Here is a 72,089-nt window from a genome sequence, read left to right as displayed (position 1 = left end):
AAAAAAATGAAGCAACCAAAGACCAACCCATTTGGAACTGTATGAAAACCGACGACAGCTAATGCAATGTAGATGTGTTTGTGAAAATAACTACCTGTGTATTTAGGTATCCACAGGATTACACCACATAAATAAATACATATAAATTTACTTACTTCAAGTCAATAGGATTTTATGTTGCTATTTTTAAAGAAAGGGATAATGATAGGATTGCACCAGCAAAGAAACTGTTATTAAACTGGTGACAGAAGAGTTGGAAAAGTCCTTGTTTGCCTTTATAATATTCATGCTTAGTCTCCAGTATTTTGGACTCAAACGTGTGATTAGAGAAATCTAATTTAACTTAAGACTATGACTCTATTCAATATAGATATCTAATTATGTGTGTACCTATATATATAGGCACGCATACCTACATAAATGTCACAGCAGTAGAGGAAGCAAAAGCATAGGAGATAAAACCTTTAGCTTCCCTCTGCCATTTAACAAGAGTAAGACATTTCAAAGGTATTCCATCCACTTTATCCCTTAGTTCTCCACCTGTAAAATAAGAACTTGCATCTATCTCAAACAGAAGAACTTGACGAACACTTCATTAATAATAGGAGAGTTTAACTAAAGCTGACCTCCACTAGGAAATTGCTACCTATTTCTAGTGTAAAGGAAAACTTCTAGCAATAATGTTATGCTATAATGACATACACTAAGTAGAGGAGTATTACAAATGTTTATAGAATCTGGAGTGAGAGAGATCTAGATGCTTTACAAATAATTTGCTTTCAGTCACTTTAAAACTCTTTCCATTCAAATATTAATCACAATAAATGTAATACACTGCACAAAGAATTAAGATAAAAAGTATTTCACACTTAGGTGTAGATTTGTAGTACTGCTAGGTTTGAACTGACTGTAATGTAAGTATATCACTGCTCCAAAATCAGAAGACAAATAAGGCCACTTCAGACTATATCTGTCTTCCTGAAGAAATTAATCGCAGAAAGACTTTCTTTAAGCATTGTTCAAAGTCCCTTTCTTTAACCTGTAATAAGTTGCACATAAATGCATGTCCTTACTATGGGTATAATTTACTATTTGTGATGTCACAAGAGTGTTCTTACACTGTTTAGGTTTTAAAGTACTATTAATGGGAGAAAAGAAATTGTGTCTCTTTCATATATATCTTACCTTACAAAAGTAGAAAGAGGGTATAGTTCCCAATGTGTGATGCTCCATGTTTTTGAAATTACAGCCCTTAGAGATTTTTTTGGCATTAAATAAAACCACTAACAAATTGCTAGTGGTAAAACATTGCATGAACATTGTTTCTTGCAAAATATTGGAAATAACTATTGTAGCATTACTCAACAGTTAGGCAACCTCTGTTTACTGTAAGTATTAGCTCCTTGAACAACGTGTCCTGCATACGTAAATTCATTCCCTTTGGAACCAAACTCCCAACTCCTAACACTTGGATCACAAAAGTAAAACAAAAATATATGAACAAGTCCTCTTGCTAACTGGTCTAATATCCATAGCTGGACAAAACTGCTTACTTCAAATAAATAACTAAATAAAACATGGCTAAACAGAACCATGCTTATTTTTCAAACATTTCCCCACAAACAGTCCTAAAGAATATATTTCATTTAGTGAAAAATAAGATTTTGTTTTGCTTCTTGTATATATATCTGAGAATCAAACTGTGTAGCTACTTCTCTTAGGAAAAGTAACTAGAGCACTGTCCATCATACTACATCCCTTATTGGTCAGTGAAATTTTCATCTGAGCAGAAGAGGATTAACATGTTCCTATCTGTCTCCATCCACGAAGGAAACAATATACTAGGAGAAGAACTGAAAATTTTGAAGCATTTCCTCCATCATTAAAAGTTCAGTAGTGTGATGGGAAAATATAAACTTTTTTTTTTTCCTTTTCCTTCATATAGAACTAGATCCAGCAAACTAAACATTGGCTCTCCTCGGAGAGTAGAATCAAAACTCAGATTTGGTTCCTACTCTCTCTAGCATACTTCTGTAGTGTTGAACAGTAAATGGAAACAACCTTGATTTGTAATCTTAAATCCAATTCGCTATTTTCCTCTCTCTGATTTTTTAGACTGTTCTCCTTGGATTTTGTAATGATGGATTGGAAGAAGTCTTCTGGATTGAAATATTTCCGGTTCAAATCCAGGCTTACAGTGGAGCTAATACTGACTCTCCTCTGAGTTCCAAGTACATTCCTAATTATTCTTTCTCGTTTTATTCCAAACGTACATTGTAATAAATAAACAAGAAGAAGTGCTGGTTTTTTATACATGTGTCTTTGATTTTATCTTTTTTTTCCTTTTAAGTCATAATTACATGTAACATCAATTGTAAAAACACACATCTTAGAGGAGAGCTTGTTATTTAACTAATTCTACTGTGGTTGACAACTAACATGCAGAAAATTAATTTTGATCCTACATTAATCCCAGAAGCTTAACAAAATTGGAATTTGGGAAGGAGCACAACCATCTTTACCGGAGAGAAAAGAATGTCACAACACATTTAGCACATACTATGCCAGCAGTAGTAAAGCAGAGATGGGAGTTAGCACCTGCTTAAGAAGAGAACAAGCATGCTAACACTGGGAGTCAGGGGAATTTCCCACTAAACTACAACATATAGAAAGTAGGTCACTTTTACTCTTTTGAGAATGATAAAAAGCAACAAAATTCTGAATTATATATGAACCATTACATTTAATTTTCTTCATCTCCAGCAGCTCCCAGGAGCCTTGAAGACAGAAAAATCTGGTTTTTACGACTCTGGCAATTATCTAAGTTAATACCGTAGAGTTCTCCACAACCATTTTTATTACAGTTATGGGTCTGTCAACTTTTCTATTTTACTCCCCTTTACACTTCTTTCTGTAGTGCTTGCCTCTGATTTAATGTTTGCTGTAAAATTTACTCCAGACATTACTTGGCACACAAACATCTTACAAACAGGCTTTACCTAAAATAAATCTTGAACATATCTGCAATGTAACTTATCTAGCTCTCTTGCCAGGTGTTACTGGCAGAAAATAGGGTCAAGTTCAAATTTATTACCTTTTTAAAGGTAATAAATGTGATTGGCTAATGTCCCACACCCAGAAACCTGTGAAAACTAAATATCTTCTCTGTGTGACCTTAAATGTCAATTATTTTCTATTCTGAAACATGGAGTCTATGCAAAACAAGAAAAACATTATGTGGGGAGAAGGAGAACTGCAGCTTGATAGCATACAACAAAACCTACTCCCATTTATAAATACAAAAAGCAAAGCTATCTGATAATAGAGTTGAATTTAGGAGTCACATTTTATACAACATAGTAGGCTAAATGTAAAAAACTGATTACAACACTTCCATGGAAGAGAGGAAACACTGGAGGTCAGCACCCAAAACAGAGGCCTAGTAAAAGAACCAACCACTGCAATTTTCCTTAGGGACTAAGTTCAAATTCAGGGCAATGAATGTTGTTCACTTGAGTTATGCACAAAGGATGAGAAAGGGCAAAAATACAGGCACAGATAGAGCAGACAGCAGTAAAGCTCCAGAGACAACTAGAGAGAATGTAGGATGATTTTGATAAGAAATTAAGCAAGAGGGGCTTAGGGTAGACCATTTCTGAGGAGACTGTTAAAGCAATGAGCCTCTCGTGTTTACTTCTTATGGCATTCAGGGAAATGGGAGTTCACAAATATAGACAGAATTGCAAAAAAGAATGATTCCATTTCATCATCAATTTGTAAAAATATTGCCCCCAGATATCAACTAATCACCATGGATTAAAAAGAGTGAAACACCATCAAAGTAGCTCAGCAGCTTTGCACCTGATTTCCACCTCTCCCAGTGACAACACCTTTGTAACAGCACCTCCCCTTCACCTGCTGAGAATCACACTACTGCCAGCATAGCACTAGAGTCAAAAGGCATATTTTGGTAAGTCTATTCCCATTGGAAATGCTTCCCTGAGCTCATGTTGAGACTGCTCCAAAATGAAGCCAGAGAGAAGTCGGGGGCACTGGTACTGAGAGGGGCACTGGTGTAGCACAGTTAGCTCAGGCCTCTGCATCCCTGTCAGCCATCAGGACTCACTCACGCTTTATTCACTCTTTGCAGCCTTTAAAAATTAATATCACCAAAGGCCTTAAATGTAGTCTTTCCCATCTGGGAACACTGGCTTGCCACAAGGCTTCAGTTCTGTTACAGTTCTTTCAATTTAAAGCCTTAAGAAATGTGTTGTTTTCTTATGTTGCTACTCAGCATGTGGCATATGGAAGATGACAGCAGAGGTCAATCTTGTGAGTTCCACAATAATATAGAAAATACAATTTATAAGGAGACAAAATATGGGTGAGAAACAAAGGAAATCATCAATATGGAGAGATGCCAACTACCGGGCATGTTGAATTTCCTGACAAAATCCATGCACAGGCATTAAAACTGTGAAAGCGAGAGCTAAGTCTCCATAGAGAATTTATAATGGAAGGTGAGAAAAATTGTTGGTATAGCATTGTGGGGTTGGGGGCAGAGGGGAGATAATCAGGATGCTCCTGTTGGAATAATGCTCCCAAATGCTGAAACAGATCATCAAAATATTCAATGAGTCCAGAAAGAACAGTAGATACAAAAATGTTTTGTTTTGACTTTACCTGAATAAGTATTTGTATTGAGTAGTAAGAAAAAAATATACTACAGAGCTCACATTCTTGGCACCCACAAATAATCTCAGAAAGAATGGAAGCAGATCAGTTTTACATTTTTAAACCAATAGACCTAGACCTTTAGAAACATGCTACTCATTGCAAGAACAACTACAGTGATCAGTGAAAGGAATATAACAATAATGTATTGATACAGAATAAGCACTCAAATTCCAAACTAAGCAAACAGTATGGAGCATGCAGGTGCCATGTGTTATAGATGCCATCTAACACATATGCTACAGAGTGCAATTTGACAGAAAAATTAATGGCCAACCTATAAACTGCGGTGACAGAAACAGAGGAAGCAGAGCCGATGTATCTCCATGTACTACTGATATGCCAGGAAAAACAACCACAAGCACCTATTCTTGCTGTATCTGAGACAGTTTGGAAAGACCTCCACTGAAGGGAAAGCAATCTGCACTGTCAGATAGCAGATGCAGAGATTCTTTATGTACATTTATTACAGAAAAAGGCAGACAGACGCTCAGCTGCCATTTTTGCTCTTTTGTTATTAAGTCAGCAATCGATCCAAATCAAACTAGATTGCAGAGCCACCTGCACTTCAACTTCAGCCACATCATGGATTAGCAAAACCAGGTACTGATGAGGTGTAATGAAACTCTTTCAAGACCAATAAGCCGTTAATAAGAAGCCCATGAAACAAGTGATAATAACTCTTGCATTCAGTAGCAGATGACAAGATTGGATTTTGTTTAAAAGGGACCATAATCCCATTGGATTCAGTAGCTGACACTAGGAGATGGATAAATACTACATAACCGAGAACAGGCATGCCAAACATAATTCAGGAAGCACAGCTCTTGCCAGAGATAAATTCCAGTTCTGAGTGTATATGATGCAGCATGAGGTGTGCAGAAAGTACTGTGATCTTTGTAGCAAAGTGAGACTGCAGATTTTCTCAAGCCCAGCTTCAGCTGGGAACAGATCAGAAGAGACCTCTCCAGCTTTACTGATGTAGCTCTATGGTCCAACTACACCACTCCAGTTTCTGGGAGAAAGACCATCTGAAGGACACTCAGACAAAAAGTTTGATTTGGAAAATGAAAGCTCAGCACAACTAGCAGACTGTGCTCAAACTGCTAGTATGTCAAATCTTTTCATGCTATAGTCCTTAAACTTCTCATTTTAAAATCTTATTATGCAACTATCACAGTCAGAAAGGCAACATTAAAAGAGAGGCATGTCCTTTGTATTATGCATGTCCCCAAAATAAGGGACCTTCAGACATCAACATGTATCACACAACTCACAATAAAGATAGCTCTAAAATCTTAAACTTGTTCTGTCTTGTTTCTGGTTTAATGTTGCAATCTTGTACCACCTCCTATTTATTAATGTACTATTTATATAAAAAAACAAAACCCTCTTTCTTATACAATCACTTTGTTCTTGGAAGTACCTTCATGTCTTCAATCACTACCTGTATAAGACAGGAAGCAAAAGCAACATACGTTTACTAAAGATAAAAGAATATAGGAAAAGACCAGAAAATGAAGCTCTGGTTTGTTTTCCTCACACATCATAATCCACTTACAGCTTAACTGCTGTTCAAATATTACTTAAGTAGCACTCAATTTATTTATGATACTGGTCAAGACTCAAAAGTGATAAATGTTGCACATTACAAACATATCTGATTGGCCAGATCACAAGCTCTTAAAGTTTTACCCCAGTAACCTCAGAGGTCTGGCAGATTAGTAATACTTGCATATTATACAGAATATTTTCTTCTAAAGAATTTCAGCGGATCCTAAACACAAACTATACCTCTGAACAATAAATGTCATGTTTGCACACAAGAGTGATCATTTTTTTGCCTCTCAATGAAACTCTAGCTAATATGCCAAAAGGAGTTGTCCTTCCCTCAAACACATCATCCATGTCAGGACAGTGCAAAGAGAGGTGCAACACTTCTGTCCAAGCACATTCCACTGTCATTTTGCTTGTAAGTTCAAATGAGATTTCCTTTGAAGTGATGGGATAGTAATGGAAGTCTGATAAAAGACTTCCATTAGCTTCATGGATTGAAAAAGCCCAACATATATTAGCGGTTTAAGATTAGTAATAACAATTACTGCCTTCTCTCAATCTGTTGAAAACTGTATAAAGGTCACAGCACTGCTGATGCCCACATTTTTTGCCTGTTTTACACAGCTGAATAGATAGAATGACTCATGACAGCCAAATTCTGAGATCAGACTCTAAGCAACGATGACATCAGATGCTGCCAAAAGACATTTGATTCCTCTATTGTGAAATGCCAGGTTGGTTCTGGGACATCGTAAGAAGCCAACAAAATTCTATAGTGAGCTATTGTGTGATACTAAATACAAGATCATCACTCCTGCTGCTGCTGCAAATCACAGGGCATCCAAGGATATGTCTAACAATATTGCCACTTTCTACTGTGTTTACAAAATACTGCAACAAAGCTTTATGCATTCAGACTATAGAAAGTGTCTGTGAGAGAATGGAGACCCAGAACCCAATGCTGGGATTACAAATTAAGAAACTGAAACTAACGAATCTAATGAAAGCCTCTCACCAGCAATATATACAGCACAGTGCTTCAAAGGCAATCTCATGTCCTGAGCATCTACAAGTTTCTCTGCACCCGACATTTTGCAAAATTTTTGCATTTATTTCTGAGCAATATGGTATTTTTATTAGGTTCAGCATGCAATTAAAAGGATCAGATCTTCCTTCCAAGCTCTCTGATACTAATTTAAATGTCTAAACAGAACTATTGCTGATTTCAGCCAATAAGTGTCCTACCCTAAAGCGTGAGTGATGACATTGTGGCCAATTCACTATATTCACAGTAAAAGGAGTAAAAGATAGCTGAGGACAGCTCCTTAAACCTGAGTAGTTTCTGCTTAATAGATGTGGGCTGGCTTGATTGGCAACTGTACAATTTATGTTGCAAAACAGCACATGATGTATAAAATGTATTATGCTTTTAATTAACTTATTTTCTGTCAGTTTTGACTTTGGGAAAGAGGACAGTTATGCAAAAGGAAAAAAAATACACCGTTTATTTGATTCCAAATAAAGTGATATGGAAAGGTTCTCAGAGCGTAGAGAACCAAATTAATCTCGGTAGAGCAATTGTCTTCTCTTTTTAATTATATAGAAATATGGCAAGTATAGCAAGTGTTTTGCACTGATAATAGCAGTATTTGGAAAATTCAAATAACACATATGCATATTCAGATATGCCAAATATTTTGTTCTTTTTTTAAAAGATGAATTTATAGAGACCCTTCCATACTATATTTGATCAGATCAAGCTTCCAATTCACCCAGCAGCCAATCCTGATGGTGTCCTAAATGGGTCCCAGGGAAGAGTGTGAGAATGGTTTATTATACAGCACTAATTCCCCAGAATATTTTTCAGCCTCCAGGGATTTATGGCTGAGCAATTCCTGAACAAGGTGCAGCAACTCTATCTTTAATAGTTCTCAATGGTTTCTTCTTTTCATCCAAGGACTTTTCACATCTGAGAGTTTTTCCTGTCCATAGTGTCTTGTGACAAGAACTTTGACAGCTTAACAGTGGAATGTGAGGCAAAAGTACCTTTTTTCCCTATTTTAAAATTGCCACTTCATGGGTTTACATATCCTACTCCTTTCTATAATTCTTCACAGTAAAACCTTACTGTGCCTAGGAAGCTCCTGGAACAGATCCTCCCGAAAGCTATCCTAATGCATGTGAAGAACAGGAAGCAGCCAGCATGGCTTCACCAAAGACAAGTCAAGACAAGACAAGTCAAGTCTGACAAACCTAGTGGCCTTCTACAGTGGCACAACTACATCAATGGACAAGGGAAGGGACAGATGTCATCTATCTGGACTTTTGTAAGGCCTTTGACATGGTCCCCCACAGTATCCTTCTCTCTAAATGGGAGAGGGATGGATTTGATGGATGAACTTTTTGGTAGATGAGGAATTGGTTGGAGAGCCATATCCAGAGGGTAGTGGTCAACAGCTCAATGTCATGATGGAAGCTCAATGTCCAGATGGAGATCAGTGACAAGGGATGTCCCTCAGTGGTCTGTACTAGTTTATATCTAGTTTATATTAAAAGTACTGTTTAATATCTCCAGCAGTGCAATCGAGTGCACTCTAAGAAAATCTGTAGACGCCACCAAGCTATGTGGTGTGATTGACATGTGAGGGATGGGATGTCATTCAGAGGGACCTGGACCAGCTCGAGAAGTGGGCCTATGCCAAGATCACAACGTTCAACAAGGCCAAGTGCAAGGTGCTGCACTTGGGTCAGGCCAACCCATGGTATCAATACAGGCTGGGGGACGAACACACTGACAAGAAGGATTTGTGGGTACTGGTGGATGAGAAGCTGGACAGGAGTTGGCAATGTGTGCTTCCAGCCCAGAATGATACTAGATTTGTGAAGCATGATCCACCTTTAAAAATCCATATTGATTCTATGCCAACACACAGTATTGATTCCTGAGTACACTGGTACTCCAAAAAAATTTTTTTGCAGTAACCCAGCTTCCAAGTTTCTCTAGAATCCTTGGGTGAATATCATATATTGTTGTTCATTATTAACAACTTCTTCTCTAAGTAATTCTATCAAAAAACAGCACTATGGAGTCTAATAGCTTCTTGGAAACAATGTGCTTTTTTAGTTCCCAATCCTTACACAATCACAAGGTTATGATTATAGCCAGGTAACCAATATATAGAGTGAAACCTAACACAATTAATGGGATTTGGTGAAACAGGTATTCTTAAACCTGATGAAAAGGAGGAATCCAATAGAACTGACTTCTTCAAGACTTATTTCCTGCACTCAAAACTTAAATTAATTCTAACCTAATCTGAAATGTAACTGTAGAATTAATCTCTACAGGAATCTGTAAACATGAAACATCAGCTGTTGATAGCATTCATCATCCCCAACTTCCAGGTCAAACTTTTTCTTTCCCAAACATAAGATAAACCCCAGCCATAATCCTGTTTAATATATGGACAGTGAACTAATTTTTGCAGCTAAAATGCATTAAAGACAGTAGCTGTATCATCAGAATACACTAGTGTCTCTAAATATTCCCTTCCCACTCAGGTGAACAAACTTCATAAGGTGTCAGAATAACACCATTTGCTCTTCATGATGCTAACCTGCTTCCTACCACTGAAGCCATTCCAGACCCAGTGACAAGCTAGGCTCAATGAGCACTTTTTTCTTAACTCCTGCTTTTAAGCCAAAAAACTGAAATCAAACCAAGTGACCATTTCATCAAGAAAAATTGATTGACATTCATTAGAAAACAACATTCTTTCTAATCTTTGTTGACTCTAAACAATCCAACAGTGAGCTTGGCTGATGAAGATTCCCTCTTTTAGGTCATAATGACACCCTAAACCTAAGCCTAATTTTCTTTTAAATCAAAATGGCTAATTTGTATAGTAAATAAAATTATAAGGCATTTGTTCCCAATTATGCAAACTTTCATCGTATCTCTATCAGTATTGCAGAATGTAAGAATAAAAAGGCTTTTTACCTTCTTTTCTGAAAACCTGATTCTAGTCCTAGCCCTAAAATTAACATGTACTGTAGAGAGGGAAGAATCTGTACTTGAATACCTAATATGAAGCATATGCTCCTGCCTACGCCATAGTACTCTCTCTGACATGTTTTTTCCCAGTTTCCTAGCCTTATCCCAAGCCTTCCTTAAATGGAAGATGTGTCCAGGAATACTGAAAACAAAATAGTTGCTTATGACTACACTAGCTACCTTCTGAACCCTTATAAATCCAGCAAAAATCAGACTTGCTACAGTTTTCCTTTCTGATATCCTAACCCTATATTTCATCAGTTCCTAATGAAAAATTAAAGATATTCATCCCCAGTGATATCAACATTCTTATTCCTGCCAGTCATGTGGATCTGACATAAAAACAGGTTCTCAAGCCTTTTTTGTTTTTTTCAAATTTTAAATCTAACCTATAGGTTACCTATACACAAGAGCCCTCCAGAACAACTGAACATTATCCATTCTCTCTTTCTTTCTTGATGACCAGACAAGTATTTCATTATAAAATGACCTTTTCAAAACTTATTTTCAAATTTTAATCCAAAACTACACTTTGAAAATCAGTAATCCAGACTAAAGTTCAAGAACTGTTGAATTTAACCACAGTGGCTATTAAAGCAACTCTTTCAAAAGGTTAAAGAGAAGTTGAAGAACAATCTTAAGGCACTGGGTCAGGTAAAGCTCTTATTATAAGTACACTGTTTGAAGTTTAAGGTTGGTTTCAAGACTAGCCTTAGAAGAGTGAAACAGTGTTTAGCACTGAACAAGCATTAAATAAAGATAATGCTTGCCCCATGAAACTCACCACCAAAAAGAGAACCTGGAAGAAGACAGGATGCTGTAGAAGGCTTAGAAGAGGACACTAGCAGTGTGATTTCATTGCAGGTCTGCCTGACCCACCTGACTAAATAAATGTTGACAGTAAAGAGATTATTTGACTGTTATTGTTAAGTATTAACATGCCTTACAAAGACGTGGTTTGAATGAGATAGCAGTATCTGGTATATCAAATTCAGAGGTTAGTTTACACTTGGAGCACTCAGTAGGCAATTTGAAGATGGGAATGAGAGATAGAGTGGGATGTGAGAACCTCTGTGTATCATCTGTGCTTTTGCTCATTAGATGGGAGAAATGTACATTATATTCAGCAACATATTTGTGGTTCTGGCACACATACAACCAGATTCAGATGTTGCCACATCGTTCTGCCTTATATAACCCATGGTGATGACAGAAACCGCTGACAAGTTTGCTGCAAAGGACTGGTCAGTTTTTGACTGGATAATGCCAACTAACTATCTCCACTACTAGCATCTGTCATTCCAGAAATATCTGTTTTTAAAGGGATTTAAAAGAGCACTAAAGACTGCACTACACATTATCTGCAGGTAAAACTGCAAGTGAAATTTTGGACATTTCTTGTTAAAACCATAGCTACCAACATGCCATCTAACAATTTCTCCAAGATAATTCAGGTGACAATTTAACTGTAAAATGTGGATAAATTACAGAGAAATACATAAATAATATAATACATAATGTTATCTTTGAATCAGCCTTTTTCTCTATAGAATTAACATTTTTCCCAATAAGTATTTTCCCAATAAGTATTTCATTACGCGTACAATAATTTATAATACTAGAAAAAAGTAAAGCCAGGTTAAACTGGAAAGACAAAAATCCATCCAAACCACTTTTACTGAATTACTAAGCATGCCTTGCAAGAAAAGCTTCCATGGTCTTGTCAGGAAGGGAAGCAATTTATCACTGAATCCAGCCCTTAGGTATCTGAACAGAACTTCAGATTTCAGAAGTGAGCTCTGTGGCTTTCTTTTACAGGTTAAAAATACTTGTTAAAGCCGTCTAAACTGTTGCTAAGAGAAGTGACACATTTGGCAGGGATTTGTGAGTGCTAGCTGGAGATTCTAGAAAATAAAGTGGGTTTGGCTTACATGTTGTTTTTTTAATTTACTTCAGAATCTTTAGCGATAGTTACAGATAAAATTCAAATCATTATATAACACAAATTCGGTATACACTCACCAAAGGACTTCTATATCTTCTTCAGGATCTTCCTACGAAGCCCCATCAGCTGAGACAGAAATACACCATTTAGACGTAAATTTTAAAACATTTGCAGAAATTTAAAATAAGTATCTTCCATGTCATACATGGATTTAGATACAGGGTTCCTCCTGCAAGAGGGAACACTGAGCCAGACTCTCAGCTCTTCACAGCTCTCTATGCCCGTGTACCTTGTGTGTTAGTCATTCAGATGGCTCTTAACATACGCTGGAATAAGTTAGCTGGGATTTAGGTATTATCAGGCTGAGTTGGAGGAAGAACATGACTAGGAACCAATTTCACAGGTTATGCATTTCTATGAAATCTTTAAGAAAATGGAAAGTCTGGGGTTTTCTCTGTTTTCACTGTTTGGAAGAGAAACATGATGTTACTGAAATACGCTGCTAAATGGTACTATAGAAATATGCAGGCAATGGCTTAATAGAAATTAAATTCTTCCTTCAAAACTCTGAAACAGTGAAGTTCTAAACCACTCCTTGACTAGAAGCACATGACTATTCCCATCAGCTTCCCCTGGGTGTCCTCGATGGTTTATGAGCTGCCTGTTGGACTAGATCATGGTCATGTACAGTACTCTGAAGTCAAAAGCAGTCCTGTAATTGGGTTCTTAGCACTAATACCTCAGACTGTCCTTTGTATTCCTAAAATGTTTTATATTTTTTTAAAAATAAGAAAAAAATAAAGCCTTGATGTTGTTCTGTAAGAATTGTTGTCAGTCCTAAACAGCTCCAAAACTTTTAATAGGAGTGGAGTATTGCTTGAGATTTTCAGGCATTCATATGCCAAACTCCTTTAAGAACCTTTGCATTAGTTGTAGCCATGACCTCAGCTAACCCAAAGAAAGCCACAGGCACGTCTCCTTCCCTATTGGCAGCTACTTTAATTGGCAGGTTCACAATGAGCACTTTTGTTTGCATCCTAAACATGCACAGGATGATTAAAATGTTTAATACTTTCATCCTGCAAGTGCAGCAATCAATATGTTGGGTTTTTTAACAGGCCAAGTCATTACACATTTAAATAACCTCATTCAAACACTTAAGGAACTTGTTTTACAAGGACTAAAAAGGTTCCCTATTGAAAATTATATGGATTTAGCTCAGTTTAAAAATAGATATTTTGTTTTCCATTCAGTTGCTCCGCTATTTGCTGCTCTTTGCTTGCATATGTAGTCTCTGAGTATTTTACTACCCCCTGCTGTATGGAAAGAAAACTGTGCAGTAGTTGTGTACTATGCTGCTAACACCTCTTGAGATCTCCCCATCAGCTGGAACACCAAGGGGATGGATTCAGAGTGGTTGGAGATATAGAATTCTGTTTGGGTTGTCACATGAAGTTCCTAGTGGGTATGGCAGGGATAACAGGGAACAAAGTTTTCTTGACAGCACCGAGATCATAGGCCGTTGCTGGAGCAGAATGGTTACTGGGTTTGTATAGTGCATATCATCATGTTTCCCAAGCAACTAAAAGTGCTTTGTGAAGCAGTGAGTCAGAGTCTGGTTGTGCAGTAACCACACACAGTGATTTATGTTTTCAGAAACTATGTGTTCAAGAACAGGATATTGTTATATATGTCTCTAGCACTAACACTGTTGAACAGCCACTGAATCAGACTGACCACCTCTAAAGCGTGTGAGCAACATTTGGTGTACTACTGTGTACCAGAACAACCCACATAATATTCACTCACTTGGGCTGCTATATTATGTGAAGAAACTCTCGCACTTTCAACTCAGCTGAACTGCCTCTCTTGGTTAAGGGCATAATACTGAATTGCCTTCCACATTCACACGAGAAAATGCACATTTTATGTGCAGTTTGCAGCTCAAATAAAGAGTACACTCAAATATTGCTCACCTATTATCAGAAGCCAGAGACAAACATTTCTCTTACATTTTTTTCACAAAGTAATTTGCCAGAAAATCTCATTCTTCTACCATCAGTTCCCTGTGCTGGAAGAAAAGGGATTTGAATTTGTGCTCAGTGGCATTTCCTCTCCTGCTGCAGTTCACACTGGGTTAACCTGGTGTTCACACAGGGTAAACTTATTTGAAACTGGTGTCGAGGCTGGTTGGTGGCTGGTTCACCATAGCCCTGCCCCACCTGCCTGGCTGAGTAGCAAGGTGGTCTGCTCCCTGGACTGCCCAGCTATTTGTCCCAGTCATTAAACTGGAGCACCCTTAAAAAACCTGGTTTTTTAAAGGCAGTTCATGTTGGACTGTAACCTACTGTCAGGAATAATGGTAATTTAATATATGTATTCCCCAGCAGCAGAACAAGTCATAAATAGGAAGTCCCAGAGTTCAGATTCAATCCCTTGGTCCACAGGGGAAATGACCTGCTCCAAAACTTTTGCTGGCACCAGTCATTTCCAGCTCAGTGCCAAAACTGATGCATGTCCAGTGGTGGATAAAATCTACCAAGTCTTCAGTACTATTTGCAGTCTAACATTGCCTGCATATGAGACTGCCAGCAGTTTGGCATTGCCTGTTCTTCCTTGACAATACCTCCACCTTTGACAATAAGTTTAGGCAGAAAAAGAAAGGAACTGCTTATAATCACTTGTTCCTTTGGGTGAGCAGGAACCTTAGTCCATAAATAATTTCTGTTGCTTTGGCACAGTGCCTCTGTCTCTGAGTAAGGCACCAGTCTACCACCCTCTCTTCAGGGCAAGCCACCTGTAAAGGGTACACAGCAGTATGGCCACATGATTTCATTCACTGCAGCAAAATGGGCTCAGCAGATAGAGGCAGACAGCAATCCAAATTCCATTTCAGTTCCTAAAACAGAACTGATAATCACAGAATCACAGAATGTGCCAAGTTAGAAAGGACCCACAAGGATTATCAAGTCCAACTCCTGGCCCTGCATAGGACCATCCCCAAGAGTCATACCATGTGCCTGAGAGTATCATCCAAACACTTCTTGAACTTCATCAGGCTTGGTGCTGTGACTAATTCCCTGGGGAGCCTCTTCCAGCATCCAACCACTCTCTGGTTGAAGAACCTTTTTCTCATATCCAACCTAAACCTCTCCTGACACAACTTCAGGCCATTTCCTTGGGTCCTGTCACTGGTCATCACAGAGAAGAGATCAGTGCCTGCCCCTCCTCTTCCCCTCAGTTAAAGCTTCACGAGGAAGCTTTAACTGCAATGAGGTCTCCCCTCAGCCTCCCCCAGGCTGAACAGACCAAGTGACCTCAGCCATTTCTCATACAGCTTCCCCTCAAGGCCCTTCACCACCTTCATTGCCCTCCTTTGGACACTCTTATAGCTGAATATCTTTCTTACATTGCAGTGCCCAAAACTGCCACAATATTCAAGGTGAGGCCACCCCAGTGCAGAGCAGAGAGGGACAATCCCCTCCCTCAACCAGCTGGTGATGCTTTGCCTGATGCCCCCCAGGACATGGTTGACCCTCCTGGCTGCCAGGGCACTGCTGACTCATGTTCAACTTGACATTGATCAGGACCCTCAGGTACTTTTCCATGGCACTGCTCTTCCAGTGTCTCATTTCCCAGTCTGTACGAACACCCAGGGTTGCCCCATCCCAGGTGCAGAATCTGACACTTTCCATTGTTGAACTTCATATGGTTGGTGACTGCCCTGTCCTCTAATTTGTTGAGGTCTCTCTGCAGGGCCTCCCTTCCTTCTAGGGAATCAACAGCTTTCTGTCATCTGCAAACTTGCTTAATATCCCTTCCACTCCTGCATCCAAGTCATTTACGAAGATGTTGCAGAACACAGGGCCCAAGATGAAGCCCTGTGGAACTCCACTAGTGACAGGTCACCAGTCTGATGTTACCTCATTCACTATTACCTTTTGTGCTTGACTTGGACTATGGACCTTCTGATGACGTTCAGCACTGAGTGATGCTAGTGGATTATAAAGGTGCAACAGGGAGAGGTTATGCAATGTATACCATGATAGAGATGGATTAGCCAGATAGTTTCCTACAGCCAACTGTTTGTAAATCTAGTCATGTCCAGCACAACTGACTTCTCTAAATTTCTATTACCAATTCTTATAAAAAATAATGCATTTGACTATATTTTGCTATGATGTCAAATACATTATTTGACAAATTTTTTTTTTAATTTAATTTTTTTTCAGACAGTTCAGCTAACTCCAATAATAAAAATGCCTTATTCTGTCATCATCCAATTCACTTCCCATTTCAGGAAAAAAAATCAAGACTAAACATCTACCAAATGTTATTCCTCTCCAACTGAATATGACGGATGGTCTGAGGATCACATAAAAATTAAACAAAAAGTGCATTGTTCCTTTCCAGATTTTTCAGCTGGTGTAAATCAACATAGTTTCACTGATGCCAAGTTGCAGAGATGTACATCAATTGAGAATCTTGCCCTTCATCTTCAGAGAGAGATATTTTACCTACAATTTAGTTTCTCTGTCAGGCTCAGGCAAACTTCAGCCTACTTTCCTTTCGTGCTCTGCATATCACAATAAATAATCTTCGTTTTGGTAAGTTCCTCACTGCTCCTAACCTGAGAAGAGGTCCTGTGGAGAAGGCACAGAACAGATGTAACTGGTCAGCTACTCTGTCCAAGACTGTCTGACTGAGATCCAGGCATCGTAATTACTCAGTATTTCAGTCCTGATTTGTGAAATACATCCTTAGCAAAGAGAAGTACACATAGGCTTGTGCATTGATCAGGTCCCATGATGCTGTAAAATCTATAAAAAACTTAATATCAAAATGAAATAATTTCAGTTTAATTTAAAGTGCAGTCCTAAAGGTACTACCACTTTCCATGTAGTTTGATCCTTCTAACTCCTTTATTCTCTCTCCCTGAAATCCAGAGGAGCCCAACTACAGCAGGGACCAGATATCCTCTTCCAACCACCTGGGAAGCTGCAAGCATGAGGGAGAAGGAGCCTTTATAAGGTTAAACTCCAGGACTGTCAGGCTCCAAAAGTCTCTTGCTCAGGGTGTCTCATGCACAGGGAGAAAGGTACCTGCAGCCCAGACTCAGGAAAATGACTGCATCGCCAGTCCATATCTTCACTTCTCCAAAGGAGCTGGCAGGGACCCAACTCTTAACCATCATCTCTAAAATGCTGCTTCCAGACTTTTTACCCTCATTTGCTGTAGCACCATTGGTTGTTTGTCTTCCTTCAACCTTCCCTGTCTCCCTCCCCAGGATCCTTTTCTCTTCCCAGTCTTCAACCACAGTCCCTCCCAAACCATACTAATGAAAGCTTTGTTTTCATTATATAAGCCCAGCACGTAATCAAATACATTTAAAAAATAACAAAACTGTGGAACTGACAAGACATGTGTCTACCATCAGCCCATATCCAAATACTGAGGTTTGAACTTGGCTCAGACACCCCTGAAAATGCCAAATGCAGATTTCCACAAACACAGGGAAATGGATCCATAGCTGATGTAAACAGAATAAAGGTGCATTGTTTAAAGTTGCTTAGCAAAAACATACGGTAAATCGTAGATGAGAAGAGAGTTGCAGATTTCAGGCTGACAAGCTCTTACACATATATTTAACACTAAGCAAGTGAGGGTCCCACCTTCAAACGGGACGCTCACAAGCTTAAAGGTAAGTAGCTGTTCAAGAACTTGAAGAACAGAAGTCTCAGTTCTATAGGCTCTTTTTGTACTGAAACCCAATCCACATTTAGACCTTAGACATCTCTGTAATAATTCAAATCAGGCATCACCAGACAGACTTCTTTTTTTTGTTTCAATTGGTTTTGAGGCTAAGATTAAAAACACATTAAGCTCCCCTATAACTGAATTCAATTAATTTGCTGAGGTCTACAAGTGCACACGAAACCAGAACAGAACATGAGGGATCAACCAGTCTAAGTTACAGGAAAAAAAAAATGCAAATTTGAAGATTTCTTACAGACGGTTTTTAGATGGAGGATCTGATTTATATGGCAAAAACTCAGCCTTGCTCCAAGGTGCCTGGCCATGGACGAAACAAATGGTAATTCAACTCTTCTCCCAGGGATCTGACAGAGTTGGACAACAAAGCAGACTGGCAGCCCTCATGGAAGCCTTCAGATGTTTTCACACTATAGAGATGTAGCATCCAGTTTAAGCATTAGCAGGAGCACAGAAGTTGCATTCCCATCTGCAGAGTGTTCAGCATAAGCTGAGCTCTAGCTTGGTGCAATTGCATTGCTCATGGCGAGTTGACAAGTTTGCAGCTAGCCAGATCACGCCTCATCACAGCAGAAGACTGACCTGAAGACATGTCAGGATAAGAAAAGTCAATACAAAGGAAAAGGGGATGGGAGGGGTTTGGGGGGGGCAAGAAATGAATACAGAAATAAGGAAGCAAATTAATAGAGAATAAGAAATGTTTAAAACATCAGTTTTCCCTGTTGAGTACAATTCTCTTTGTGTTTGGGATGTTACTGTTGATTTTCTGTTTGGGCTGTTTTGTTTTTTCTTAATGTTGTTACATATAATTTTTCTTCTAGAACAATCTTCTATAAGGTAATAAAATGCTTCTGCGTTGACCATTCCTGAAAATGATTTTATGAAAGAAGGAGACAGCAAGAAGCCCAACTCCTCTTTCACAATAAGTAAAACTGTCCCACTGGGTCTCTGGTCATGATAATATACTATGGGAAAAAAAGGACTACAAACATATTACAAGCAATATAATAAATAGCATGTGCAAAATGTACAGTATAGTAAATACACTACAGGGACTACTTACAGAGTCTCTTCCACTCCATAACCATCAACCATCTTCTGTGGTTTGGCACATCAAATATTTGCTATGTACGTTACTATTTTAAAAGCATTGCAAATCCTTGGCTGGACACCAAACAAATGCTGTATGTTTCTTTGTCAATTATTGCCTTGTATTTTCAATACCCGACACCCCCTCCCCCCGTGCAGTTCAATGTGTAGAAACACCAATAAAATACACAATGTTTATTTCCAGTGACACATGTTACAAAATGGGTTTGTCGCATTGACAAAGCAAAGGATTTCTCTTTAAGGGGAAGTCTCAAAGGAAATCTACCCCATTAGGAGACAAGGACTTCAAAATTATATTTGAGAATCACTTCTGTTAAAGAACCATTTTGCAAGTTGTGTAAGCACAAGGTCCATTATATGAATAATAATATGGGACTTTCTGCACTACTGTGGAAGGACTGACATGAGTGATCCTTATGCACTCCTTAAATACACCACTGAGTAACACCACACTACATATTAATTAATATTTATGCCACTAATGCACATACATACCCCAAACAGAGCCATGTGCCCAGGTAAGGGAAGAGAGAGAAAAAACTTTAGGCAGGTAAGATGGGGACACTTATCCTTGCTAGAGGCTTGGCTGGGCAAGAAGATCTCAGAAGTCAAATTCCACAGCAGCTCCCAATAGCAAAGATGGATCAGTTCATCATCTCCTAGCAGGCTGGATACCCTGCAAGGGTTTTCTCACTCCTGCCTGCCTTGGACATGTCAAAGAAATCAGCATCTTTATAAATTAGAGAATACTATATCTTATCCAAGAAGGAAAAGAGAAATAATGAAAGAAATCAAAGGAATCCAGAAGAATGGAAATACAGAAGCAAATTATTGAGATTCTGCTTATACATGGAATAGAAATAAGACTACTAAGAAGGTTGCAAATTGTGATATCAGGCAGATGCCAGCAGAAAGAAGAGTGATTGCCAGCTTACTGAGTACAACCTAGATATCAGAAGCAGTCCATCATGAGTAGGAACCAGATACCGGGATGTTGTCAAGTGGCCCTGGCTCAGATCAGTAACAGGAGATTAGAAGATATACTGGAGGATGATCATGGTTCCATGATCCAATGTGTCCAATTTCTTATCAGCACATCTGACACCTTTTTTACCAGCTCTAAAATATTTCTGCTACTGGCCTGGCCTGGATTCAAGCTGGAATCTGCAACAAAAAATTCCTCTCTAGTACGAGCAAATCCTAAACTTTGCAGTCCATACTTCTTTCTAAATAAATTTTCTGTAAATAATAAAAATGAACTTGCAGAAATTGAAGATGGTTCAAAGAGGCATATTTGAAATGAAGAAATATGTTCCAGATTTTCCTGAGAAAAATAGTATCAGGAAATTAAAACACATACAGCATACATTAGGATACAGAAACTACTATTATTGCTATTATATGCCAGTCATAATGTCACTAAAAACCTTGTCAGTTCTCATGGATTTGAGTTTGTATGGAAATCGCTTACATTAAGTACTGCTTTTAAAAAACTGTTGTGTAGCATATTACAGTTCCTCCTAGGCCATTGAGGGTTTTTTCTGAGATATATTAAAATCTAATAATAACAGGTCCTGCAGTTCGTTACAAAAGTTTAGGATTTTGCACTCTCTTATAAAAGAGGACATGTCAAAGCATTACATTAGCAAAGTGTTTACCTCGCTATCATGAAATTATATCAGTGAAGAATACATGCTCTAGGGCATCCAGCTGTCTCTATTTGTACTCAATGACAATCTTCCATCAGAAAGTGCATCCATAGTGAGGGCACTGGGCATTTCTGGAGCATTTAAGTTATCTATATCCCATGTGACATAAATTCTTTTCTTAAGGTCAGCTGAAATGCAGAGTCTCTCATTCCCTTCCCCTCAGACTCTATTTAGATCTGCAGACAAATGTATATTTGTCAAAATAACTCCTTGTAGAAATGTAGCCAACTCAATTTACAGACTGATACATCTGCACCAAAGACTGACCCCAAGTCTTGGTTTGAGTTATTTAACTCGAGGAAAGCAGCCACTTTATCACTGGTTTTGTCAGAAGATTGATTACCAATGGACACTTGCCAATGCTAAACTGATCCAGCTTGAGGATGGATGTTAAGTCCAGACATTTCTTTCAGGAGATTGTTTTCTTCTGTGCAAGCAGCTAAGCTTTCATTTCCAGAAATATGTGAATGTCCAGAGTTTGGTGCTGTAAGGATAAACTATAAATTCAGAATCAAATATTACCTGATCCTGCCATGTGAGATTGAAGCTGAAAAAAAAAAAAAAAAGCTTTTGAGAATTAGAACTTGAAAGTCACCTCAAACCATGTTAGCACTGAACTCTAATAATGGTCCATGTCTAGTGAACGTTGTCTGCCATTTCACATGTATTTCATACATATATATGTATTTCACATATGTGTGTCTTAAGTGTGTTACAGTGATTTCCACATTCTTTTAAGAATGACTTCTCATTTCAGTGTTTCATTATGCCAATAACTATTCAGCATTACAGTCAGTGGCATGCTAGCCCTCAAGCACTTACTTGCCCTCAAGCTTCTCTACAGTTCCTCTGCCGGCAATTTTCCAGAAAGGGTTTTGGCTCCTCAGAAGTCTACAGACGTGGTTAAAAAGCAGTAAATATAACCAACAACATGAGACTGCAAAAGGTAAGACAAAGAAATCACTATATATCACTAGATTTTGAGGTCCAAAAGACATCTGATTGTATAACAGAGGCCACAGGGTTTCATCCAGGTACTTTTGCACTGAGCCGTATAATTTCTGTTTGAACAAAATATATCTTCCATAAAGGCATTTAGTCTTATTTAGAAATGTCAAGAGAGAGAGAATTCGCTTCTTTTCTGGGTAGTTTGTTCCAGTAGTTTACGCCAACAATATTTCCAGAGCCTACAGAATTAAGGGATATTTTCTGTACTTATATAATTCCAGCTCTCATCTATGCAGACAGAAATTCATTACAGTCAACAGACCTCGATCATCACTGATTTAAGCCAAAAACTTTAAGTTCCATTCACTGTCTTTGCTTTTAATATCATCAAACATTTTTTTCAAGCCAAGAACCCTCAAAATGTTTACTTGTTTGGCAGGGAATAGTAAGTTTCTCAGGTTGTACTGACTATTAGATAAGGACTGAGGATGTTTGGGTGTGCAGATAGCATAGTAAATGTGGATCTTCAAAAATTTACCCAAAAAGACATGGCCATACCCCACTGGCAAACAAACTTGTACAGCTTGGAAAGAAAGTCAAGTATTTGCTAAAGAACTGGATGTTTAGCATGGATCGAGGAACACAGCGGGTGGTTGTTCTCAATGCAAGATCATCCTTTTCCTCTGCTTTGGAAATCTCTTTCCACCAGCTCACTTACTTAGGTGAACTGATTTTGCATTGTTTTCAATAATTTCTTACTCTCACTGTCTTCATTCATTACATTGTAAATATGGATGTCACAGTCTCTTCAGTAGTTTGCAATAAAGTTGTTGCAGTAAACGGATGTACGGGGTGGGTTCATGGTCAATGCAGTCAGCAGTTGCTGCAAGCTACTCCTACCACAAGAACTGCCACAGAGGCAGTCAACTTCTGCTCATCTCACATAGCTGGCCTTCTAGCAAAAAAATGGAAATGGCACTGCTTCCCTGTAAAGAAGCACAGAGTAACTGCCCTTCCCATCAGCCAAAAGCTCCAGCTCAGCTAAGAAGGCAAAGAGTTAAAGATCGTATGGGACATGCAGGATATAAGAATGGGATCACAGGAAAACAAAGGCTCATGAGCAAAAAAAAGGTGGAATGAAGAAAGGATCATGAAGGGAATTAATAAAAAAATTGTGTAACTGGTAATGTCATCTTTATCTGAGTTTTTTGGATACTCCTGTAAAATATCCCATTGTGGGCTACAGTGTTGTTCTATTAAGTTTTTAATATAGGGAGTCTTTCTGCAGCACAACGCACCACTGCTAGAAAGTGTACTATGTCTGGGTTCATGAAGATAATCAATAGGGAGACCAATATTGCAAACATAGGCACCACCCTGTCTATCATGGAAGTAATATTGTTAAACATTTCTTCTGGCACCTCATAATACTGTTCTGCTGGGAACACACTTAGGGAAAGCAACTTTTAACACCTGAGCTGCCACTCTATGGAGCACTTCTCACCAAAAATTCACGGAATCTCTTGCACAAGCTAAATTATACTTTCCCATTCTTCTCAAGGGCCAACCTTGAAAACTTTCATATTAGGACTGGTCTCTCTCTATGCTTTGGTACTAAGAGGAGTAAGAGGAATAATCTGATGTTGAATGTAAAATCAGTATTTGGAACTCTAGAAATTTCCTTGCCATTTAGCCTTTAGACACAAGATGGCAGCAAGAAATTCATTTCAAGATTTTGCTATCAGTAACTCAACGTTACCTGGCAGTAACTGTTCAGTATATGGGCTTGTGGCCTTGGTTATTGTGAGTATTTGATGATAGTGTCCACAAACACTCCTACTGTTCTCCTATCTCCCACGACCCTGAACTCTGCTGTTAGTTCTAGTCGTAACAACCAAGGATTATTGCTCTGGGTACACAGCCATGCACAAAAATAGTTCTATCACAAACTCAGTTGTGTAAGGTGGTCAAGCACAGCCCTTCTAGTGGACATAAATCACTGGAAAATTCATTCAATAAGTCCTACTTTATTATGTAGCCCTTGCTTCCTATTCTTTCCTAATGTGATTTTTTTTTCTCATGGTTTTAACTTTTAGCATGTAGAGCCTTTAGTAGTACCAAAATTTTTTTTGTTGTTTTTGTTCTTGTTGTTTTGTTTCTGTTTTGGGTTTTTTTTAGATTTCCCCAACCTATGATGTTCTAGAATTCTTTTGGTCTAAAGTACCAACTTTAGAGTTGTTCAAGAAAGACTTTGTAAGTTCCTAAATGTTCTGTGTTGGAAGGATTTTCTGTCTTTTAAATTCAAGTGAAAATGGGGTTTGTCATTACACAGAAAATTTATTTAATTTTACCCCACTAAAAAAAAAAAGGTGGAAAAATTCAGATCTTTAGTCTATATCTCCAAAGTTCCTTAGTATTTGCGGAGCATTCACAGTTTTTGCTGATATCAGAAACTGCTCCAAGGATTCTTATCACCAAAGCAATACTCTAAAATTAAAGTTTGTGAACCAAACTTGGTGCCTACAGCCTACGACAGACTCAGATACACTTTGGATCAAAGGAACAGACATATAATACACACAGGCCATAATAACTTATATATATTCAAAAAACAAAGCGTGCTAAAGAGGACCTAGAGCATATCCTCAGAGCCAGCAACATTCTGGAGCAACGTTCCTCATGTTGCAAGTAAGCCATAGCTGCAATGACATCGCTCCACCTAATGTTGAAGTAACATGACTAAAGCACCCCGACTGAAAAAAAAAAAACAACTATAATAAAAGTACTCGTATATATGTGTCTGGTTCTACCCATAAAAATATGGATATCTATCCATCTCTTATATTTATTAAACTTCCTGGTAAAGAAGCCCCTGAATTTAATTACACAGCCCATCAAGAGATGTATGTATGTCTACTTTATTGCATATTTTTATTGTCTTTCTTTAAATAATTTTCTTCCGACTGTTAACAATTTTTTCAAGTGTCTTGTTATAATGGGACTGTCTGGGTTGATCTGATAATACACATTTAATGTTTTAACTTCTTGGAATAAATATTCTGCTTCATAGTAACCAGACATTTCACTTGACACATTATAAGGACTGGTATTACCTTGTTTGGGATGCATGGTATACAAGTGTACAGAAAATTTGGCCCTTTGTTAAAGCTTGTTAGTGTTTTTCCCCTCAGAAACACATATTTTTCTTCAAAAAAAAATCTCACAAGATTAATAAATATTCTCTGTGTTAAAAACTTTCATATTTTCTGTTCAAAAGGAACGAAGTCCAGCTAGTAATTAATCTGTACTCAGGTTCAAGGGCAGAATTACTTACTTACAGTCTTGGAATGCCAGAGATTGAAAACACATTTTCATCAGGATACTAACAATAATGAGAGAGGTGGTGAGGTCTGAAGAACTCAGATGTAATTCTTAAAATAGCTACCTAGATATGTGTTTAAGTATTTACCCTTACTAACATTGAAGTTTTCACTGGGCATCAGTATGTCCGCCTCAAACTAAATAAACCTAAAATGACCCTCAAAATTACCTTATTTTTTTGTTGGAAGTAGTCCTGATGTTCTCTTTAATACTAAGAAAATGTGCAGCATCTATTGTGTGTTTAGATGGAAATCAATTCTTTTCTTCAGGAATATTATTCTAACATAACATTTTAGAGACCCTGCACTTACTCTCTTCTACCCACAAAGTTCTGAATAGCTTCTCATTTGACCTGTGCTTGAATAGCTGAAGAGTGAATTGCACTTTTAACTTTTCCAGATAGCAATTCCTATTTTAAGAACATTTGTTCATTTGATTTTATCTGCTACATACAGCATTCACTTCAGAAAGCAAACACCACAAGAGCAAAAATCCCTCTCAGCAATCTAATTACTACAAACAAATTCCCGAGGCCAAAAATTCACACCACATTGTCTTCCTGGCAGGACAGGCAGATGTTGTCATGACCTTAAATCTTCACACCTTCTTCTGGTAAACTACAGGCAAAAGGTGGAAGCACAGATCTAATTTTTATTTGTCATCCTGAGAGAAAAATTCTAGCAGTTCCAGTAAGCTGCTGCCCAATTTCAGGGAGGGTGAGATTTTTGACTAATCTCCTTAAGCTTTAGACTGTGCAAGGAGAAGCACAGACCTGTTACAGGGATGCCTCACACAGAATAATTGATGCAGCACAAAACACTGAGACGGGGGAGAACCAGAGCCAAAAGGTTCAGCCAGTAGAGCAGAAAGCTGTGGCAGACCTTTCCACATTGTCACCCAGTTCTGCTCTTGGTACAAACCTTCCTCCACTGAAGTGGGCAGACCTGAATTGGAACAAGATGAAGCTATAGATTACATAACTTATAAGCTCAGCCAAAATAATATAAAATTAATTATCTCTTTCCCTTCAAACATACTTATAAACAAATTCACCTTGAATATGCTCAAATACTGTTTATATGTGCTTTCCACGGGCTCTCAAACTATCATATGGTACAAATACTATATATAAGTGAGCTTCTGAACTGATGCCCAAGTATTCATAGAAACCATATTTTAAAACTTCATGATGAACAATGGTGCCAGGCACCCAAAAGTTTAACGAATATTGTAGCAGAAACTGTCTCTACTGTGTACCAGAAATTAACCAATTAAACTCCAGTTTCAAATTTATCTGAGTCAATATTCCCAGGGAAATTATCATTACCAATCAATTTTTTTTATTATAAAAATTGGTTTAATCTGAATAATGAATAATTTAAAATAACTGCCTTGCTCTTATAATGTAGTGAAGTGAGAATCTACATTTATCAAATAAATTATTCATTGCAAGATTAGTCATTCTGTTCTGCCAATACATATCACACAAACAGATTCACTTGCTAGAATTATGGTTTGAGAAGAAATCTTGGCTCATCTTAGCTTCCAGTTTCAGCAAAATCACTTAGTCAAACATGGGACCTCAGCACAGAGGCTATCATAAGGATAATGTCACATATCAAAGAAAATAAATGTAGTCTGAAGAAACCACTTAACCTAACAACACATTTTAAAATTAAAACAAATAAGGTAGCTTTAAAAAATGACATAAGTGATATGACACTATTGAAGTAATAGGCTATTCTGGAAAGAAAAGGTTATAATAAATTTTTGAAGAAGATATTTATTAGAGAGTCAAATATTGTAGGCACAATGTTTTTGAAAACTAAAATGAAATGTTGCAAGAGAGCAGGAGTCCCTAATTTGGATTGAAGTCTGAGACTCAGTGACTTTAGAAACTATGACATAAAGAAACTTTTAATACTAACTCTTTGAATTCTTTTATACCATTCAAATACATCTAGTGAATCAGGTTCATTACTACAGATGACCTGCAACAGAGCTTATACAATACTCTTTTGCTGGAAAACATCAATTTCAACCAACTCAATAAATAGTGAATATGGAAACAAGATGAATTTTTCAAACCATGAGACAGCATTAAAGATTTATAATATTTTAAACTGGAGTGAGTCCTTATTATTTGTGCGTGTTATAACAAATTTGGTTTGTTTAATTTTGCCTAGATTTTTTTATATTCAAGGGATGTAGGGACTGTTCAAAATCAAATAAAAACTGAGTTGCAGACACAAAAGTAAAACACAAAGACCAAACAGATATTAATCTCAGAAAATGCAAGTCTTTCCTACCAGGAACTTGACAATAAGACAGTAATTGAAGAAACTATTATGACCATGATATGATTTGCAAAGATTTTGTGTTTTTATTCAATCTCCAGCTCTTAAGAGTCCTGTAGTTACTAAAGAATAGAAAATTTTATTTAAAATGGCATAACTAAATCTCTAGCTTACACAACTGAGAAACAAGCCTCACAAAATGAAGAGAATGTGTTTTAAAGAATTAGAAACCACAATGCAATTAAAATTAAATAATAATATATTGCTGGGAGAAACACCCTGATATTGATACTGAGACTAACCCGATTAATGATTTTTAACGTCTGTTACACAAGTTACTTTCAACTATCTGACCAACTTTCATTTTATACAATATCTTGTCACAGAATCACAGAACGGTTTGGGTTGGAAGGGACCTTAAAGATCATCTAGTTCCAATTCCCCTGCCATGGGCACATACACCTAAAATTAGGAGCTGAAAAAAATACTGTGCGTCAAGTTATCTGTGCATTATTGTATTTATATTAATAGTCATATCCTGTTATTCAAACCCTTACATGGTAATGTCTTACTCTACAAAATCACCACAAAAATTACCAGATGTATCTGTCTACAAAACTAGAAAATACTCCAGCACTATTGAAGTCAATGATTTTTTTGTCCAGAAGCTTAAATGGAACCAGGGAAAGTAATATTTAAGAGAATTACAATAGATATACTCCTCTGTATTAAACATATTTTGATATTGCACTTTTCTTGGGGAACTTTACTAAAATCTCAAATTTTGTTGATAGTAGTGGAGAGATACAATATCAGCTCCATCTTATCAGAGGTGACTAAACTAAATAAATAAGTAGATAAACAAAAAAAAAAATTTAAAGAAGCAGAAATATTTCAAGCCCACTCATATTCAAGGAAAATCCTGTGGCTATTCTGATAAATATGAAAATCTAAACATTTCAAACTAGAGTGGCCATTTTATAAACAAGCAGTTCAAATGTTAGACTTGAAGGAAAAGACAGTAAGCAACAAAAAACATCAGATGAAGGAAATGCAATTAAAAAAAATATTGTAAACCAGACAAAATTGTATAGTGCTAATGGAAGGAGCATAGAAAAGATATTGTGACAGACAGGCATGTACCATCAGAAGCAACACACTTCATTTTGTACTGAGTGTTCCCTTGCCTTGTCAGTGTGTAAAGAACAAACACCAAGCAGGATTCTTATTCACCAGATAAGGAGCTGTGTTATAGCTGAACTCAATTAACCACTAAGCAAAAAATTTGATCCAGGAAGCTGAAGATGCTTAGAAACTAAATGAGTAAAATGAGATGAACAATTTTTAAATATTTTAGAATAATTTTACTCAAGAAAAAAAAAAGTATACATTTAGGTAAATAAATATTATAATTACTAATATTCTCTCAAAAACAATTTCTTCACTAAGAAAACTAATGGAACATTATCTAGATTTTATTGCTATAGGATAAGTGTACAATTGTGTGGAAAAAAAAGTGGCTGCCAGTGGCTCATTTTCAAACTAGAATATTATGCTTGAGAAGGTCTCAGCACAGTTGAAGTCATTAATAACGTGATGGAACACAAAATAGTCCTAAAATTTGGGCAAAGACAGAAGTGGAAGAGACTGCAAGAAATGTGAAAGATCCAAAGTAAGTGTGATAAATTAGTAGAGAGAAGGGAATGAAATCATTTAGATGAAATTTTATAAAGTGCAAAGTTCTGCATTAAAAGAAAAACTCTAATATAGGGTATAAAAAAGGGAAGGCTGGAAAAGAAAGAACTGGGTAAGCTGGATCACAGACTGAATATGAGTCAACTGCAGATGAACGTTTCAAAACAGAATAATATAATTCTGTGTTTATTAAAAAGAAAGCTCTACATAAAACATTGGAGGAAATTATCCACTCTACTAATGACTGCTAAAGCCTCTACTTCATCTATTTTTGTCTCTCAATTTTAAGAAAGATGTGGTAAAATGGAAAGAGTCCTGAGGAGAACAAAGACCAAGGGGAAATTTATAAAATGTGACCTATCAGGAAAAAACAGAAGACTGAAAACAGAATGATAAACATCAGCCAATGTTGACTTTAAAAATTTTAAAGTCATCACATATTCTGTTTCCATCAAAGGATAGCAAGAAGTAATCAGCTTCATGTGTGAGAGAAGACAGATTAGATGTTAGGAAAAGCCTTTATACTAGGGAGATAGGCCCCTCCAAGGTGGGTGCAAGAGGGCAGGTAGGGAAAGTAATCAAAGCATTACTTTGCTCCAAAGAAAATTTTCAGCTGAAAATGGAATAAGCAAAATGACTGCAGTGAGAGTAGGAGGAGGAAGGTGCTGGCTCTCCAGCAAATAGCCTCTTTCAATCACAGTCTCGATCTGCTACATCAAACACTACACATGGCTAATTTCTTTCCCAGTTAAAATTGGTACAGCTGCAATGGCCTGAAGTTTTTCTTGGTCACTATTGTCTGGTGGCATCAGACCTTGTCCTTTGTCTATGAAACGAAAAGTGAGAAATGCTTTTAACAAAAGACAGCTGTGGACAACTTCGGATGGTAGCCTCGCACCGGTGGTCGATTCCTGCCATCTTAACACATTTACGTCTTAACAGTTTCCCAAGAAGCTGTGCTTGTACTTCAGGGAGGTACTGTACTAGGCTTTTAATTATCTGTGACCTTCTGATATAGCTATGGTTACATCCAGCATCTTCCTCCTGTCTTTCCATTACATCGATCATCCATGTTTATGGTCAGTCCCTAGCATGCAAATGCATTGGACAGGAATACAACAGTAGCAGCAAAAGAAACTCCAAAACTCACCAAATGAGGCATAAGGATATTGAATCTATAACACTGCAGTTGCACTAGAAATATTTATTTGCCTCCATCTTGGTATTCTGGCCAAGCAAATTTGTTTGGATTTGTAAATAGTCTGGTTCAAATGAGCTGTTTTTCTGAGTAGCTGATTTTAAAGTTTCCTCTTGTGAGGAAATTTTCTTGTTGTTTTGCAGATAAAAATCAAATATATTTTGAAAAGACTGCCTACATCCATGGGGGCAGAATAATATTTTGACAGAGGAAATGCCAATGTTTCTCTGCTTCATTCTTGGCCAAAGTCACTCGCCAAGGTATGGGAGGTGCTGGACAAAGGTCAGACCTTTGGGTTTACGTGCATTTTGGCTAAGTTTCTTCTTGGCTTAAAAAGGTTATTTGGGAACTATTGGCTTCAATGAACACAGATAGTATCTATGACTCTTTTCTGGGTATTCAGTTTGCTTAGTGCTCTTACCACTGTGGAAACCCTTATTTTCAAAGTGATAATGGTTGACAATCTGACTTATGCTCATCTCTTTTTAATCTGCTCTGGGCTATAGTCACTGCAGAAGTGTATTATAAGGAGCAGACTGCAGTGCAGGATGCTGTTCAGGTCACAGCAGCTGACTGCTCCACTTCAGGATCTCCTTGGGAGTAAAAGCATTATCCAATCTATGCACAGAAAGTAGTATCATTGTGAGGTGACTGACCTCCTACACAAGAACTATTGATAAGATTGATTTTCATTTGCTGCTCCACGCTTAGGTTGCAGAGTATGGTATTGGTCAGCTGCTTCTCCCTCTCAAACCTGAGGTTCCCCAGGGTGACACCTGGCTAGTTTTCCTTCTGACGCAGGGCAGGATCTGAGGGCTCAAACAGCTGTACTATAACAGCCTTACTCAAAAACTCAGCTGCCTAGTGTGCAGTCCCACCCTGACCCAACACAAAACCTCCATCTGTCCCCATTTGACCTAGCACATTAGAGAGGATGAGAGGGTTTTTGTCAGATGCCTCACCAGATGCTGCCAGATGTTGTCAGATGCCTGCCAGAATTTACCCTGCAGCTGTTAGGCTGTCACAGCTCCTTCTCTAACCTATTCCCAATGTGGTGCAGCTACATCCCATCCCTCTCTTGGAACAGCTTGTCCAGTTCCAGTCAAGGCAGAAGCTTTGAGTAACAGACAGTAAAACTTTTCGGCATTGAAGTGCAACACAGGCACAACAGCAACAGACAAAACAGACTGACAATTTCTTAAAGTATTCCACCTAAGAGCAGGAATTGACTATAAAAAAGCACTGGAGCACTGCATCAGCAAAAGGTTTGGAGATAAAATAAACACTGTAAACATAATACAGCCTTTCATAGTAGGAGAAAGACTGAGGGAGGAGGAACAGTACAGCCTTTGCTGTTTTGACTGGCATCACTGCTTGACTTGCTCTGACAGGTTGCCAGGTTAAGGTTTTGTTTTGAATCAGTCATTTCCCTTTGAACAGTGGCAACTGTTACCATTGTTACCCTGTTACACTGAATATAAAACAAAATTTCCACCAGCAGCTTTCCTACCATATGTTTATTCTAGGAGGCAGCAGGCATCTAGGATTTGGTAGCAATCACAGTGAAGAAACATTTGCAGGACCTGTCTCAACAATATAATTGCCTCAATCACAGTAACATCATACAGAAGGAGACACTGAATTCACAACTGCTGTCCATGAGACCTAAGAAATCTAACAATGTGAGGAATTTTTTTCTTTTTAATTGAAAGGTTACTATTTTGAAAATCATCCCTCTAAAGCATAAAGCATATACTTGAAGTATTAGTGCTGAAACTGTGTCAATCAGGTTTTAGTTGCAAAATTATTTAACAGGTTTTCTAGAAACACTTTCGCTTTTTCTCTGCAATAGATTTAGCCACATCCTGGTAAAATCAGTTTCACATAGAAAAGTGATATGAGGGGTTTAAAATAGGATTTCATAGGGTTTTCATATTAGCCTGGCTTTAATTAGTAAGATGTCTTTGAATATCTCTAAAAACTATCATGAATTCCTAATTACTTATTGAAAATATTATTATAAAATTACTCTTATTTACTTGTGATGTTTTTTCTTCATAATCATTTAGATATGAAGAACTAGCTCTATTAAAATTGGTGAAATCTCTCTTTATAAGAATACCTTTACAGTTGAATCAGAGTATCACTAAGTGCTTAGTAGTTCAATAAAGTCGTTCAGTAAATAATGAGTGCTCCTTCTTTGCCTGAATTCCTAGAATGTATGCCAAATTGCCAGTGATCTCTCACTCCTAAACAAATTTTCTTAAGTATTTGGTAAGAAAGCTAGAAGTTACTAGAAGTGGTTGAGAATAAACTACCCATATGGTCTCCTGGACTTAAAAAAGATGAAGTCTGATGTAATGTTACAGGCACTGGATGATAGTTTATTAATAACAGCTTGTATTTTTTAAAGAACCTAGAAGAGTTAGACTCCCAAATCCAAGTGCCCTTTAAAGGGAAATTGTTGCTAAATCCCATAGGTTCTTTTGAAATCCCAGATATCATTAAAAACTAGGAGAGGAGAAAGATACATCATTTTGACCTTAAAAAGAATCTACTGTCAATAAATGTCAGCTGCTTGATACTGAATGAAAGAGGTATTTTTTTAATGAATGAGAATGAGTGGTCTTCTCCAATCATAAAAATTAGCTAAATTCACATTCACCTTCTTGAAGGTAAAATAAACTTATATCAAAGTACTGTAGTTCATTTATTATTCTGCAAGTAGTTAGATAATCACCTTTGACTTGTTCTGCTGCACTTCATTTTTTGAACATTAACAGGAACAGTTTATACGTGTGAGATTTATGTCATGCTGAGACACTTTTTATAAGATTTACAGACCAGAATACGAAGGAAGCAGAGCTTTTAGAAGGTAAGACCAACAAGATAAGGATGAGGGTGTTGAGCTTTTAATGAAACATAGATGCAGGATATCATTACAAAAATAAATACACGAGTGAAAAACAAATGTCTAATCAGCCAAAATTCATTGTTACAGCAATGGATCTGCCCCAGTAGGGTTTACCTGTCCTTGTTTTAACAAGTAATTTGTAATTTCTTGGTGCCAAGTGATTTCTCTGAACACTGAAGTTGTTGCCTTCAGTGATTCAGCTGGAGGGAGCAAACTATTAAGAAAAATTACTATGAAAGCAGATTAAAAAATAAATTAAAATATTGTATCGGAACAGGGCCAGTCTCTGCTTTTTCAAGTGGTTAAATATGAGACAGGAACTCTTTTTTCCAAATTTACCTCCCCTCCCCTCTACCTATTTGCTTCCAAGCTCACAGAGTACATTAGGAAAAGCACCACCAAAAAAAAATAAGAGGAGGTAAGAGAGGGAGAACATGCAATAGATGTTAAGCTATGCACAGAAAAACATGCAAGTCAAAATCACACAAATTATATTCAAGGTTTTTGAGTTGTTTTCTTTTATTTACTCATGCTGAAGACTAACAGGCTTTCCATTACATCACATTATGATCACATTATGTGTAATTAAAGTGCGTTACATTTACGGATTCTGAAAAAACTGATGTGGCAAAACAAGTTCCTGGAAAATATGTATAAAGATATTTGGATTGAAGTATTTGTACCCTTTCACTTACTAATGTTCAGTTAAATAAAATCTGACAGCTTCTTTATTAAAACTATGAAGTGATGTAGGACATCCTCCCTCAAGGACTCCTCAAATGTAAAATAAACAGTATGAAAAAGAGGGTACACTTTTATCTCTCCATAAAATGTTCCCATCTTTTGGCTGAAACAAAGAAGCTGCATAAAGTTAGCTACAAGTCCCAATAATCAAGGGAAGGAATTGGAAAATAACCCTGCCAGGGAAACTGCAGGAAACTGCAGGAGTTCTTTTGGCCAATGTAGTGTCAACACAGTGTCCCTTTGGCCAACCAAGTGGTTATTGGAATAACAAAAAAAAAAAAACAACACAGAGTTGTCAAAAGTGTCCATGAATAGATAGGGTCAAGTTTTCCAAGGGCAGAAACCTTTTTCAAGCAGACAAAAGAATCAGCATGAATTATACACCTGTATTCGCCAAGATACCACATAAAAATGTCTGAGGGAAACTAGATGCGAAACAAAACAAAAAACAAAGCAGTGGAAAATGTCCAATCCTGCTTTTTTTTTCCCATCAGAAAGAAGTACAAGAAGAATTTTTTGTACTCCGGCATGATGGATGTCAAAACTTTCAAATATATAAGTGAAAATCTGTGCAAATTTCATCCATCATATAAGCTCTCAGCTTGGATCTGCTCTGGCAATTTGGACATGAGGAAATCTAGTTGTGTACCATGATACTAGTTGCACTTGCAAATACGAGCACAAGTTTTTGTATGAACAAACCAATCATTAAAGACAGAGGGTCAAAAGTGATCACAAAGTGCCAGAATCTCCTATTGCAAAATTTTTTTAAAAGTTGATTACCCACTGCTAACATAGGAGAGATGTAACATCTAATGAAACCAATAACTCTTCTTGCAACCAGTTAACTGGAGGGCTGACATTCAAATATTCCAGATAGTGTCAGTGGTAGAATTCTCTGGAGACTTGACTGGATTTAGGGGATGAAAGTAAACATGACTTCAATCTTTTTCTTCAAGTGTATTCTTACTTTGGTGGACCCCTTGTAACTTCTAAACCCTTTAAATGAAATGGAAAATAGTTGACTGTCAGAAGACATCTGGCAGACTTAATGGAATGCACTGATTGTGTTCAATGACATCTGCTCCACAGAGAAGCATTACCTGGCTCTGTTCAGAATAAGCCAGCTGTTCAGTCAGCTGGAATGAGCAGTCAGAGGTGTCTAAAGAAATCAGAAATACGACAAATACGTATTGTCTTGAGATTAATCTAAAAAGGGTCTTTCTTGGCAAAAAGCCAGGCATCCAAAGAAAAAAGGATTGCCAGCTGAAGATTTAATGTCTCTCTAGAAATATTTCCGTGAGGACATTTCTTTGGATCAAGATGATGGGAAGGAGAAGATTTGTCAGCATATACTCTATATCCACAAGTAGCTTTCTGAGAAGTGGCAGCCAAAATGGCTTTGTGGCTTACATGAGATTTACATTGAATAACTCTGCTGCCAAATCAAGATTCTTGACTTTATACACTCTCTACAGGGGCTGTTTCTTGAACTGGAGGGAATCAGTTGTTTACATCCTTTTATGGTAAATGATAATATTTCTACAAAATTCTAACTTCTTTCCACAGGGGAAAAAAAGAACCCAATCATTGTCATGAATCTAGACCTGATAAATACTTTGAGTAAAATAATATAATAAAATAAATATACAGGGAAACATTTGGAGAAAATGCCCACTTGAAACAGCCTCTACCCTCAGTATTTGAGGGACTGATTTTGTATGATTCAAACTAGCATGACCATTCAGAAGAGTTTGAAACTAAGAGGTCCAAGGAAGAAAACTCGAAAAGAGTTGCATTCAACTCTCCAAATCTGACTTTATTACACAAGCAAAAGAAAAACAGTTTAAAGAGTTCAGTAAAAAAGAAAAAAAAATGAGCAGAAACAGCAAAGAGAAAAGTATAAGCAGAGAATATAGGAGTAGCCATGGAGACAGTTCAGTTACTGAAAGGATCGAGTTAAAGTGGGTGAGGTAACAGAGAGACAAGTTTGGTATTTGGAATCCAATGAAAAGTGGCAAGGTTACAAACCAGGGGAAGTGAAACCAATAGAGCAGGACATGAAATTAGACAGTAGAGCCATAACAAGATTTGGTGGACTATCGTTCATGACTGGAAAGTAGATATTTAAATACATGATAATCTTTTGAAAGCTAGAAATAAAATCAGGAGTAGAATACTGCCATAGTCTAATAAAGATCACTTCTGCAAGTAAAAATCGGCAGTAACATGGATAAAACTGAAGCTTTTAAGGTCAAAATCAATTTGAATGAAGGGATTTAGTATGAATTACGGTCAGAAGTTTGCCATTGCCTCACATGGATCAAATTTGAACCTGGATGAGGACCTCATTAATATTTTGTTGGAAAGAAAATGGCTATCAGAAATCGTATCATTGTGTGGACACAAAAATTTCCCAGACACATATTGGAAAAAACATGCTACCAAATATGGTAGGACCTACTCATTCCTGAATGTGATAGCCAACATATTTCTTCACCAAGTGTACTGTGACTAATATGTACTATTACAAAAAAGGTTCTGGTCAGCTGGAAGCGAGAGATCAAGCAGAAGACCTGGGCATGGAACTTAATCACAAGATTACTATGAGTCACCAGTATGATGATAAAGTGCAATGTGATACTAGCCCATGGCAAAAGCAGAATATTTCCAATAGAAATTAGAATGTATTAATTTCGTTATAAAAAATAACAGTAAACTGAAGACAGTGCTCTGTGTTATACTGTGTGCAAAGATGAACTCAGATCAGAATAGGTAAAAGGAAGGCGTATTCATCCTTATAGAATACTGAGAGTCTTCTTTGGGAGGAGAGACAAAAATGGGAGCACAGATAAAATGTGACTGCTCTCTATGAATTGCACTAGTATGAGGTAAGAACGGGAGGGAAATAAAGTTGCCTGAATCAATTTAGGAAAGAAAAAAGGAATAAGTTTCCTTACAATCAGCTTCACAAAGTCTTGAAAAAGCTTCCTGTAAGAAGTACAGAAGCAAATCTTAATTCATTGGCTAATGAAAAGGATAACGAGGTCAGGAATGGGATTATATGATGCAGTTCATCCCCAGTGCAGAATACTGCAGATAACAATCCAGTAAAACCTTTGTCTTGTTCAATGTCCACATACCTGAGATGCAACTTTTCATCAGTAGATACCAAACTCTTCACACAGAACAATTAAAACCCATGTAATATAGGATTAGAATCATAGAATCATAGAATGGTTTTTGTTGGAAGGGGCCTTAGAGATCATACAGTTCCAAACCCTCAGTATACTAATACTTAGTTCTCTACATGCTGTACTGTTTGATTTATACCAGTGTAAGACATTTTTTAATATGTTGGATTTTATTTTCACACTGTACCTAATAATATTCATAAGACGTACACTATGGAAAATGTGGAAATATGAACCGAATTTATGTAGCACCAAATAGTATCAAACATCAGTGGCTTTTCACAACACAAATTGCATTTTTTCAGTCCATTCTTTCTTTCTTTCTCCCACCCTCTGTTTAAAACATGAACATTAAATAATGTCACATTTAGAAAGCAAAGATGAAAATGGGTGTTTGCTTTGGCATATGTAGTTTAGGCTATGTTTAAAAGGTAATAGAACACTACATAATATGTGTTTATTTCTCCTCTGTCTCAAAGTCAAGTGTGTTAGGGTAAAGTTTTCTTTTAGATCTTATTGTCACAAATGTTACAAAGTTTAAAAACACTAAAGACTTCTTTGTGTTATCTATGGTGGACCTGTGGAATGAACTGCTCCTAGTTGTCACTGAGTCAGTGGACTTTTAAAATGAATGAATCATTTATGATCAGTAATAATTTCTGTAGCTATGAATGAATGAACAATGAATTCAGCATCAAAATTGCATTTTTCAGAGCGTAAGTTTTTATGAGTATGAAAAGAGTCAGTTTCTTCTCAATTTCAGCTATCCGCTTCGACAGATCCAGGGATATTTCAGCTATCCCTGACAGTAAAGTTAGTAGCTGGTGCTGTATGAAGACAAGAGATGAGATATGGATTGAGGTGTCAGTTCAGTGCAGTTCTCTTCCATATGGAATATGAGTCTTTCTTTATATATGAGGACCGAATTCAGCAAAATAAACAATGTAAAACTGACATAACTGTAAGAAAATTCAGGATTGATCTTAGAGAGAAACGAGAAAGATATTGTCTGAAATTGAAGAAGCTTTATGTTTGTTTTCATCGGTAATACACAGAATTATATAAGCCAATGAAATTTCACCACTAGTGTCATAATCTCAGTGCTTGAGTCTATGCCTGTCTGACCTCAATTAAACTCAGAATTGTCATCTTAGTAAAAACATCCTCTCTAGTCTACACAAAAAACAGCTTGGCCATTCTCAGTAACGAGGGGAGTTACAAAGCTGGTGCAGCTCATTCAGAAAGAGTTACTATGGAACTTGCACATCACGTGTATTTCTGCATCTATGTGAGGTAGGCACACGTGAGATACACAGTTGGATAGAAATGAAGAAGGGAGGAAAAAAAAAGATGTGTAAATTAATTATACTTTCCATTTCCAATCATGCACAATTTTAAGGTCCTCACATGAGACTTTAAATATCTGTAAACCACATCTCAAAACACATGCGGAACTACAACTAGTTTACTTAACTTCAGATTGCACTTTGAAGCATATATAATCTCAAAGACAACTAGAAGGCACATACAACTTGCCCTGAAAATTCAAGCTTTGGGAATTCAGGCTGCTTCTCACTGCAAAAGTATAAGAAGTTTAGAAGATAAGTCAAAGGAAATGTAGTCAACAGCAGTCTTCATGATTTTGCCAGAACATGAATACATCAGACTTCCACTGTCAAGGACAGTTTTTGTCTATCTGCCTGAGTTGGGTCCATTGGGAAACATTCTTCACAGCTTTCATCTGGAAGAGTATCTAATAAAATGTAGAGGATGATGTAAAATCAGATCCATCAAAATCAAAATACATAACCTATTTGAATAGAACCTAAGCTGGTTTTCATTATTACGGCAAGTCTCCTATGATACAAATCATCATATTTTGAGGCATGTGATTGTATTGTAACAAGTGATTCAAATCATTTTCGAACTGGAATTATGGGTAGATTGCTTGCAGTACAGCTGTCCATCTGGAAATTTCAGATTTTATCTATGTTCACCAGAATTCTAACACATCAAATACTTAGAGTTGCAGAAAACGACAATGTATTTTGACTACACGCTGTCTAGGTAAATATTTGCAAATGAGGAATACTGAAATTAAAACAGGCTTTTGTGTATGTGTCACTCCATATATTTTGGTTTTTCTGGCTACCAGTTCAAATTTTGGTTACTACTTCAATACCGTTCAAGAAGAAAGGCAACATTCAGATAAGTGACAATTATATAACATGAATAGTTGAGTGGCATTATATGTGGGTAACAATAATAATCTTCTACCTTATCCAAAAATATGTGGCGCAACTGTTGAGACCTCTTCACTGGTGGCAATCACACCAGGAATGAGAGTAGACCAGCCTCACTTTGAAATGATTGAAGCAAAGCATTTGGAAACAAATATACCTTGGATAGTGGGAAATTTAGTAGAATTGAACTTGTCCTAGCTGGAGGTGTCAACTAGGAAGCAAGCTTTTAGGCATCTGAAGATAGTGGGCTTGGCTTAGGAGTCAAGCCTCAACTTGAGAAAAAAGGGAATTCGCATGAAATATCCGCCCAAACAATTGTATATCCCTTGTGACCAGCTGTTCCTACCGTCTTAGATTTACACAAGACATAATAAAGAACCAAAGAGGAATTTAAAAGCAAACAAAAGCCAGGCCAGTAGGAGAAGGTTTGGATCCCAACCTGCCTGAACTTGGAAAGGCTTACTGCACTACTTTTCAGTTTGAGCTCATCTGCAGTTTTAAGTGTGCTTGTCAATTTAAATTAGACCTTTACAAGTAAAAATAAAAATTTATTTTACCACTAACTCTTTAAGTGTTATCTTAAGAGCTGGATAAAGTATTTGCACTGAAATTCTGACTGATTCAAATGGGCCCTGCATTCCAGGCTACATGGGTTTATGAAGCCCAGTCCATTCAAATGCACTCTGCGATGCAGTTGTCCATAAACACAAGCTCCAAAATTTCTCTTCTTAATCAATCTCTCTTAATCAATACATGCTCCACATTCCTCTTCTTCTGCTTTCTCTAACACTCTCAAGCACTTCATGCTTCCCAAAATCAACTAATGTAAATGGGGACCTAAAATGTAGAGGAGATGAAGAATAACACAGTGTTGTAGAGGAGATGAAGAATAAGATAACACAGTGTTAGTCTGTATTCCCTTCCAAGCATGGAAAATCAAGGCTAAAGGTTCATTTACCCTGCAGAATCTAAAGATTTCAAGATTAAAACAAGCCTAGCCTGCAACATACAACAACCATAGGTAAGGAAGGGCCTTCACATGTATTTATCCATATTTATTTTTCAAGTACACAAAGTTTATGCATCACAATTCTCTGAAAACTGCAAAATGTATCACGCCATGGTAAGCAGCCATCAGAAAATGACCAGGACAGCTAAAGGAATCATTTATAAATCAACCTAAAAAAACACTCAGTAGATAATTTGCTGGAAAATGCAGCTAGGATGATAAAAAAGAGGCAGATAAAAGATTTGAACATATTTAATTGTTTTGTCTGAATACTTTTTCAGGAAAATGGTTTGGGTTTTCTCTTCAAAGTAATTATTTTCTTTTCAAATATATTTAAAATGTATTTAAAATTAATAACTCAATGTTAAAGGAAGGATTAAAAATCCCACAGTGACGTGCAATTTAGTAATTTGGAGCAGAAAATGTTTAATGTAAGCAGAAACAACATTTTACTTGCATTACATTTGGATTTTTCCTTACCGAGGGATAAAGAAAAATTTTTCACTATGAGTCAATTTGAAATATTTTCTTAATTTTTGTAATTCATAATTTAAAGAGAAAAATTAATTTTCATAAAGACCTAATGGCAAAGTTTTAAATGGGAAGAGGTTGGAACTTTCTACCGAGTACAAATAAGGTCTTATTTGATTATTTAAATTCAGTTCAGTAGGTGACTAAGTTCAAATAGACACATAGAAGAAAAAAACTGAGGCTAACTTTTTACTTTCCGTGTTTTAGGAAGTGTGCTTCTCCCTATATGTGACACTCTCACATATATTCCAGCTCCATATGTCACACATACTGCGTGTACATATCAGGTTGCCAATATGTCCTATAACCAAAGCATCACCTGACTCTGCCTGAACCCAACCTGATCCTATTAGGATCAGATCACACAGAAATGAAGCTGTTAATAAAGTTATGAATTTGATGTTAAATTTTATTACAGAAAGACCTGCCGGACATTTTGCTGTGAATTTTACCCTGTACAAATATCTGTCAAAAAGCCCAGAAGTAGCCACTGAAACAGATACTTTAAAATTCATCTTCAAGCACACGATGCAACCTGGTTTAATGGTAAATGCATGTCAGCTACTATGCAATGAGCCTGACATCCTAAAGTTATAGATCATAAAACATGAAAAAGACATTTGTTTTCTATTTCAAGATATTCAACAGTTGTGTTTATTCTGAGATTTTTTTTTAACAGATAAGAAGTCAGACATGATGCCTTTTCTCTAACAGGAATAAGAATGTTTTTAATCATTTTCTGAAGCTATTAGTTTCTGTCTTAGCCACTCTCTTAGTGGTGCTTAAAACAACAGCTGAAAAAACATAACTGTGAGTGACAATAATAGGAAAACCCCGATTTCTGGGTTTAACATATTGAACCACCCCTAAACACTTTGGCACCCAGGTGTAGCAGCATTTGAAATGCCACATGCAACACAGAAATCCAGCATTTCTGATAGCTTTTCTCACAGACCAGAGTTATCTAAGTGCAGATAAAGAGCTGCCCATCCAATATGCTCTAATTGTTACAAGCAGCTCTTGAGAGTCCAGCCAGCCATGGACGCATCCTAACAAATCCTCTGCTGATTCTCCCTGTGCAGATATTATCAGCAAGTCACATAGCTCCTTTTGTGATTAATGCTCTAACTGACATGATGGCTAAGGGATGGCCTTCCTCATGCACTGCAAGAGTTTAATGGTGCTCAGTCAAGCATAAATTAATCATTTTTCATCATTTTTTTATATTATATGGCCACCCACCAATACTAACTTTTAGCCTTCTTTTAGTCTTTGCGATTCTGCCTTTTTTTTTTGTTTGTTCACTGTAGCCTTGATAGCAGGCAAAATTTACTAAAACATAACAGAATAACCTCTTTCCTGTCTAACAATTGGCACTGAGAGGAACTTTTAAGTTCTGGAAACTCTTAAGGTCTTCTTCATAAAGCTGATGAGCTCCTCAGCATTCTGCAGACATTTTTGTAAAATTACCTAGGCAAGAGTGATCCTAGCCAAAACCAAGATTTATTAAAAACAGAGAAAATGGAATTCAAAGAAAAAGTTTCCTGAATAGCAGTGAACTTAACACTTCAGTGAACCAGGATTTCTATGATGGCACATTGTAGTGATGGGGTCAGACATATAACTTCAGGCAGTCCACAAAATAAAGGTACCTGATACAAACATGCTCTTAATATGTTTTAAACTCACCTGAATACACATTCAAGTACATCTATTCCTAATAAAATATCACAGTTCCATTTTTTTTGATGTTTATTCTAAATACTTTTTATGATAGATAAACAAATTAAAATGCAGTACCGGTTTACAGAAGAGAATATTCCTCAGGATAGCTCCACACAGCAACGTACACACAATGTAGATAGTTAAGTTACTTTGTCTTCTGTCTTTAAACTTAGCAAATTATTAATAGTAACAAAAAAATAGTGAATTTACATTGATGCAGGTATCACTGGAGCAACTGATGTAAAAGTTGGAAAAAAGTCACAAGCTTTCATCAAGTGAGAGTTTCTCTTTCTTTCCAGTTCTATCACTTCTCCTAGTAAAAGGCATTACCTCTCTGTACAAAATTTTGCCCTATCTTGGTTTACCTAACTATCTCAGAAACATTAAAAGTTACAAATATCTGCTCATTAACTTTTCCTACTGTTAGTCACGTGTATAGGTAAAAGAGAAGGAGAGTGTAAAGATTAAACTGTCACTAGCTTTGCTAACCATGCCAAAGGCTGTATGCAGCAGAAACGTTCAAGCAGAGACCCTGGCTTTACAGCACAGTAAGTTTTTTGAGGCCATGTCTCAAAGGGTCAGTGTTGTGCTAAGCCAGGCCTGTGTCATTTCCCTGATATTTCCTGAACTGGATGACGTCTACCCACAGCAGGAAAGAGAAGGCCAATGTCCATTACTGGCAGATGTGCACGAGAATGGCTGGATTTGAAAGATACCATGCCATGTTAAGACTCTAATCTGTTTCTGGACTCAACTTTTCATAGACTGTGGGAAAGAGAAAGGAAATCTATAATATAGTATACATTTTCATGGCAAATGAAAAACATTATACATCTTAAAATATTGTTCTCAAGTATTCCTCATATAATCATTGCCTGCATATGTTCAAATACACCTATTTATTGAATCCATTGGCCAAACATGTTTTCGTCAATATGACTCAGCCATAATTATTTTCACTGGAGTTAGGCACAAGTTTCATAGTTTCCGATCTAGTCCTATTCTTTGTCGTCTTTCTTATTCTTAGCTCTGTAATTAAGGCCTTATGTTTTAATAAGTGAAGAAGATACAAGATACACTACTGCCACAACCCAATAAAATTTCTTTTTTTTTTAGGCATATTCACACTGGGCTGAGTCTTTGTTTATAAAATGGTTAAGGTTTCTAGTTATTAAAAGAGATCAAATATATACTGAACTCTATTGCAGAAATCAGCTTCAGAGTTTTGTTATAAAGCTGTAAAACACAGCACCAAGGAGAACCACAGATTCCAAAATCCTGTCAGAGGACCCCTTGGGCACTTCAAGAGAGATTAAATCTACAGATTATTCAGGACAAAATAACTTGGCATGCTTTTTGGCACTAGAAAAAAAAATACCACCATTTCTAAGACCTCAGTTTCAGTTTGCTCCTGATTTCCCAAACATCTCAAATTCTCACTGCTGGAATTCCTCACAGCCGAATTCCTTCCAGCTTTTGTTGAAGTGCCTTCTTTGCAGAAATATCACAAAATTATCTGATGGCAAAAATAGGTATTTTCTAAATCCATATCTTAACTATCTAATCCCTGCATTTAAGCCTCCATCTTCAGTTCAGTCACAACTCCTGAAGCTCCAACCCTGATTTAGGGAAGTCAGGGGATACAATCCCTTGGTTTAAAAGAAAAAGTAGGCAGAATAGCAGCAATATTGTACTCTAACCTTCTGAAAAGCAATTTCAGACTCTGTAAACATATCCCCACAGTCTACTGAGACAAGACTAGATAAAAATACCACCTGAGCAGCCCTTCCATCTGCCTAGGAAGGGCAATGCAGACTAGCACAAACTCTATCACTTACACAGGAGTAAGATTCATGATCGGGGTTGTCATTTTATGCTGACCTGATGAAACAGCTCATAAAATACACTATCCATAAGGTGTAGCCCCAAACTCTGTTTTCAAACAGAACTGCCCCATAGAACTGAACGTCTGTAATTCGTTGTGGCACCGAGACTGCATAATCTCAAGCACGTAAAAGTACTGCACTGCAATCTCAAAGCAAAATAGTCATGCTTCAACCAAATTACACGATCTCAGTTACCTGTTCTTGCCACTCGCTCATGTCCATATTAACCTTTCTTTTTTCTCGTTATCAGTTTTCATTTGGTGAAGTTTCCTAATCTGACACCTTTTGCACTGACATGAACACTTCAGCCATCACAATGAAAGGGTTTGAAAAGGGCAGCTGATCCCTTTTAATAACAGTACAGATTGTTTAGGTAGCTACAGCCTCTATTCCTCAGTGACTGGCATCAATGGCAATTAGCCATAATGGTATTTGTAATGTTGCAGTGGCAGAAACAGTAATCTGTACTTGCATTTAATTCAAAGTGTATATTGCACTGCCTGGTGCTGCATCAGGCAAAAACTCAGAGACTGTACATCTCATTTTCACTTTGAAATTTCATGATACAAGAACTGTACTTCCAGGTAGCTTTGTGGTCTTTTGCTTGTAATGGGGTGGGGGGGGGCAATGTTAGGGGGAAAATGGGCATTTTTCTATGTGGAAAGTATTCCCTTTCCTTCGGAAAAGCCAGCTATTCAACCTTTTCGAAATTTGGTAAGAGAAAACCAAATAATTTTGGCCAAAGCCGTACAAAAATAATTTGGGGGTTTCCCGCAAAAAGCCCTGCAAGTTTCTAAGAAATGTAGATTCTATCTGGAAGTACATTCAAAAAAGTCTTTTTCCCATTCAAACAAAGATTCAGACAGAAAGGTAATTTTGGGTAATCTCCTCCCTCCTTATTTCATAAATTACACTATTGAATCTAATTTCATCAGAAGGAAGTCTCTCATGAACTACAGTATTTAAAAAAAAAAAAAGAAATAGCTTTCAGGCTGACATGGGAAAAAAACCCAGCCATTTTTATTTGTGTCTGTTGTAGTGGGAACCTTGGAAAAACAAAGCAACCCAATGCCACTAGTGTTATTGCACATAAATCCAATTGTTGATTATATATTCTGACAATGCTGAACTGTTCAGTTCAATCTCAGATGAAGCTAAAACCAGGCAGAGCTACTGAAGAGAAAGATGGTGACAAATTTCAAGCAAGTATCAAAATATCTTACCCTGACCAAGAGGATTTATGAGCCTGAAAGCATCTGACCTCAATTTGAAGAACTTTGGAAAATTTTACTGTTGATTTGTTCGGTAGTATTTGGGCAAACAAGAATAAAATGCATAATAAACTATGATCCGTGCATGAGAACATATCTAAACAGCTGAATATATAAATAAGGGGTTTTCTGTAATCCAAGAAAAACAGTAGCATATTTGACCAAAAAGAAAGGAACATTTTCGCTTAATTTTTGCCCATATCCCTAACAGGTTTTAAATTCACACAGACGTATAAGACTTACAATCAGAAAAATATGGAGAAGGACAAAGAGAATGATAGAGAAAAAAATAAAGCCAGAGAATAAAAAACAGACTTCACATACACTCTTAAATTAATTTACATGCAGAAGACGAAAAGTGAACTAAAAATTCAGGAACAGAGCACTTAGAATCTATTATTGCACTTCCCAATACCACAGATACAGGCAAAATCAGAGGATGTAAATGAGTTCATTTAAGGCTCATATTCCTGATATTTTTCCAGTGAACATTTCAGACTCATTTTGAAAAACATGCCCAAGACAGATTTTCTTCTGGTGTTTGCCTGAATGGCACTCTTGCCTCTGCATAAGAATGCTGCACTGTTTTCAGATCCATTCCAATACTTTTCCTAGTGTTTCACTTTGAACTGAAGAAAATAAGAATTCTCAAGGCGCACCCTTGTAGTAAACTGAGTCACATCAGGTCACAATGATTTGGCTTATACGGCTACATAAAACATTGCAGTTGGCACAGATATATCATAAACAGCTTGGTAGTGATTTTTAACGAAATGTGTTTGCTTGGAAGTCTGTCTGAAAGACAAACATCAAGACGTAGATTTTCAGTTCTCAATTCTGTTCTTCATGCTGGCAAAGCACCTGCATGTTGTTACAGGCAAATGCCAAACTCTTTGTTTGGAGGCAAGAGTTTCCTCCCTCCCTCATTTATACCCACTTTCATGGCATTCTAATGTAGGCTTTCCTCTCTGTTTATCCTCAGCTTAGTGGTGTGACAGCCTCTGATGTTCCATCCCAATAGTAAATCTTGTTTTCAAAGTGCTTTTGTTGTCAAGAACCACACTGTAAGATTCATGTATCTGCCTTCATCAGAAACCATTTTTAAGGATTAGCTGGCAAACCTGGGGTTCAGAAGTTCCTGCCAGTACCAGGAATATACCCCAACTCCACTAAGCAATGCTGAGAAGCTTCCAGCTCCCACCTTGTCACAGCTGGGCACGAAGAGGACAGAATTGAAAATATCAGTATGGCTCTGTGGAAGAAATTCATGCAGAAAGTAAGAAGGATGAGGCACTATTTTTTCCTCAGTTTTACCCTAGGAAAAATTCACTGACTTGAATGGAGTCACCCTGGAGTAAAATTAATATAATACAGTGATAAATCAGGCCTATTGGTGCACTGACAGTGCCCCTGTAGGACCTTCTCGAGCAGCCAACCTACTGAATATTGCTAGCAGCATTGTCTTCCCAAGCACTGTGCCATGCCATTTCCACAGACAAATTGTTTCCTGACATAGCAGAGACTGATCTCCATGCTTCCTGCTTAGCTAATGCATTATAACCACATTGTTTTGCACTGGTTGCCCTCTAATTTGTGTGCAAAAAGATTTCTGAGTCAAACACACAGCCCTCAGCTGTGGCAAATCCATGTGGAGTTTTGAATCCTGAAGCATCCAAAGATCACAGAAGTTACAGATGCAAAATATATTTCCCTAACTACTTTTATGATTTGATTATTTGAAAAGCCAGTATAGAAAAGATGGATCAGAATACTGGAGCCAAGAATGCTTTCTAAGGAGGCAATGATATCCAAACTCCTGGCCTTGAAGTCCAAGGTAGAAAAGGATGCCCTGAGGAATATTTACACAGCTCTTGGTCTTTTTTGGACTTCTCAAAAATTTTCTGCCTTTTCTTTTCTGTCAGATATTAAAACCAAGAGGCAGCTTTAGACAGTGAAATATTGTGTCTGGTCATAATTGCTTGGTAATTAGCACTCTCAGTGGCAGCAAGCCAAATAATAAACGTTTCTTCCAAGTATATCTAGTCATTGTTTTGATGACACCTTTCCAACTCAAGGCTTTTCATTTCTGGCCAATGTGAAAAGCACCACAGGGGTGGGGCAATGTGAAATGAAAATCAGATTTCTCTTTGGAAATCAGATAGGAGGAAAAATACCTTAAGAAAAGAAAGTCCAAGAATCAGGATTGTTCCATCCTTCTTTCAACAGCTCCAAGAGACCTTTGATGGTGGAAACATTCTGGTTTTCTCCTACAGATCCAAAATGTCAGTATATTATGTACTGTTCCAGGCGAAGATAAAATGAGAAAAATCAAAATTTATATTCAACAGACTCATTTCATGCCTACTCTGAAAAGTTCTGTCAACATTTAGAAGAGAGAAGGAAGGCAACCTGAGAACAGAGACAAAATACAGACCACCATCTCTACAAACTGTTCCACCACTGTAAGCAGAAGAAAAAAAATCTTAGGATGTTCATCTTGGTCTCCCATCCAGTCAACATACACAGACGCTGTTCTGAACAGAGTCCATTTGGCATTTTACACATCTGCTGTAGGGTAAGAAGAGCTGGTACCTACAGTCCATTGTCTTCATTGACTGCATATCCATAGATCATAAGATGATGCTCAAGGACTCTCATAACAGCAAACATTTGCATTTCACATGCCTTTACATTTAGTTAGATAAAATCCACCCTTTTTTTTCTAATCACAGAGGCCTGCTGCTCTTCTAGACTTAGATGAAGAAGTCTCCTTCAGAAAAGAATGACTACTATCAAGGTAAAACAACATGGCTGGTTGTCCACAATCTTTAGGAAACAGTCAGGGATGTCAGAGACAGAAAACTATTGGTCAAAAAATTGTATGTTGCTCTAGCCCAAAAGGCAGAAAAATAGAGGAAGTTCTAATACAGAAGGGGTAGTTCCAAAATATCTACAACTGTTATCTTCCAGACGTCTGTCCCACCTTTTCTAACATGAGGAGTACATCTTGAGTGTGTGCTCACACTCCAGAAGGCCAACTGTATCCATCTGCATCAAAAGCAGCATGGGCAGCAGGGCAAGGGAGGTGATTCTGCCCCTCCACTCTGCTCTGGTGAGACCCCATCTGGAGCACTGTGTCCAGCTCTGGGATCCCCAGCACAAGAAAAACATGGACCTATTGGAGTGAGTCCAGAGGAGGGCCACAAAAATGGTAAGAGCACTGGAGCACCACCCCCACGAAGAAAGGCTGAGAGAGTTGGGGTTGTTCAACCTGGAGATGGGAAGGCAATATTACTTTTTAAACAGGCAGATAGGACAAGGGGGAACAAGGGTTTTAAACTAAAAGATGAGAGATTAAGAATACTCGTTAGGAAAATAGTTCTTTATTCTGAGTAGTGAGACACTGGAACGGGTTTCCTAGAGAAGTTGTGGTTGCCCCACAAGTGTTCAATGCCATGTTGGATGGGGTTCTGAGCCTTTCTATGATCTCCCTGGTTTAACTGTAAATTGGCTGACAAATAACCAGGGCTCAGCCCAGTTGTCCCTCCCTCCTCAGGACTAGGAAATTCCATCAAGAGGATGGGCAATATAGTTCAGGAGTGGGCGGAGGTATCTATCGTTTAGGCACTTCCAGACCCCACAGAGCTGCTCTTCTAGAGCCCTCTACAAGCTGAACAAGGTGTTTTGAGGGTTCCAAAACATGAAGTGTATCTTCTTGTATACACTTCCATTTGTTTGTAAAACAAAGCAACCTCCATAAACCACGTAAGACAGAGGGCCCAGGGAAAAAGAAAGTACAGATTAATTAGATATCCCATGTATTTACTTTAGACTTCAGTGCTAGTAATGGTCTCTATGTGGATAAAATATACTAGCACATTGACAAATTAAACGAGCTTGAAGGAATAACAAGAGTTGAAATTATTGCAATTACACAGTCTTCGCAGAAATGCCAAATTGAAGTTCTCTGAACTGTAAATGAGACCTGAGGGTCAGGTTCTGTCCCAGGAAACACATGAGAAATCTCAACCAAATAAGTGAAGTAGCACTAACAATAATCCAGTGCAGGACTGTGTAGGCTGCCTCTTCCCTGGGGAACTTTTCCCACCATTTAGGCTCTGACTTCAGTATTAAAAGTATTGTCTTCTTGTAAGCTCAGTCATTAGTCCTTTCTTGCTCCTCTACTGTTTACTTTCTTGAAGGAAAAACTGATTCACAGCCATGAGAACACAGCAACCTGGACAGCCTGGCCTGCACTCACTGAACTCCCTGAGTTCCCACAGAAAGACAGGTGCCTAAAACACCAAGAGATGCTCTGCCTTAAATAACTGCAGTCCTTCTCAGATTGTTTAAAAGGGATAATCCTCATATTTTATTCTGCAGCTTTAGGTCCACAGTTTAAACTCAGTTCTATTTTAGCAGCAGATACAGTAGGGGGAGGAAAAGTAAAGTAGAATCTCCCTAAATCTAAACACTATATTTGCTCAGCCTAAAGGCACAACACATCCCTTTAGACATAATTCCTTATGATTTCCACAACTCCCAAAGCTTTAGAGAGCCTTTCTTGGATAACCTCCAGCCCAGGACAACCAGCAGACACTTCACATACTCCTCTACTTGCCCTCAGTCTACTGCTACACTTCGACCACTGGACCATTTTGACTTTACACACCTTCTGCACATCACCAGTGTGGTGGAGTGAGTGTTTCATCTATTTCCCATCTCCATCTGATACGAACTTGATGCAAATTATAACTACTTTTCATAAGTTATAAGTTGGCAGAGAACTTACCTTGTGATTTTCCAACAGATATTCCATAGATTTGCAAGGGGTTGCACCTATTTATGCGTGACCCTGGAAGCCTTTTTAATGGGATATCATAGAGCATATTTTGGCAGGCCATTGAAAACGAGTTTATTTTACTTGCAAGATCACATAGTCAGCTCAGCAGTGCTGAAATGTGGCAATGAATTCCTCTCATCGCGTAGAGATGATGATCAGCAATACTACCAATAGATAGGAAAAACTAACCAAGTCATCCTAGTCAGTGGATCTTACTTGCATTTAAGGCTGACACATACATAGCAATTTGCCTCTGTTCTGCAGCAGCTGCAAACTATTAACTATGACAATGAAGTTGATTTTTAAACCAACAAATATGACGGCTATTATGAAAGTTTTACCACTGTCACATGGTGTGCAGTCTTTAAATTCATCCCTTGCTGTGTGGCTGAACTTTTATTGAATTTTTTTTTAAATTAAAGGAAGGTCATGCAAGGACAGAAAGCCTCTTTGTCAATCAGACTGTGCAGTGCACAAAACTCTTCCAGAACTCTCATAAAAGCCAAGACCAGCACACTGTACTTAAAGCACAGTGTTGCAGAGATACCACAACTGTATTTGACAGATAAAAAGATACTCCCACTCATTCCCCATTGCTTCTTTCCGCCTCCAAAATGCCATCATCTTTGCTGGGTTCTCAGAAAATATAGCACTGAATGATCTATTTGCCAACTGAGGGAGTTTTCAACACAAGAAACCTTCAAAATTATACCCATGGCCCAAAGCACACACCTTTGCTCTAATACACTGATACAAACAAATCAAATGAAAACCAGCTTCCAATCCAAGATCTACACATGGAAGAAGAAGAAGGATTTTAGCCTCTTCTGATATCAGGAGATGCTGATGATTTGAGGAATACTTACAGTGGGATATCACATAAAATGTCTCTCATCATGCACAATTAAATTGTGGCCAAATAACTCTGTAAAAATCAAGATGTAACCTTTAGATAATGTTCATTTTTTTCCCTACAGGCCCAGTGACACAGTACAAAAAATCTTTGAATTCTAGAATCCCTTATAACTACTCAGCTGAAGAACTGATTCCTCCTGGTTTCTATTTCCATTCATCTTCTTTCTCACCTCATCATATGAGCTACCCTTCTCCTTCAAAAGAACTGCAGAAACCCACAGGCAGAGCAGGGGGTGAGCCTCACTATTTTACATAACAAAATCATATGCATCAAAACACACACACAACTTCCCAAATGTCTGAGGTTAGTTATCCTTCATGTCCTGACAAGTTACACCCACCTTTCCCAGAGGAACTAACTCACTCCATAACAAATCCCAGACTTCTGTTAAAACAGCAAATAAAGTAGGACCACCTACCATCCAATCCTGCAAACACTTACTGGTAGACATCCTTGCATGCCTAGTGCCATGCACAACCTCAGAGTTTCGGCTGGTCTGTCCTTGTAACAAAGTGCCATATCTCCAGCAAATGTTTCCAGAGTTATGCTCTATTGCTAGGTCAAACTCAGCTCAATTCTTTAACCTTTGTTTACAGTCAGCCTCCAGCATTGGCTTATGTTGGAATAATTTATAAGAATGAAACACAAATCTGGATTTCAGGATAAGGCCCTCAGTAAACATGTGGGAGCATTTATGACTCTGCGAGACCTACGTTAAAAAATAACTTAAAAACAGACAGTATTTCCCTATGATTGCCCTGTTTTCCCATGTTCCAGTTTGCTCTTTCAAAAAGGCTGGTAGGCTGAGATATTGGTCATTATGTGAAAATGACAACATTCAATTAAAACAATAGCAATTTTCAAGTGACGCTTTTTTTTTCAATAGATGTATGACATTCCTAGACATTCTATTAATTAGCAGGCCCCAGGCAACACATTTGGTAAAACAGAACAATCTGGCCTTTGATTTTTATCCAGGCCTTACCCAAGATCACACAGAGGTAGCCAGGCTGCTGATAGATCCCCCACACAGAGCACACACCCCCAGCAAACAGCTGTGCTAAGAACTGTACGTAAACCACTTTTAAGAGTTCTCAATCTGCAGTGAAAGAAAGAATGATTTATTCAGTAATAAAAAACTGCTGGTGTTGGACTGGACAATCAAAATTTGCTAAATGGACTCTACTAATGAGTTCCAAGTTTGTTTTTGCATCCTTTTTTCCAGTTACCTGTTTCAACTTTAAGTCATGCTGGATGAAAAACATATCCTGAATGTTTTCTATCCTTCAGGACCAGGAATTCAAACAAGCCCATTACTTTCAAAGTAAGGAGGATATTAATATCCTGATGAGCATCTGAAATTAGCAGCATCTCGTGTTCTACACCTACATGATGGTTATCTAGGAACTGGCATCCTTGTTATATATTTTCTGGATGGCTATAGTTACAATCCATCAGTACACTGGATGAAAAACACCATCTCAACAGATGTTGTAAGATGCCAGCTGAAAGACTCTACCTTTTGATACTCCCACCTGCGTTAATAATTTCTGGTTGCATTGGATAAAGATCTGTGAGTTCCTTCATGTTTAGGAATTTATTAAGGTAACCAAAACTTTGGAATCTTTCTTACTGGTTGTATTATTCATTTTGTCTGTAGACAATAATGGCCCTCTTACATTAGGGATAATTAGGGCCTTAGATGGGCTTTCAAAGACATTTCCACATTTTTCAGTGATGTAGCTGACTAAAACAAAATCCAAAGGGAAAAGGGGAGGAGTATTTGATCTTGAAAGCAGCCAGACTGTCTGGAGGATATGTATTTTGAAGGTTTTATTGGTAGCCCTCAGAGAAAGGCAGCTATAACCTAAGCTTGAAGGCTAGCAAGGGCTATGTGGGTTTGTGTGGGAGGGGGTTGTCTAATTTGTAAATGGTGAGTTATTAGCCCTGACATTTGAGAATAGACACTGCATTGTGTTGATGATGAAAGCAACCCTAGTTTTCTTGTTAATGGCAGTGATTCATTCTTTCCCACTCCACTATTGTTCCCATTTACCTGGCAAAGAGAATTACTTCTTATGTGCTCCCAGTTGCTGATTTCTGGAAAGACTATTCAGATGAGCAAAAGCACAGGAGAAGAAAAGCACCAAACAGGCAAAGTTCTGGAAACAGCACCAGTGGATCTCTGAAAGGGTGTGTGGCTTTTTCCCCCCTGTCTACTCCCCTTAGCACCCGAGAAAACCCTGCCTCTCTTCTGCTATACTCAGAGCTTTCAGGCTCCCTTCCTTTCAATTCAGGATTAGTCTCTTAAACCCATGTTTTTAAAATTAATTAAAATATCCGAAGATATGTTAAAGTTTTGGAAGCTTTAAATTACTTTAAACATGTATGTAGTCATACATTCGGTAACACAGAGCAACCAGCCTTAGATTTTCCACTACAGCCTTACCCAACTGTACAAAAGTAGCTATGGCCACAACTGGCCTCCTATAACACATGAAAACACACAGAAATCCCACAAGGGCTCTCAGCCAATAGCCCTTACAGAAATCCATACATTAAAGTTTTTTAAATTGTCTTAAAGCCATGCAATATCAGGACAATGACCAGGAGTAAGAAAATCAAGACCGAAGCCTCCACACGGAGCTGCCTCTCCAACAGTCTGTTTTGTAACATGCCTGGCTACTGCGCTCAAATTCTCTGTTTTTCACTTGGCGAACTGCAAACCCAACACTTCTCAGGCTGCCTCCCCTCCTCCCCAGCAGACTGTGACACTGATAGATGGGCCTGATCCCTTGCTAAAGTGGAAGAGCTGCATTGACGTCAGTGATGATACTTCTCTTTCTTGCAACTACCAATCTGGCCCTCCCACTTTTACAAATGCCCCCGAGGGGACGACATGAAACACAAAGCTTGGAAAACTACAGAACTATGACTTGGGAACAGCCCATGGCACAGATTAGGGGACAGTAGCCATAAAGAGTTTGAATCCAGATGTGAAATTCCCCCAGGCTAGTACTATTCAAACCCTATCTCTTATGTGAAGCAAACAAGTTAAATTAACTATTAGTTCAACCTTACCCGTAAGACACAGCTTATTGTGAACAATGAAGATCTTTGGAAGCAGTTTACTTTGGGACATGCAAACAGCTATATGTCTGCCAAAAGGCTGAAGCATATTCCACCCTTGGTGCAGCCAGCCAGGACCACTGCAGCAGGCAGGTCAGACAAGCTGACTGACACACTGGGGTTTGCTCTGTGCAAATATTTCTTGTGCCCAGGGAGCACAGAAACCACAGCTGCAGTTCTGCCAGTGGAGCAGAAGGTGTCACGTCCAGAGACAGCAGCGGGCATTCAGCTGACCGCAAGCAAACAAAGCCTAAGTGGAATGTGGTATCCTCAATTCCATCTTGGGTTTCAAGTGACTAAGTGAAGAGATGCATGAAGTTCATATTGAGTCCCCAAGCCACCAGGTGCCTACTAAACAGAGCTAGAGCTCTCTCTAAGATGCTGCAGCCAGCCACAAAGGTAGCTGGGCTTTGGCCATGCAGAATTCCCACAGATTTCAATGGGAATTTCAGTGTTCCAGTCTGGACTCCAAGAATGCATTGCTGGACCCAGAGCTCTGACGGCTGGAGCCGTATTCAATATCAGCGTCTGGCAACACCCATTTGTAAAACAGTGACTCATTCACAGGCACAGCTTTAGAGGGACAGACAGGATGACTTTAATCATACATTTCCATTTCATTAACAAAGCTCAGTAAAAACAGATGAGCATCCTGGATGATAATAGTTGGTATTAATCTAATGACTGCAGTGATCCACTGCCACATTTAGGAATAGTTTTTATATCCTACAGAATGCATTGTTTTCATTTGCTTCAAGAACATAGCAACTAATGGGCTCCTGAGGCTAAGGACAAAATAATTGTTAAAATACCCATGAATTTTGTTTAGGGAACAGGTTTGGGTTTTTTTCTGAAAATCAGAGGCATGGAAATAAATTATAGAAAGTAATTTGAAAGAGAGAATCTTCAGAAGGACCTGAGTGATTTGGGAGTCTGGGACACCAGATAAATAAGTTGTCATTAGCACTTTCCATTCATTGTAAACAAGAGAGCAAGTGGTTTGTGCAATGGACTGTATAGGAAGAGACATTTAGTTCAGGCAGCTGCTACTGCAAGGTGCTCATTTGTCATGCCTGCACAGTCCTTTCCACAGAACAGCTGGGTTTCCATTCAAACATACAATTTTAAGTCTTTCCCACTAAAACTAGCATACATCAATCATCAGACCTGACAGAATGCATCTGAAAGCAGATTGTTTGTTAAAGCTGGACTTTGGCACTGGATTATTACTCAAACGTTCCTTTAAAAAGAATGGGCAGTCTTTAGGACACCATTTTTCTGAATCATGTCTGTCTAACCCTTCTAACATATTCAGGATGTACTTCTATGGCAGATTTGCAAACAGATCCAATTCTCTCTGCAAGTGCTCCAAGAAGCCCAGACAGAAACTAGCTCTGACTCTGAAGTCCTATAACAGCAGCCCTCTAACACTGAACCCAAGCTAATATACCCTGCTTCCCAGCAGAACCAATTAGTTCAGGCTCAGCCTCAAGTTAACGATGGCTACACAGCTTCCCATTCCCAGGCAGCTTTCATCAAGGCAGCTTGGAGTGCAGACAGAGTGAGTTCATAGAGTTCATATCTGCCAGCCAAATCCTGAGTAGACATACCTTCAGTGACTCAAGCAGTTAGGAGTAGAAAGGCAGGATGAATCTTGTGCAATATTCTCACAGTCCAATAAAGGCTGGCCTTGCTCACTAGTTTGAAAAGCCTATCGGAATATGGAAACTTCCTTTGCTTTCTGGACTGATATAACTTACTTTGTGTATCAAAACTCCTCCTTGTTGACACTTTCCCAACTTGACAGTAAGTCTTGCTCCACCAAGAAGACTGAGTGCTCTCCTGCGCAGAGGCACATGTTCCTTCAGGATTCCCTTCCTCAAGAAAATATAAAATCAACATGTGCTCAACCAAACTCTTTTCATTAATTTAATTTCCTACATTCTGCAAGGTGACAGGTCCCCAGGGAACACCAGCTCCTCACAAAGTGTTACTCAGTGACGAGACAGACAGATTTGAATTCAGCATTGCAATCTGAAATCCCTCTGATTAAGATCATGGCACACAGCCAACACATGAGATTTCCTACAACTGCACCCAGCTGAGAAATGAGATAAAAATCTGATGCTTTGATAGAATTACACTTTCTACAAGGCACACAAATCCTATTGCTTTATCTTTTTATAGTAAAAAAGCATAGAGAATTAAAAACTGGTTTGCTTCTGAATCTTATTCAGTTGCACCTACAGCCCCAGTCTCCTGTGCAGTTCCACCATGTGTCTTACTCACCTTTCAAGATCTCAGGCTAATTTTCCCCTGCCATTTTTATAGCAAAACACTTAACAGTAAGTTTGTCTGCTGCCTCTACCTAGTGCATACCTGCATACCTAGGTTAATGCCCCAAATTAAGTGGAAACTACCTTGAAAATCTGCAACACTTCTGATCTCAGCTTGCATAAGGAGTCAAGTCTAAGACAGAAAATTCATACAAGCCAGTTCTCTCTATCCTTCCAAATAGGTTTTCTGCTGTCTTCTCAGTTTCCTCTTCTACCATCCCCACACACGTAGGCAAAAAGGTCCCCTCATAACAGAACTTCATCATGGTTACATTTTATGAACTAAACCAAAATACCTGTTTGACATTTCAGCCACAGCTCATCTAATTTTATTGTTTGTTGACCCCAATAAGTCATTCATTTACCAAATAATCTTAGCAATCAGGCATCGTTTTTCAGTAGTATATTTGTCCAGATTCATTATTGTCCACACAATTACCTGTAGTTCATTTATTATTTATATTTTTAGATCATAGGGACAATTTCTCCAGGCTTATACAACACTTCTAGTTGGGCAACACCAACCTGACAACACCTCTTTCTGCTTTTCACAGAAACTCTTCAATCAGGACTGCAGCATCCGTGCATATCCTAACTTTTGCATAACTTTGTCTGCTAAGCCTCTAATATTCACTTACATGTGAGTTTGTAATTTCCAATTTGTTTTAGACAGAGCCTGTAGCTGTTCACCTGATATAGTAAAATCTGTCTAGCCATTAGGACTAGCAATGGTGTTAAGACATTGTGATTTTCCTGCTTTGCTTAATGCATTTTCTACTGTATCTCTTGATTTCAGTCAACTTCTGCTAATATTTTCCTACCAACCTGGGCAGCAAGGTAGTGGCAGGTCTTGCTGCGGCAGCATAAAAATATCTCTCATTTTGACAATAAACTAACAGGTGGGAAAATTTAGGTGTGCAAACTCTTTGAACACATGTTATGTCTATTTATTCTTCATATGCTCTGAGGAAGCCACCCAGGAACACTAATCAGAAAATGTGCAATAAATATAAAGAAAAAACACCCAAAACTGTTAATATTCTACAAATATGTGCTTACTGGTTGGAGAAAAAAACAACACTACCTTCTTTTTTTACTGTCCTATTTAGCTCTTTCTTTTCTCTTGCCTCAGTTAATACTAAAAGACCTGTGATGATGAAAGCATGATGTCTGTGACACTCTCATTCATGGTCCCGGTGCAATACACATTGATCTCCTGCATGTAAACATCTTCCTCTGTTGTACAAGCTGAGAAACCATCTAGCCTATGGCTACTTTGCCAAAGGAACTTTCTCTTTACTCAGCTCCTGGCTTAATAACAATGATGTCACTCAGCATTTTAATCACAGTTTGTTGTATGTAGCCCATTGTTTATGTGCAGCACTATAAGGTGTGTAACACATACTGTCTCTTGCTTATTTTCATAAGCTGAAACTAATTAATGTCATTTTGCATGCCAAGGATAAGAGGACAGCTGGAAACTATCAAGGAGAAATGCAAGCGGTACATGAGCTGTTTCTTCAGTCAGCTGTTTCACTGCCCAAGGCACACACACGCACTCACAGCTTCCTCTCTCAGGTCCAGTCCTGCTCTAGCTCTGCCCCTGTCACTCAGAGTTCAATATAATTACCCCAGCTTTACAGTGGCATAACAGAGAACAGGCTTGGCCCCAAATATCCTATTGGTAATTCAAACGTGCCTGTTGTATCAAACCTTGATACTGAAAGCCTTCTGGGGACATAGACAATCAGGATAAAATAGCAATTAATACTACATGATTGCCTTAGAGTATACTCAGAAGTCTTTTACAATTTCCAAATAAATGTCCACATGCTCAAGCCACAAGTCTTGGCCTACATTCGTCATCAATAGACATATCTTTGTCATATCTCCTGGAGGCCAAACACAGGGTTTGTCCTGACCATGAGGAATAGAAGCAGAGAATTGAGGTTCACTGCAAATGCCATCTTACTGGTCTTCATTTTCTGTGACAGTACACAGGCCTGGTAACAGTTATCCAGAATGCTTCTGCTGACCGCAGTTTCTGGGATAGTTCTCCCTCACTTAACCCTGAACCTTTCACATACACATGAAGATAAACACCCAAAGTTCTACATGCTAAGACTTAAGCAAACACATTTTGTGCCAGATGGCATAGGCCAATAACCTGCAAAAGTCCACACCCACACAGAATTACACAATGGACCACACGTAATTTGGAGTATGTCATTTGCCTATCGCCGAGAATTATCAAGATCAGTCATTTCCAGAAACAGTTTGCTGGTCTCAACGGATCAGTTACACTGCATTTATTTTTGCTCTAAGCAATACCTTCTATGCCAGTCATTCATACCAATTTGGGAGTTCACCCAGATCCATCCCTAACCCTTTTCCAGGTCCTCAAGCTCAATAACATTTAATTCACCAAGTGGAATTCCTCTGGCTCTTTTCTGCAATCCTAATTTCAGCTTTGTCCTGATGAGCTGCCAGAGACAGAGTCTACTCCACAGGGATCTCAAATTCTACAGTCCACTGCAGCCCAACACTACATGACAGCAAATCTTTCAAAAGAAAGAAAAGGCTCCACAAAACATTATTGGAGGTCTAACACTTCAAAATGTGAATTCGTACGTCAGTTGTAACATGTTCAAACTTCGACACTCAGCTAACGCACAGACCTCTTCTGAGTCAGTGCTCCACAAAGGCTTAGCACGAGGTACCTACCTGATATCTTGGGTATCAGCTTTAATCTATTGAATGGCAAGTGGGTTGAGTCAGAAAAATCAGCACTCCAGGCAAGAGTGACACAAGAACTTTCCTCCATGCACAGTAAACAATACACCATTTAACTGATACCCTCAGTGATTCCTTCAGAACAGATACAAAGAATAGAAGTGAATTTCCAGGAAGTAGCTCCTGAACTCATCCAGAATATAAAATTACAAGGTATTTTGTAGATTTTCAACTGACATCAGAAAGGCCCAGCTAACAATCCAATTAATCTCAAAACAATAACAGCCCTTAATCTAACATATATCAGCAAATTCCTGTTTCTCCCTTTTCTAACAAAAATAACAACACTGTAGTTGCCAGTGCATTAATAAGATCCTATTTCTGCTCCAGAGACTGAATCGAACCTTTGTTCTTCACAGCAAAGGATTAAGAAGGTTGCTATTTTGGTAATGAGATGTGGAGAGGTACTTACTTTGCAGCTGAGACCCAGGCTGGATGCCTGAAAAAGGAATAAACTCTGTTACCTCAGATGAACTTTATTTGTATAATCAGTATATCAAACTCTGTTAGTGTGATGCATATCATTAGCAATAAATAGAGACTATTCGTGAGTAATTACAATTTGATAGAGTGTTTAAGCTCATTTACAAAATATGTCTTATGTTGTAGATAAAATCATGAATGTAGATTTTAAGATAGCAACATACGCACACAAATAAGGAATTAGAAGAAGAAAAATTACTTACTTTCTAGGCAGCTTATTGGTCAGCTTCTTCTTTTTTTTCACACAGAATCTAATTTTTTTCTGGATATCTCACCTCTTTCAACAAGAACATCATGGAGAAACACTGTCATAAAGAGACACAAGAAGGAAAAAAGTGTCAGAAAAACAGCACATGGACAGGGACAAATAGGAGAACACTCTGAAAAGATCAAATCATAGGACACAGATCCAAGTGCTGAGGCACCAACTCAGTGCCCAAAATGATTGAGAAAACTGTTTGTGAGGCTGGAAAAGGAAGCAGTGACCTGTGAAAATGAAACCAACTTCATGAAAACATTAGTCATACAAAAAATATGTTGTTTATAGTTATCATAACAACATTTTTATTAAACAAACATGTTTGGTATATAAAGTTGTTGCAAGTAAAACATTGCCAAAGGACTAGGGTAGGTAAGGTAGTGTGGTTAGAACCTGGCACCACTGCATAATTACATAGGGATCAACTTCTTGCACTTAGAAATGGAAATGTTTGGGGCTTACATCAGAGGAGGTCCAAATTTCTAAATGAAAAGTATTTTTGTAACAAAATCTAGGAGCATCTTCAGATATAGCAAACACAAACAGAAGTGAAGAAAAACAGAGTCTCACCATTTCTTTTTCATTCTGCCTATTGGCTGTTGACGTGATGAAGTACTTTGAAAATATGACAAACATTAAACTATTTACTAACTCTCTTTTCCAGTCTATCAGGGCAGTGTATTTTAAACATATTTTTTAAAGATCCACCATGATGCAAAACAACCCCAGAAACAGGCAGAATGTCAGAGGGAAATTGCTCCATTGGTCATTGCTGATATCCTCTGGGAATGATGTTTTATGTCTGACAAAACTGCATGATTATCTGCATCTGATGATTTCTCCTTTTCTAATGAACAGTAAGAATAGAACACTAACAATCTATAGGGGTTCAGATATATCTGACAGCGTAGTTGCCGGATTCCATAGGGAAACAAATCTTATACAGATAAGCTTTGTCTTCATGAGTGGTCACATGCATATTACCCCTTCAATAATTTTTTGGACACCATCACCAATTTCAACTATATCTAATAAAAGCAGACACCTCAGAAACAATTAAGTTCTTAACATGCTGCAGGAAAATTGTTGGATGGGTGAACAGGATGGCCTTAAAAGTGGTCCCAATAGATAAAAGGCTTCAGTGTGAACATAACCTACTAGGCTTAAGAGAATCCACTAGTATTGAGCCATCAGGAATTTCCTAGTTACTGAAAAATCTACTGTTGGAGCTCATGGCTTGTTGGAAAACCAGAGAATCCAGTGCCATAGAAAACAACACCTTATTCATTCTGAGCTCCGAGTAACAGTTTTTCAAATTGAACATGAGTAGAAAAGAAATTGTGCTCACAAGTTTACATTTGCAGGTAACATTTTAATCAAACATGAAAGAATTGGGCTCAATGCAGATGCGACAGAGGAATATTTTTTGGCCTGTAAAACACAGGCAGTCAGAAGGTACAAATAAACAGTCCTCACTCCTTGAGTATACAGAACATGTTAATTTTCTTTTACATTCTCCAGCAGGTTAACTAAACAAAAGATCTATTTACAGCAGAAAAAAGACAAAGTTCTTCAAGGACTGACATCTGAGTATCATTGTGAATTTATGACAGGAAGATCTATTCGCTGAAACTTTCACTTGTATTGTCTCCAGAAACACTAATATTAAGAATAATTTTAGATTTTAAAATAAGTCCTTCTTTGAGTATTTTCATTTTCATATCGTAGTAGAAGTGCTTTGTAACTCAGGTGTTAACTTTCACTAAAAAGTCTTAAAGGCCCTAAACCCGAAGCTGGATCCACATCGGTTCAACTCTGACAGGTCTCAAAGACAGCTCTGCTTACAGAAAAGAAAAGGATCCCATCCATGCAAGTCAGGGAACTGAAATTTGATATGCAGATTTTGCATAGACATCCCTAACACTTAGGTATTCAGCCACCTAATGGAAATTCTTTGGACTAATCCCTAGGGGGAAGAGGCATTGTGGTTGAACAAGATGGTTGAATAAGAAATTCTGGAAGTGGCAGTTTCATTAGGGAGAAAAAAAAAAAAAAAGCATATTTGAAAATTAAATACAGAAAATTTGGCTGCCATATGGCATGGGGAACTCAAATGGAAAAAAGTATCTTCCATGCTTTTGCTTTCTTTCTGATAGCTGACTATGCCTGCCCCATGCAGCCTATAGACAAAAAAAGGGCTGAATGGACACCTGCAGGAGGAGGGAAATATTCAGCTGGGTGAGAGCTTTAACATCTGGCTTCAGTTTCCAAAAGTACAATCTGAGTTCTGATGGATGGAAAAATGGATGAGTGAAGGGATGGATGGATACACAGATACATGGATACACACACACATTTTTCTTTTACAATGCAAAAATCTTCTTACAATCACCTGAAATGCTCTCTCACTCTGTGCATAGTATGGCTACAGACTCAGGCATTTCTATGACAATAGCCTTCAATGTTTAAATTATGTATTATCTCAGACTTCAAGATTTCACAGAAGTGTAAAACAATTAAGCCTCTGTATTTAAATGAAATGGTTTAGTGATCAGCAGCCTTTCTGCAGCATAGTTAGCAGATCCCTCAAGTCTCTCTTCCCCAAATATATAGGTAATGCCAAAGTCAAAAGTAAAAGAATATGCCTGCTGTGTCATTCTTGGTAACCGGGAAAGGCCCAGGGTTCCAGACACCAGTTAGAGGTTTTACCACCTTCAGAGCAAAGAAAATGCAAGTTAAATGTAACTTCTATTTATATGTATAAATAGGATAACCATAGCCTTAGTGACCTTTTACAGAAGCTGCAGAGGCAATGCACCAGTGCTCACTGGGTCACAGAGGGAGAGGGACAGACATGGCCCTCGGTACTCTGCACTTGCAGTAGTTTGGGAACACTGGCAGGAGGCATCCTAGGTCCTTCTTCCCTTGAACAGTCACTGTAAAATCAACAGGTGTTTAGAGTGCCCAGACTTGCTGAAAATGAAGCCATGGTTGTCTCGACTTGGGCAACCACACTTAGAAGCAATTTTTGAAAAAATTTTTTCCCTGCCTGCAGGGAAATGAGGGTTAGAGCAAAGCTGTCCTAGCTCCCGGGCCTCACACGGAGGCAGCTCTTTGACTGTAGGACTCCTTTTTCCCTCACTTCCCCTAGTCCTTTGCAGTGAGGTGGGGCCAGAGGGAGGCATTTTCAGCCTTCAGAGGACCTTTATACTGTATTAAAAATATGGTTTCTTTAATGTTTCCTTTCTCAAAAGTAGTAATATAAACTAACTGAGTGTGCTCTTAGGAGAGCTTTTGGCAAGGGTGTGGGACAATCCTGTGCCAAACCTCATCTTTGGCATGAAGAAATAAACAGACTGTGGTTCTGCAAAAAGACAAAACTTTTGGAAAGCCTTTAGAATATTTCTCATAATGAAACAGTGGGGGGGTAGTTTTCTTGAAATTCTGAATACTCTCCAGAATACAAATCCAACCTTTAAATGTTTTGGTCTCTTCAATTATGAACTGAGTTTGTTCACTAAAAAAAAATGAAACAGTTAAAAGATGAATGACAGATAGGCTCTGATTTTGAACAGACCTCATTAAGGCTATTTCCATACCATTTCACCTGTCTAGAGTAAATAAAAATATTGTGTCAGATAAGAATGAAATTATTCTCATCACTCTATATTACAGAAAGGGAAACTGAGATTGAAAGATCATGTGCTCTGTCTGCCTAAAGCCACAAAGGATTGACTGCCCAGAATAGCAGTGCCAGATTAGTTTGCTCTAGACTCTGGCTGTTGAAACCTGTGTTTCTCGATGATGTTCCCATTCAGGATACCTGAACAAGAATATCATAAAAAATATGGGAAAAAAGGTCTGGTCTTGGATTTTATTTCTGGATGCTCCCAATAATTTTCCAAAGTAAATTGAATGGCAATGTAGATTGTACAGAGGATTTAGAAGAAAAGCAGTCTCAGTATTTCACAAATATTTCAGTAAAAGGGTCCTGACAATGAGATTTCTCATTAACATCACACTTTAGAGAAAAATGCAGCAAGTCAATTAAAAGTCAAGAAGAAGCCCAACACCTTTATATTATTTTGATTTATTACCTGAAATCCTGCTGTGATATAGAGTGGATCAACCTCCCATATTTAGCAAATTAGGTTTATCACACGTAGGTCTGAAACACACTTAGATGAAGACTGAGTATTCAAAAAGCTACTGTGCTTTGCCAATACACACAGAATCATGTTGGACTGCCCAATGTATCATGAGTGTTATTAAAAGAAACTAAATACTTTAAGAACAACTTTAAGAACATTTTAATAGTATTCTTTTTTGATTTTGGGTGGAAAGGGAGGTTGTTCTCTTCCTTTTAAGGATTATTTTTTCTAAGTACATATCTAAATCCTACTTAGTTCTGTTTAACTCCAGCCTTGTAAACCCTTTGTGTGTTTCTTTTGCTCTCAAGCTTCTTTAAACACTTTTGTATCTCTCCTTCCAACAAGGATTTTGCTGCATTTTTCCTCTTTGTGCTCTCAGAAATCAAGTCTCTGACTATTATTCGGAGAACTTCTCCCTTACACATCCAACTCCTCTGCTGTAGGCAACAGAAAGGTTTCAGAATTAATAACCTATGAAAAATGAATGAGACAATTCTCAACTCGTGTAGCTTTAAAGTTCTCTGCTTACTCCAGCAGATATCTCTGTAGGGGATTCATTCATGCCAGATCTTCAGCTTTTCTCTGCAATAATGACAATAAGAGAAAAATGTTTAAATATAGATGCCAACATTTTGATGTCACCACAGGATTGTTCAAGCTGGAGCCAGCACCCTGATGGAGGTCACTCTAGACCTTGATACCAGTCTGTCACTTTGAGAAAATGGACATACCTCAACTCCACAACCCTCCATTACAGCTACATAGTTGACATTTTTTTCAAGCACATCACTGCAAGAAGCAGTGGTTGAGTCCAAAGCTTCAAGAATTTCACTAAAGAATGTATCAGTATCTGGTTATGTAAAGGCCTTTGGTTAAAGAATACATAAACTCCAAATACCACCGAGGCTTGTGGTTTGAATTTTCGAGGGTTTTGAGTTTAGGAATTTATATCGCATCTTACTGTGAGAAAAGAGAAAGCAAAAACAACTGAGAAATTGTACTAGTCCACTGAAAACTCAGAGCCATATGCTGTCATATGCCACAATAATAAACAAAAGGTTCATGTAGGACAGAAAGACAGGCTGTGACCTCCTTTCCACTAATTATCACAAAGCTGTTTGCTACATTTTTATAAATGCTTTCCTATTTTCACACTTAATACACTTTGTATTAATGTGGCTCCCCCTCATTATTTAGACCCCAGGTTGATCAGTCCAACCTCTGATGTATGTCCAAGTGCTTCCCAACAGAATTTAGTACTTCTTATGCAGGAAGGCGAGAAGCTTTTCTTTAAAAATTTCCTCCTTATTTTCATCATAATTCACTGCAGTGTCCGTAGACATGATGCTACTATACTGAATAGGGCAAGATGGGGGTTTTTTAAGTTTAAGATGCACATGGCGACATTTTAAGTTGTAAGTGATCCAGAAGCACTACTGAAGAGGTATTTCCTGTAAGTAGCACTATAAAATCAGTGGTTATTTAAAGGGGACTAACAAAACAAGAGTGTGGAAGTGGTTGACCTACTGAGAGGTGTAACACGAAGATGGCATGAAGCCAAGAGCAGAAGACAGCTGCATAGTACATTAAGAAGCAGGACGCTGTGGATCAGGCTGGATTTATACAATAAAAAGAGAAAAGGTTCAGTTGTGAAGAACTTCTCCTGCATGGGTGAGAAAGCTCAAGGCAATATTTTCAACTGAGTAAGAACTAAATGATGAAGGAGAATTCCAAGGCCTGATCCAAGTTAATGAAAAAGGCTTTACTGACCAGGCTCCCGATTACATGATGAAAAGCCCAAGTCTTACAGTGAATTCAGGCTCCAGCAGAGTCAGGTAAGCTGCTGGTGTTCAACTGAAATACAAATGTGAAAAGGATGTTTATTTCACAAATACTTGCTAGACAAAGCTTCATGGCCTATCAAACACATACACTGAAATACACAGGCAAGTACGACTTCCATTGCAAAAACATCTTCAAGGTAATGTGCATGCACAGTAGCTCTGTGGACTACAGCTTGTGTTCACTCCACTGACCTCATTCTCATCCATCTATGTTTAATGTAGCCCATCACAGCAACTGAGTTCTTTACTTGCTAAATACACAATGTGGATACATTTTGGCTTTTTCTAAATTGTAAATTCACAATTTTTTTTCAGGATAAAAAGGTGAGTTTTATGCAAACTTCTTTCTTAGCAGATGATTGAAAACACATTTTAAATATGTTTGTCTTCTATTTAATAAAAAAAATATCAGCAGATGTTTTTTGGATGAGCTACGTTGTTTATTATTTTCCTAAGATGTCCAAAACATGATACTCATTTAACCCCTAGAGTAGTGACACAGAAATTACATTATGTGCATCATACTTCAAATAATAGTCACTCCTGCTGTTCTTTAGACATTTGGGGCTTAATTTGCAATTATTTGCATTTATAGAGCAAAGCTATACAATAGAAATGGGAACACATCTCCTAAGTTGATACAGAATTAATTTTCAAAGGGTGACATGCACCAAAAATCCTATTGCGTGATTAGTACAAACATGTAAACAAAAGAATGAGGAACAGCGTTGTCTGCTAATGGATTTTCAGTTATGAATTTCCATTGTTACAACATGTGATTAATTTACATGTTCAAATTAAGTCTCCATTTTTGCATGTTTAATTATGAGGTATTTAAAAGCATGGATGGGTGTATTTGATTATGAGCAGCATCTAGGAAAAAGCTTTGCACTCGTAATTTGCTTGTCCTGGTTTAAAATGTTCTCATTACATCATGGAATGAACAAGTTAAAAAAAGGAATGTCTCTGTTCCCAGCTAACAATGCACACAAGTCAAGAGCTCTCCTCCTAATATTTCCCAGAAGGATGTGCATCAGAGGTATCTTTCTGACAAATGAATGGCAGAAGGAATCTGTGAAAACAACAATGTGTCTTTGGAGAGTCCAGTAGTCCGCATACTGTGGATGCCATTATTTAATCTCATTTTAGAGTTCCTCATTTCCAAAAAATTCAGACAACCCTAAATTTTAGTGGGATTTCCATTTCATGTGTCTGTGCCATGCACAAACAGCTCTAGGGACTACTGCTACAATTTTCCTAGTAAAACATGAGGGTCCAACTGCAAAGGAGGGCTTAGGGTTGTCAAATAACCAGTTTTTCAGTTAAGCTGCCAAGCCAAACAGTTGAAAAAGAATGCTGGTTCAAACTGAATCGAATTCAAAACTTTTCCAGGTTTCCACATTAAAATCACTACCACTCCCACCCAGCCCACTGTACTTCTTTTAACGTGGAATGTTCCCCGTGTCTCATTAGGAAACATTTTTGGAAAATGCAAATATTTGGTAAATGCAAACATAAAAGACAAGGAAATACAATACAAGATACATACAATTGTTGCAAAAGGATTGTTCTCTTTGACTTTTTATATACAATTCACTCTTTGCTATACTAAGAAATTCTTCCTGATGTGTTGACTGCAATATGGTTTGCCGCAGCTTCCAAAGTGAATGCCATTAACATCAGCTTGAAGAATCATTCTTACTCTATTGCTCATTGACTACAAACTATCACTGAAGTATTTTGCATCAAGTGGCTTATTGGACCAGTTTTATTTTGGAATTATACAAAAAGTAATTGCTAGGATACTCACATGAGTTAGGAACACAAATTCAAACTCCTGTATTGATTGGAGAGTGCATGGGTTTGAATTAGGACCTGCTTTTCCTTGTGTGGCTGTTTTCTGGAGGATTGTGAGGCAGGTTCTCACCCCTTGCATTGTAAATGGTTCACTTTGCATGCAGCACCGAAATGGCCATGATCAAAACTGAGAACATCTTTACAGCCAGTTGACTAACACACGCCCCTAACAGAGAGGGCATCAGTCCCACAGACTACTCCTCTGAAGAAAAAAGGTTAAAAAGGAGTAACTGAGAACACATTGCAGTAGACCTCACTGTTGCTAATTGTTCATGTCCTGTCCTAAGAGATAGGACAGCAGAATCTAAATACCCAGAGCAGAGGACAGAATTTAACCATGGCATCCATCATTGCAGACAGGAGGTAGAAGGTCTGCCTGCCTTCCCATTGCTGCCAGTACTCTCAGATTAAATTTTCTGGTAGATAAGAATCAAATTACCATAAATAATTTGCTCGATGCCAAAAGTGACCTTTTTTTGACACTAATTTTTTCTCTTATTATCCTAGAAGATAAACACACACTTTAGAGACAGAACAAGTTCTTCAAACAGGAATATCCCAGCAAAGAAAAAGTCTGGTAAATGTAATAGCAAGCTCTTCTAGATAAAAATCATTATATACTATGAATAGAGTTGACCACACATATACTCATTGGAGTACATGTATTTGAAAATGCTTATATGCCTGAAACCTCAAGATACTGCAGCTCAGATCAGCTGCCCACTTTACAGAAAGGTTCTGGAGAAAATCCAGTCTTCATGCCATTCCCATTCATTTCTACACTCTGTGCTCTTTTCTGCATCTTGGTACTATTTCAACAAGGCATTTGCTGAACAAGCAGCAAAATATAGTGTTAAATACTTGAATTCATGAAAGTTTGTGGAGGAATGGCCCTTCTGTTTGGTAAGCATCTATAAAGATGCCATAGTCATAGAATTACATAATGTAAGGGGTTGGAATGGACCTTAAAGATATTAGTCCCAACCCCCGGCCATGTGCAAGGATACCTCCCACTAGACCAGGTTCCCCAAGACCTTACTGAACCTGGCCTTGAACACTGCCAGCATTGGGGCATCTACAACCTTCCTGGGCAACCTGTTCCAGTGCCTCACCACTCTCACAGTAAAGAATGTCTTCCTAAATCTAACCTAAATTTTCTCTCTTTCAGTTTATATCCCTCATTCCTTGTCTTATCACTACAGTTCCTGACAGTGAGGTCCTCTCCAGCTTTCCTGTAGGACCCCTTCAGACACTGGAAGGTTGCTATGAAGTCCCCACACAACCTTCTCTTCTCAGTCTGGACAGCCCCAGATTTTTCAGCCTGTCTTTCAGCTTGCTCCAGTCCTCTTTTCATCTTTGTGGCCCTCTCTGGACTTGCTCCAACAGTTCCATGTCCTTCTTATGTTGAGGACATGTCATGGTTTGAGAGCTCCAAAATACAAGTCCCTAGTCCAAGCCCCCTCCCACATCTCAACCCAATGTGAGATGGGTTTTCCAGACACTACACAAGACTCAAAAATGGGGGAAGGGAATATATATTACATAAATACTACAATACATTACATACAATCTTAGCTATCTCTACCATGACAAAAAAAAGTATTTACAATGGATCAAATGTCTTCTCCCTTCCAAATAAAAGTCCAGGAGGGAAGAAGGAAAAGATCCCTTTCCACTCTCAGAGCAGCAGTCTCTCTAGGGCAGCAGTCTCTCTCTTTCACTCTTCCATGCAGCAGCTGTAGCTGGATCTCTGCCAGTACACACAAGGAGTTATCCAAGCCCCTCAGCCCGTCATCTTCAAGTGAGGGTCTTCTCTTCCGTGGACTGCATAGCAGGGACAAAACTCGCTTCACCACGTCATATCATGGAGTGTAAGACCCCCATGAAGGTCCCTTCCTCAGGGGATTCACCCCCTGAGTCAGAACATCTCGGGCATCTTTCAGTTGAAGGCCTTTGCCTCAAGAGTTCTATCAGAGCTTCTGTGCTCTGATCTCAGGCCGCTAGCTTAGCTTGGCAGCAGCGGCGAAGGGGGGCCAAGGTCACCCCTCTGCATTCCTTTGGCCGTCCTGGTCCAGCTTTCCAGGACGCCTGAGCTTTTCAGCTCCCCTCTGCAGTGCTACTGCACTTCACACCTCCCTTCTAGGAGGGGTCTCCAAGGAGTTTGGGGTCTGTTTTGTTCAGTTCTCACCTCAGCTTTCTCTCTCTCTCTGTGTAGAGCCTAGTTCTCTGCTGCCGGTTCTCTCTCGGCTCTCTCTCTCTCTCCTTCCAGGAGTTCTCTCTGTGTTGCTGCATGCCTGTCGTTGTTGCTTGGTCTTATCTCTTCTGGCTCTCTGCCACCGTTTCTCTGGTCAGTGCAGTTCTGCCACTGCTGCTGCTGCTGCTGCTGACGGTGGAGAAGCATCCCCCAGTTTTCTAACTACAGGTACTTAGCCCAGTCTTACACTGTTCCAAGTCCCTGTAGCCCCCAGCCGGGGGCTGGGGGAGGCCCAGCCCCCAGTGGGGCTGCTGCTGCTTCTCCTCGTGGCTTCACAACATGGCTACCTCTTCAACAACAGCTACAACTACTTTCTCTTCCGTTCTACTTGTGATATGTTTATATTTTGCACAAGTGCTCATTGGGTAAAACCTCAAGGGTTACCATCCCCTGGGGTTTTACCATTTTATAACTCCAGGGGAAAAACTGTTTCCCACCACCACAGGACACCAGAACTGTATACAGAACTCCAGGCAGGGTCTGGAGCAGAGCAGAGCAGAGTAGAGGGGAAGAATTGCTTCCCTCGACCTACTGGCCATGCTGCTTTTGATGTAGCCCAGGGCTCTTGGCAGTGACAGCAGTAGGAAAATACATTGTAAATACATTTATAAAACACAATTATTTCTAATATGACAGAGAATCAATACTGAGCATTTTCAGGTAATCCTAGTCACTCACATTTGCTGAATAACTGGATGAATCATAGCAGTCCCTGTGTCAGAAGGCACACACCCTAACTTCACAGGATCACAGAATCTCAAAATCAATCAGTTTGGAAAAGACCTCAGAGATCATCGAGTCTAACCGTTAACCTAACACCACCTTGTCAACTAGATGCCATAGGTATGTAGCTGAGCTTGTTGAAATTTTAATTCCAAGTATGCTTTTTCCAGGAAGAGACAGAGAAAAATCTGTTAGAAACAATTAAAACCCAACATCATCAGCCATATATTTGGCAACATTTTCTTTGAATGTACCAAATAACTACGAAGTGACACCCTACCTTCAGCATCACAGGTTGAAAGGACGACAGATAGAAATTTTACGAAGTAGAAAGGTTTTCTTCACAAAATGCCTTTTAGAAAATGACAAACTGAATTAAACCAAGAAATGACATTTTTACTCAAGTAGTGGAGATTAGAAGGAAATATATATAAAAGAAAAAAAAAAGTGAAAGTAGTGGGGGTTTTTGTTTGAAATTATTAACACATGGAAACATTTCTTTTGAAATTGCATGGAATTGAAGTTATTTTTAAATGTTACTGAATACACTTTAATTTCCTTTGTTCTCTTTTTGATGGAGGCTT

General features: G+C 38.2%; 1 long non-coding RNA gene across 1 annotated transcript; it reads right to left on the bottom strand.

The window, feature by feature from the left end:
* Positions 1 to 18,240: 18,240 nt before the first annotated feature.
* LOC108493726 lies at positions 18,241 to 60,727 on the bottom strand. The gene is made up of 3 exons (XR_001873571.1): positions 60,621 to 60,727; positions 60,347 to 60,373; positions 18,241 to 18,644 (listed from the first exon to the last, which is right to left on the bottom strand). It is a non-coding gene; the product is annotated as an uncharacterized LOC108493726 (long non-coding RNA).
* Between the last annotated feature and the right edge of the window lie 11,362 nt (positions 60,728 to 72,089).

The sequence above is a fragment of the Lepidothrix coronata genome, unplaced genomic scaffold, assembly GCF_001604755.1.
Source record: "Lepidothrix coronata isolate B3197 unplaced genomic scaffold, Lepidothrix_coronata-1.0 Scaffold19, whole genome shotgun sequence".
NCBI classification, from domain to species: Eukaryota; Metazoa; Chordata; class Aves; order Passeriformes; family Pipridae; genus Lepidothrix; species Lepidothrix coronata.
Note: the sequence above shows the minus strand (reverse complement) of the source record. Positions and strands in the feature narration are given on the sequence as shown.